Raw genomic sequence first — 67051 nt, 5'->3', positions numbered from 1 at the left:
ATTGTGGCCCCTACACATTATGATGCCATCTCCTTATGGCATACATCCCAACCATTCCGGATTCAGTGGGACAGTCCTGGATTTCAGGTGATGTCTCACTGTCCCGGCTTCAATTCATTAGTGGCTGATGGATGCAGATGAGTTGAATACAATGGTGAAGCAGGGAGCTCCCTGTTTCAGCATCCAGCCCATGACAGCTGGCAAACAAGCAGGAGGAATGTAGTGATGTCCTTATATTGTGCCTGCTACTCCAAGGTGTTGTCAGCAAAGACTGGAGAGGACTGCAGGGAAACAAAGGGCATCAGAAGGGGGTCATTATGATGTGGTAGAATATTCAGTGGAAATTTACAATGTGGGAGCAATAATAATGGACAGATTATACTGGGGGGGCCATATAAGGAGGGACATTATACTCTGAGGACCATATTAAGAGGGTCTTTATACAGTGGATGCTATATTAAGGGGTACATTATAAAGTGGGGGTCTTATTAAAGGAAACATTATACTGTGGGGTCATATTCTGGGGGACAATATAATGTCGGGGCCATATTAAAGGGGAACATTATGCTGTGGAAGCCATATTGGAGGAATTATAGTTTTGGGCCATTGTACATAGGGAAATTGTATTGTGGGTTCTGAATAAAGTGGGGCATTCTACAGTGAGGGCCATATTATGGGGACATTATACACGGAGTCCATATTAATATAGATATACTGTAAAGGCAACCTTGAGGGGTACATTATAATGTAGGGCTACATTTTGGGGGACATTATAATGTGGGGGCCACAATGAGGAGACATTATATTGTAGGGGCTACAAGGAGACATTATACTTTGTGGGTACCACGAGAGGGCATGATACAATGTTAGGACCACTAAAGGGGGATTGTACTGTGTGGGAGCACAAAGAGACATGAGTGTGAAAGGGCGGAGCCAAAGTGGATATGTATAGAGTAGGCTGGGCTTATAATACTTAAATTTGCTGCCAATTTTGTCCCTTATCTATTCCTTTGAAAGTTGGAAGATATACCTACACAGTGTAATGACTTATTTTCTCCCCCACATATTGTAATGCCCCCTATTACCTTGCCACTCCGGTCTCTGCAGCTTGGAGCAGCAAGTGATGTCAAAAGACCATGCCTGCCTATGTCCAAGATGCAAACAGCTACACGGGCTCCTTGCTATACAACTGTATTCAACCTGAAATCCCCATGATGGGGTCAGAAGGGGACATTGTTCTGGTGGGGGCACTTAGGGGACATTATATTTTGTGCATTCTACACATGGAATTATACTGTGTGGGACCATATAACACTGGTTGGGATTAGGTGGAGAAAAAGGTGGCATGGGCATAACTAGACCAGGTTGGTATATCACATGTAACCCTGTTGAGGAACTCTGTCCATGCCACAGATTTTTCTGAAATATAGGGGTTGCAGATATTGTAGTTGTGTATGTGCACCTTGGACCTGAGGTACCCCCAAGTGTCCACTTCCACAGAAGACACCAATGTTATAAATTGGCACATATAGGTGGAGTTCTTGTTACAGATTTTGCGCTGAGGCCTTGGAGTGCCCACTGATATGAAGAAAACTCACTGCAAAGTCAATAGAACTCATTAAACCAGTCGGGTAAAAAGTACCTACAAAAAGGTCCAGCATGTATGATATCACATACATCATTCATGTGACCTCTGCAGCTAGTCACTTGCATCATAGGCTACATTGGTCCTGTAAATGATGTATGTGAAGTCATGATGGAGCAGCAAGAGATTTAACAGGTAAGTAATAGTTAATTTTTTATCTTTTACCATTTCCTCTTCATAGTCAAGTTTGATTTTTTTTAAATCCCTTTAAGTGAGCACCTATTTCACCCACTTCTCGACCTACTCAAGGGCATCCGAATGACCATAATTTTCAACAAATGTCTCTGGCGACGCAGATGTACTGTACTACTTGTAGACCCTGAACATGATGTAAACTGAACTTAATGGGTATCCTGGGGAAGTGCAAGAAGGTGAGCTCAAGACTAAATCAGTGTAAAACGCTTAGACATTTGCCAGAGAATGAATTACATACATACATAGATTATTTCTATCTGATTAATCCTGGGTAATGTTATAGAAGCGCACAGCTCGAGTCTCCTCTAAACCTTCACCAAACTATGAGTGACAGATCTTATGCGCCTAGAGAAAGATTCTACATGAGCTGAGAATTCTGGACTTCTCATTAACCACATGGTCATTGCCTGTTGTGTGATAATTGGGACTGCCAGTAGGTTTCATGGTTGAGAAGTCAGCTGGGGAATATTCATTGTTCTCCAATTAATGGCACATACATTACAAATACTGGGATACTTAAAGGGATATTCCAGTAAGTATTGTCACTGAAATCATTTTTACAGGGTATTAAAAGAAAGCATGTTGAAGTAAAAAATATGGAATTTTTCAGTGCTCATTATCGTATTATCGTAAGAAGAATGCAGAAGGGACTAGGATAACTGCACTGAACATATTACTGGCTCCACTAAAGTACTCCACCGATCAGCTGCTTGGGGTGGCTACAGCACTCGGATGCCAGTGGTGTCATATTCATTGTCTTGTTTGCAGTTTAGGCCTGGTTCACATCTGCGTTCGGTATTCCATTCAGGGAGTCCGCTTGGGGACCCCCCGAATTGAATACCGAATGCATTGACAAGCGGTGAGCTTATGAAAGAACACGGACCCCATAGACTATAATGGGGTCCGTGTGTTTTCCGCGTGGTGTCCGCACTAGTCATGCAGAGAGGAAAGTAGTTTATGAAGTACTTTCCTTTCCGCATGACTCGTGCAGACACAGCGTGGACAACACACGGACCCCATTATAGTCTGTGGAGTCCATGTGTTTTCATTGGTCACCACTTATCAATACGTTTGGTATTCCGTTTGGGGGTCCCCATGCGGATTCCCTGAACGGAATTCCGAATGCAGATGTGAAACAGGCCTTACTCCCATTTTCTGAGCTGCATTAGCAAGCATAGCCGCTATACAATGTATGGTGCCCTGCTTGGTAAACAATGACGAGGCCGCAGTGCTTGTCCAAAAGCTGCAGCCTTTTCAAAAAGCTGATCATGGGGTGCTTGGCATTGGACTCCAATCTGAAATTGATGACTCGCAGGATAGACCATCAGTATCGGAGTCCCAGAAAGCACTTTAAACATAAAACAAAGTTTGATGAAGGTTCTATGTACAGTGATCTTGTGGAAGTGGGTAAAACTATCTTTTTCTAACAATGAAAAATATTCCTGCTTTTATGTCACAGGATCTAATCCTATTTTGGCACTACATATACAGCTCACATACTGAATCATATGAAGGAGGTATAAAATCAGAATACTGTTATGATATGCCATAAAGGTCTGATATATTCATGTCTATGAGATATAGGGAAATACATATGGTGCCTATCACTCCCATAGATTATAATGCAGGACGGCCATCATTGTCAGGGTGTAAGGTGGTTAGGGTGCAAACTTTCAACAGTTAGTCTGTTATACAGGGAAGGTTAAACTCCTGTCCTGACTGCACCTGAAAATAGAGCAAGAACACATTTCTTGCAAGTTAAAGTACCATTGCTTGGTGTAATAGGGATATAGGTTACGTTATATAATATTTTTTATATAATGTTTTTGCACTATGTAGTATACAGTACATGCTAGCACTATTTTAGACAATATGCTTCTTTAATTGGTACAGGTCAACACATGGTCAGTGTTCTAGGTGTTCTAGTATTTTCTGAATTGTCTGATGATGCCGTTTGGGCAGAATTATGTTGTGTCCATGAGTTGCACTGTGGAAAAAGATGTGTATTGTGGCCTGTTGACATCAGGAATACCCACAGCTGTCTAGGATTGGAAATGGTCCAGTATTTAATGGCCGCTTCCACACTTCATAGCTGCAAGGCTATGCATGGCCGTAAGTGTTGGTACCCCTGAAATTGTTCCAGACAATGAAGCATTTCTCCCTGAAAATTATTGCAATTACACTTATTAATTTCATTTTTGTGTATTGGAACACAACAAAGGCAGAGAAAAAAAGGCAAATTGAACATAATAAAAAAAAACGGAGTGAGGCCTACAAAAAAAGAACACAGTACCAGCAGTCAAATATGGTGGAGGTTCAAAGATGCTTTTGGTTTGTTTTTCTACCTCTGGCACTGGATCCTCTGACTGTGTGTAAGACATCATGAAATCTCAAGATTACCAAAGGATTTTGGGTCGCAAAGTCGGGCCCAGTGTCAGAAAGCTGGTTTTGTATCCTAGATCATGGGTCTTCCAGCAGGACAATGACTCTCAAATATACTTCAAGAAGCACCCAGAAAAGGATGGAAACAAAGCACTGGAGAGTGGTCAACAATGAGTCCGGATCTAAACTCCGTTGAACACCAGTGAAGAGATCTTAAAACTGCTGTTAGGAGAAGGTACCCTTCAAATAGGAGAGACCTGGAGCAGTTTGCAAAAGAAGAGGAGTGGTCGAAAATTCCAGTTGAGAGGTGTCACGTTGAGGTTTTTATACTGACTGCCAGATCTAGAGTCGGGAAGGAATTTTTCCCCACTGAAATGGGGCAATTGGCATGAGCCACATGTTTTTTTTTTTTGCCTTCCCCTGGATTAACACTGTAGGGGACCGTAAGGTTATAGGTTGGACTTGATGGACTAATGTCTTTATCCAACCTCATCTACTATGTAACTATGTAACTATGTAAGTAGCTTGTTGATGGTGATAAGAAGCTATTGATTTCAGTGATTTTTTTCCAAAGGGTGTACAACCAAATATTAAGCTGAGGGTGCCAGTAATTTTGTCTGGACCATGTTTGGATGAAATTATATCATTGTTTGGCTTTTTTTCTCAGTTTTTTTTTTTTGTATTGTTCCAATACATACAAAGGAAATAAATGAGTATAACAAAACACGTGTTGTTGCAATGATTTTCTGGTAGAAATACTTCACTTTCTGGGGAAAAACTTCAGGGTGCCAACACTTACAGCTATGACTGTATGTTTGGGGGGCCAGCTTGCGGCTGCTTGGAAGAGGTAACAACTACTGAGACCAAGTGAGCTGGGAGCCATACGATCTGTTTGCAACAGGAAGAAGGGCACCTACACCAGAGAACCAGTGTTGTGCATCTCATTGAACAACTAGTGAGTGGAAGCCTGGGACCTATGGTGGCAGAAAGAGCATTTCCTAAGAAGTGGAAGGGTTGTTTGTCCCCACAGCTCGGAGGTCTGTTCAGTGTCTGTGTTGTGTGTATGTCCTTTACCAATGGAACTTCAGGTGACCTGCAGGGGTTTGAATTTTTTGGTGGTGGCCTTGGCCATGGTAAAAAAAAATGGTCCTGGGGACTCCTGGCTGCCTGAAAGCCAGATTGATAATCTTCCCTGGTGCCAAGTTTTGTTATTGATATGCCATTGATGTCTTAAATGGTAAAACCCATATGACTATCATAATGTTGTGTTATTGTCTTTATCATATACACAGCACATGTTACTTTGGACCATATATACAAGTAATATTTCATCTGTAAACATTTCCTTAGGTGTAATTTATATTTGTAGGGCTTAGGTGCATTAGTCTGGGTCTTTCCTATGGTCAGCTGTGTTATCCAGTCTCTCTGATCTGCTGGCTAAGTTTAGCATATTGATGATTCACTGTTACTGAGAGAGATCTGATGTCTAAAACTGAGCATCACAGACCTGTCATGAGACTTGTCGATATATTGAAAAGCGCTTTATTGAATTTGGCTAGGAGGGAACAATTGATTTTCTACATGTATTTTTCATGTAGATTGATATGTGTTCTGTGAAACATGGCATATCCCATTTATTACCAAGGAAGGAGAGCAGAGTGGACAGGAGCATTCATACTCTCTATACAGGCTGGTATACGTGGAAACATGGGGAGGAGGGAATTCATCTATCCCTCTAGGCTAGTTTTTTGTTGGCTTTTGGTGCACTTTTTGCCAAATGACATCACATCGTAAACACCGCCCTTTATCAGATAAGCCATCCAACCTTATAGTACAAGTTATAAAAGTTTGTTTTGGTGAAAATTAGTAAAGAATTCTGACTCATTTTATTTAGTAAATCTCTCCTAATGTACCTAGCTGTGTCTGTCTCTGGAGCATTGCAGGCTCCTCTGTTAGCTGGTTATGAGGGTGCTTGGATTCAGACCCCTATTCAACTGATATTGATGACCTATCATAGAGATATTAAAGGGGATATTAAAGGGGTTATCATTGATGGCCTATCCTTGGGATAATCCATCAGTGTTAGATCTGCTAGGGTCCTGCAAATCATTGTTTACTAGACAGCACAGCTCACAATATTGTTCACATACCGCGAAACCCACTGATCACTAGTGGCAACTGTAAGTACTGCAGCGTAGTATTAATACCCCATAGATATTAATTGGGACAGTACTACAGTACCCACATTCACCGATACAGTTTGTATGGCATGTGAGCAGCGTGGCTCGCAATATGTCTCGGTATAGGTGACCTGCGGGGTCCCGGGTGTCCTAAAGGATAGGCCATCAATTTTAGAAAGGAGATAACTGCTTTAATGTTCCTTAACACCTCTCTAATGCTGCCAGAGATTAGGCCTGAACTGAATTCAAGTCTGACGGTTCAGTTTCTAAGCTTGTATTACCTAGTAGTCACAATAGGCATATTTTTAAGGTTTTTTTCTGACAGCTTTACACTAGGTTCACACTAGCATTTGGCTTTCAGTTCCCCAAGCAGACCCAAAAAATGGAAAGCTATTCCACTTAAACCCCATAGACTATAATGGGGTACACCAAGTTTTTGCCTGGTTTCTGCCCGAAAAATGCGTAGAAGAATGAAATGCGTTTTGCAAGCGGTTTCTGGGACGGAAACCCCAAACGGAGTTTTAACGCTGGAGTAAACCCAGCCTTAGTAAATGTATCTCAACATATATATATTATCTGAGTAACATGCATTGGTGTGCTATTGTGGAATGGGTTACGAATATATGAATGCATTTTAGTATGTACATCCATGAGATGTCCTAAATTTAGATACCACAAAGAATGACCAAAATCTGATTACTAGAATGCAGATGGAACAGACTCATAATGACATTATTTCCTATCATGTTGTATACACTGTACACAAAATGTCTTAACTCACTTCAGTTTTCAATCACAATTTATTTTTCTTATTTCTGATACAATCTTGCGATAATAATATAAGAAGACAAATCACCTACTAATATGTATATAGTAGAGAGAGGAAACACACATAACCATGGGGGGAACATACTAGCTCAGTGCTGATATTGCTATACTTGCCTGCCAGCAATTAACTAGTCTCTGGTATATGTGGATGTAATAAGATCCCTGGTGACTTTGTGTATTAGTGCAGTACATTGACTTGTGTTAATTGGGTTACATGAGATTGTTTATTACATTACTGTGTGCAGGATGTGATATTGGTTTCTTAATTAAGTTACAGAGATAAGGTTTATTGTTAGATTTCATTATGTTCTAGAAATAACATGCTGCCCAATGTACAGTGTGACTTGACCGAAGACATAGCAGGCTGCAAGGTGCCAATTGTTTACCAAATGCCATGTGTTAGTTATGGATATTTTGTGTACTTTGTCTATAGAATTTGGATCATATTAAAACAAATTGCAACCTTGGGCAGCCATTTTGCATGGTATAGGGTACTCTATTTTGTCATTTAGTCACAGAATCTGCATCATAGTTATACAGCACTTTATAAGTCAGCGGGTACAGAAACAGACAATATTTGGCACTACAGTGGGACAAAGAAATTAACATATCAAACAATAGGAGTGAGGGAGACACAAGAGGTAAGAACTAAGGCTTGTTTGTCCAATCGTCTTTTAATAAATAAGGTTACATCACTGAAGCTGTATGAGCCCGAAACTAGCCGATATCTGTGAATACATGGATACTAAGTGCACTGAGTGCAGGGCAACCTCTAAATGAAGGGGTCAGGTTCTGAGCAATAGAATAGAAAGGATAGTGTTAGCTTAGAGTGCGGAGATATAGAACAATGTGATCAGGTCATGTAATAGGTATGGCATAGCATAAAAGTGTTTGGTAGTTTTCCTTCTGATATGACTACAATACACAAATTACAAAGGGTATAGGGACTAAATAAATATGTATCCACAGAAAAATTTCTGTGGATACATGACTACAATACACCACTAGGTCTGTGTGGGGGTTCTGGTCAGAAATTTTTTTACAACATAGCTAGGGTCAGCTCTAAAGTAAAAAAAAAATAAATCTAAATTTTCTACTGCGGGAAGGGGTTAATAGTCTTATTTGTTTCTGTATTGTTTGAGAAATATATGGAAGGAAGGATACTATGTTAATGTTTAATAAACATCCTACAAAGCAATGATTGATTTTTGTTAACAAAGCATTGCAATCCTAGAGTCAGTTATTACGATATATTAAAGAAAATATCTAGCTCATTTACAGAAATGTTAATATATGCATATTATTCAGAAACAGTGTATTCCAGAAATAGATATCAGATATTGTACACATCCTAGAGGCAGACCATGCTGTTGCTATGGGGCTCATGGATTGATGGGGCCCAGCCCTGCTTGTTCCATTATCTCATTTGTGCTATTAAAGGAAACTTGTCAGGTGTTTTTACACCATAAACTGTCCCCATTATGTACAGGATGAATTTTTTGATACTGGATATGATAAGATCTGTTTATGGTGGAAAAGACACTTGACAGGTTCCCTTTAAGTCAGGGCTGTTTTAAAACATTGGTGGGACCAGTGCAAAGGTTGCAAATTACCACCATCCCCGCCACTTAGCCATACCTGACCCACTAAAATTATAATGTTCCCTCAGTGGCTCCCACATAGTATAATGCCTCCTTAGTAGTCCAATGAGCAGTGAGTGGATGGCTCTTTGCCTCACCCTTATATCCAACTGATCTGTGCACAGAGGACACAGATGAGTTGGTGTGGGGACAGTCAGGACCCACTGATCAGAACAGCACTCTAAATGCATGGCTGTTCTGGTGTCCCCAGGGGGCCCCCACTGCCATAGAGCCTGTTGCAAGTGGACCGTTGGCCCTATGGTATAACCAGCCCTGCTTTAAGTGCTAAGAACCTTTCCTCTACAGAGGAACTTCAAACAATGAGTAGGTAAAATGGCCCAAGAGTAATGGAAAGGGCATGAATGGAAAAACAAGTATCAGGTCTTCCCATCCTGGGTGGCAAAACCATAAAGCATAATGATGGACCTGTTTTAAAGGGAACCTGTAAAGGGGTTATGCCATAAACAGTATCTATCCCCTATTCATATGATAGAGGATAAATATCAGATCAGAGCAGACCCTTTAATGCTGTAATACTTTTTGGCAGCAGGAAATACTCACAGTTTCCAACAATGTAAAGAACTACAGTTTACTCTGAAACAATGTAGCAATACCCTTCTACGTGGAAAGACATCAATCTAGCTGTGCCAGCTGCTGAGAAGTTAGAGGGGAGCTGATAACATTTATTGTCTAATTGACTGCTGAAGCCAACTAAAGACCCTTATCCAGGTTTTGCCAACAGAAGAGAAAGGGTGCAGTGTTTGCCTTTCCCCCTCTATGTCATTTCCATAATGTCTAGCCTAATTCTTCCCTACTTGCAAACAATGTACTTCCTCTGGAATGGAGAATCCAGCATAGATTCTTGATAGCCAGAGACTAGACCCCCTCTTAGTTTGTCCCTACAGTACATAAGGCATTGTCTACAGCCCACTGTCCTGGAAAACAGCAGTAAAATCATTAACTTTAACATATTAAATAAAGCAAATGTATTAACTCTCTATTCTTTCTTTATCCACCATTGTGTTTTCTAAAATATCTCAGATAGATAGATAGATAGATAGATAGATAGATAATATATTTGTCACATAATTCTAGAAACTTGATGACCTCTTTAAAGAGGACCTTTCACCATTTTTCCCAAAGGCAGTTCTATATACTGCCGGAAAGCTGACAGTGCGCTGAGTTCAGCGCACTGTTGGCTTTCCCGATGTGGGCCCGGTGCGAAGAGCTTACGGTCCGGTACCGTAGCTCTTCTATGGTCAGAAGGGCGTTTCTGACAGTTAGCCAGAGACGTCCTTCTTCACAGCACAGCCAATCAAGCTGTGTTGTGAGAGCCGGGAGGAACTCCCCCCTCCCTCCCTGATAATGCTCGTCTATGGACGAGTACTGCGAGCAGAGGGAGGGGGCGTTCCTCCCGGCTCTCACAGCACAGTGCGATTGGCTGTGCTGTGAAGAAGGACGTCTCTGGCTAACTGTCAGAAACGCCCTTCTGACCATAGAAGAGCTACGGTACCGGGACCGTAAGCTCTTCACACCGGGCCCACATCGGGAAAGCCGACAGTGCGCTGAACTCAGCGCACTGTCAGCTTTCCGGCAGTATATAACACTGCCTGTGGGCAAAATGGTGAAAGGTCCTCTTTAAATGGTTAATTGGATATTGATTTTAAATGACTCCAGCACCTTGGACAGCTCTAAAGACATTATTCATCAGTCTTCTAGAACTCTGAACATCAAGATGAGTTAAAGAGGACCTTTCATCAGATTGGGCACAGGTAGTTCTATATACTGCTGGAAAGCCGACAGTGCGCTGAATTCAGCACACTATCGGCTTTCCCGATCTGTGCCCAGGTAAAGCGCTATCGGTCCCGGTACCATAGCGCTTTACAGTCAGAAGGGCATTTATGACAGTCTGTCAGGAACGTCCTTCTCCACAGCAGCGCCTATCGCGCTGTACAGTGTGAGCGGGGAGGAACACCCCCTCCCTCTGCTCACAGTCCTCGTCCATAGACGAGTATTAGCAGGAGGGGAGGGGGCGTTCCTCCCCGCTCACACTGTGCAGCGCGATAGGCGCTGCTGTGGAGAAGGATGTACCTGACAGACTGTCAGGAACGCCCTTCTGACTGTAAATCGCTAAGGTACTGAGACCGATAGCGCTTTACCCGGGCACAGATCAGGAAAGCCGATAGTGTGCTGAATTCAGCGCACTGTCGGCTTTCCAGCAGTATATAGAACTACCTGTGTCCAATCTGATGAAAGGTCCTCTTTAACTCATCTTAACTTTAACTTTAACTCAAACCCCATCAGGGGGGGGGGGGGGGTCCTTCCCTGATCACAGCCAGGATGGAGGCCAGCGTGACATGGTGGTGGACTTGAGTGGTTGCGCCAGACAGAGCCAAGTACTGTACTAAGAATAGAGGATAAATACTTTTTGTGGCATAACCCCTTTGAGGTAATGTTTCGTTAAACAAAACCCCTGAGTTTTCCCTTGTAGATTTTTTTTCACATTCCTTTACCACAAATTGTCTCTGCTGATTACAAATGCTCAAAAATGCTTGAGCTGCTGTTTACCAACCAACTCCCCTTTCTTGTCCCCGCAATGTTTCCTTAAGGCTTCTTCCACAAACAATTTTTTGATGGCCTTTATTTTGGGCTTGTAATAGTTGCCAGAAAATGTTTGTTTTTTTCAAGACTTTTTTAGTGGAATGTTTATGTTCAATCATTTTTGGCAGGCATATTTTATCCCTAAAAAAGAAATATAAGGAATTCTGCCTAAAAAAGGAAACCACAGCAAAAATGGCAAAAACACACCAAAAGAAGCTGTACAAACTTCACAAACTAGCATCAGTTTACAAAAATGTTATACACTCACCGGCCACTTTATTAGGTACACCATGCTAGTAACGGGTTGGACCCCCTTTTGCCTTCAGAACTGCCTCAATTCTTCGTGGCATAGATTCAACAAGGTGCTGGAAGCATTCCTCAGAGATTTTGGTCCATATTGACATGATGGCATCACACAGTTGCCGCAGATTTGTCGGCTGCACATCCATAATGCGAATCTCCCGTTCCACCACATCCCAAAGATGCTCTATTGGATTGAGATCTGGTGACTGTGGAGGCCATTGGAGTACAGTGAACTCATTGTCATGTTCAAGAAACCAGTCTGAGATGATTCCAGCTTTATGACATGGCGCATTATCCTGCTGAAAGTAGCCATCAGATGTTGGGTACATTGTGGTCATAAAGGGATGGACATGGTCAGCAACAATACTCAGGTAGGCTTTGGCGTTGCAACGATGCTCAATTGGTACCAAGGGGCCCAAAGAGTGCCAAGAAAATATTCCCCACACCATGACACCACCACCACCAGCCTGAACCGTTGATACAAGGCAGGATGGATCCATGCTTTCATGTTGTTGACACCAAATTCTGACCCTACCATCCGAATGTCGCAGCAGAAATCGAGACTCATCAGACCAAGCAACGTTTTTCCAATCTTCAATTGTCCAATTTCGATGAGCTTGTGCAAATTGTAGCCTCAGTTTCCTGTTCTTAGCTGAAAGGAGTGGCACCCGGTGTGGTCTTCTGCTGCTGTAGCCCATCTGCCTCAAAGTTCGACGTACTGTGCGTTCAGAGATGCTCTTCTGGCTACCTTGGTTGTAACGGGTGGCTATTTGAGTCACTGTTGCCTTTCTATCAGCTCGAACCAGTCTGGCCATTCTCCTCTGACCTCTGGCATCAACAACGCATTTCCGCCCACAGAACTGCCGCTCACTGGATGTTTTTTCTTTTTCGGACCATTCTCTGTAAACCCTAGAGATGGTTGTGCGTGAAAATCCCAGTAGATCAGCAGTTTCTGAAATACTCAGACCAGCCCTTCTGGCACCAACAACCATGCCACGTTCAAAGGCACTCAAATCACCTTTCTTCCCCATACTGATGCTCGGTTTGAACTGCAGGAGATTGTCTTGACCATGTCTACATGCCTAAATGCACTGAGTTGCCGCCATGTGATTGGCTGATTAGAAATTAAATGTTAACGAGCAGTTGGACAGGTGTACCTAATAAAGTGGCCGGTGAGTGTATATCCCCTTGAAAAAGCTCATGTGAAACATATTGGGACTGCAGTCCCTTTCCTGGCTTGTCGGTACCTATTGGGAATATTATTATGTTGTTACTAATATACATTTTTGCCCTCACGTTTATATAGTCTTGTGGGGTATTTAGATTACATCTGTATAATGTACATTTTTTTGTTACTTTGCTTTTCGGTTTGGGATCCTGTTTATTTCCATGGAAATAAAACTCACCTGTCTGTATTTACCTGGAGAAGACCTAGAGTCCTTTTTGAAAATAGGCACCACACTTTCCATATGACAATCCCTTGGCACTGTACCAGTAACTAGAGAATCCCTGAAAACTAAGTATAGGGGTACAGCAATGATGGGAATGAGAACTTTTAAGTACTTGTGGATGTAAGACATCTGGACCCCGATCTTTTCTCACACTCATTTAGTTTAGTTTCGCTTAGACCATTTCTATGTTTATCCACTTTAGTATATTGTTTGATGTATTACCAGCATCGGTAACACCTACATCAACTAGCCCGTGTTCTTCTGTATACACAGAGCTAAAACACCTATTCAGTACCTTGTTTTTTTCTTGATTTTCTAGGGGACCTACTTGTTCTGTCTTTTTAAAATTTTAATTTATATATTTAAATAATTTGTTGGGGTTAGTTCTGTTTCCCATAGCCACCTTCTTTTAATTATGTATTTTAGACGATTTTATTTCCTTTTTACAGATTGTTTTGCTTTGTACACTGTTTACCAATAATTATTTGGACACCCATGCAAATGAAAATATCTGCGGTCGTGATGTACGTCACGCCTTCCGCCGTTAAATAGGAAATACCATTGGCATGAGTGCATTGGCATTAGTCGCATGCAAGATGCCACGAAGTGCAGAGTTGACAAGATTTCAAGAAAGAAATTGAATTACCCAAAATCGACAGTGGCCTATGTGATTACGAAGTGGAAGGTGAACGGTGATTGTCAGATTGTACCCTGAGTCAGCAGACCCCCAAAACTGGGAGATAGAGACCAACAAGTGCTTGCCGGAGAAACCGCACCCAACCGATGGCTCACATACACCAGGAGTTTCACCAGGCATTCGGGAGTATTGTGTCGATCAATACCATCCATAAGGAAGCATCTGCTGGCTTCTACCAACTATTGGATAGGAATAAATGTTGTTTTTCTATTTTGCCACAGGTGTCCAAATACTTATTGGTAGACAGTGTGCTAGCTTCACACACTGCTGTCGTACAAACATACACAATACACAAAGTTATAAGTCAGTTTTTAAGAATTCTTCTTCCTGTATTCCTTCACTATCAGAGATCAACAACACAACTTTATCAATTAACGAATATAACTTCACACATTATCTTCTTGGTGGATGGACAAGCCCACGTGGCACCCATTCTCTTTAATAGGAGTGCTGCAGATAGCTGAGTACTGGACTTGGGCTATCTTTGGCACTCGCATCGAGGTGAATTCCCAGTGGGGGTAAAAGAAAACAATTTTCATGCTCAGTGGGGTCTCATCAGAATCAGGTATTTATCCTCTATTCTATGCAGCCCAGCACCCCACCATGCCGCCTTCACTAGCTGTCACTGATAGTGCCACCTCACTTTGTCTCATTAGAGGTGCAGCCTTGACTGGGCCCACCAATGTGTTAAAACGGCCCCGACAGTAATGCACTGACAACATTATGTAAGGCTGTAAGGCACTCACTGCATCATAACTGACTATGATGGAGTGACTCCTATGCACATGGTCATGTTCAGTCTGGTTTCTACAGCACACACAATGCCATTTTCCAAATACGGGACTCGGTCGTCTTGCAAGGACTCTTAGGGTAAGTTCACACAGGGTATTTTGGTCAAGATTTTGAGGCCATGTCCGCCTCAAAATCTTGACCAAAAAGACAGCATCCATTGAAGTCAGTTCTTTTTTCCGGGAGACGTTTGTTCTGGCTCCCGGAAAAAAGAAGCGACATGCTCATTCTTTCAGGCGGATTCACCTCGCGACATCCTCCTGAAGACACTCCCTCCCGACTAGGTCCATTCATTTGAGCCTAATCCGGAGTGGAGTGCACGACTGGATGTTGGTGCACTTTACAGGCATCCAATCGCAGCTACCAGTATTTTGGTCCAGAACCTGAGGCGGCTCTTGCCTCAGGTTCCGGACCGAACAACCCCATGTGAACTTACCCTCACACACCAGAGTTGCTTCTCAGGGTTGTCTGAAGGACTTTAGTTACTGCTGATGTCTCAATGCAAGATAGCCTAACTCCTATGTGCCTCATAGAGATAATAAACACTATCTATGAAGCTCACACAACTCATTCAGACTCCATAGAGTTAATAGATGTTATCCATAAAGATAACAGACACAATCTATGAGGTCCAATCTACTCCCTCTAAGTGTTTCACTTACTTGTACTAGTAGTCCATGAGGGCACATCAGGAGAGGCTTAATTCAATATATTTGCAGTTAAAATTACATTTCCCAGCACCTTTATGGTGGGAGTTGGTACTTTCATATCCAACCTCTGACTGTGGCGTATGCAACTGATAGCTCTGCCTCCACCTGGCCCCCATTGGTCCCTGAGGGTAAGGCGGTTCCTGTGCTCATCGTATCAATTTGAGGTCATCACATAATCATCACATGTCCTATAAAGGGTGTACAATAATGTCCTTCAGGGATGCATATTTCTGCCATTTACCAAAACCAAAGTGGGTGTCCTTAAAAAGGGGTCAAATCCTGCCACTAACAGAAATAGATGCGAGTGTGTGTGTGTGTGTGTGTGTATATATATATACAGTATATATATATATATATATATATATATATATATTGTGAGGGTGTGAACCAAGAGGGCGCTATAGAGTGACCCAAAACAGGGTTAAAGAGGACCTTTCATGGTCCGGGGCACAGGCAGTTCTATATACTGCTGAATTCAGCGCACTGTCGACTTTCCCGATCTTTGCCCCGTCTAAAGAGGTATCAGTCCTGGTACTGTAGCTCTTTACTGTCAGAAGGATGTTCCTGACAGTCAGTCAGGTACGTCCTTCTCCACAGCAGCGCCTATCGCGCTGTACAGTGTGAGCAGGGAGGAACGCCCCTCCCTTTGCTCACAGTGCTCCATAGACGAGTATTTTCAGGAGGGGAGGGGGTGTTCCTCCCCGCTCACACTGTGCAGCACGATAGGCTCTGCTGTGCAGAAGGACGTTCCTGACTGACTGTCAGGAATGCCCTTCTGACTGTAAAGTGCTACGGTACCTGGACTGATAGCTCTTTACCCAGGGCACAGATCGGGAAAGCCGACAGTGCGCTGAATTCAGCGCACTGTCGGCTTTCCATCAGTATATAGAACTGCCTGTGCCCTGGACCATGAAAGGTCCTCTTTAAAAAGGACTCTGACCACACCCATACCGGAGAAAGGGCTCAACTCCAGAGGGAGTGTACACAGCAGGAGAGTGCTGTTGGTGACCTGCAGGAGCAGGTGGACTGTGGAGCAGTTGGAGACAGACAAGAGGTCTGTTCCAAGGAAACTGAAAACCAAATGGGACTTGCTTAAGCTCAGTGTGAGCCAGACTGCTGACAAGAAGCCTCAGAGAAGTATCTTGCCCTCAGTAGATAAGTCAGGGTTCAAGGAGTGAGGTATTGCCCTGTATTTTTTTTTTTTATTTGTTCTGTTATGAGCTGAATAAAGCCACTTATTTTTGATTGTATCACCGAACCTGCTGTTTATTTGGCACCCAGCGTCACCAACACCTCTGTTGAGTCCAGGAAAACCACTACCATTGACAGGCTGCAGACATGCCTGTAAAACGGCCGCATGTTTGACATGCCTGCTGTAGAGATCAATTTCAGTAAAAGACTGAACCTTGGTCTTTATTTTAATGTTATATGACTTATAAGTTACATTTTATTTATTACGATTTACTTATTAACTATACCTACTAATTCCACACTTTACAGTGATTCAGATATTTCTACAATGTAGAATTGATCCTCTGTTAATATATCTTTGTTTCCTTTGGGATCCACTATATTTTCTAGTTATTTGTGTATCATACTAGTCATTTATGGCAGGTTTTCTATCCATCACGCTTGACCCAGATAAATGGCTAGATGAAGCCAAAACAGTGTTTTCTGAAAACAAACTCCCAGCTGCTGTGCAGTCAATCTCAATTTTAAGTGCATTTAAGCAACTGACAAAAATATACAGAGACTATGTGCAGTACATTCATGGTTGGAGGACGAAAGGTTAAGGAATTACCTCCAACATGAAATAGTCCCAAGAAGTCTCAAGAACCCTGTTATATCAGTCAGTAGACTGAGGTCTCCAGCACTGTTAGCCAAGTGGGAAAAAGAGGTTACAGAAGTACACTCTGTTTGATTGCTATACTTTTGGAGAAGGAACTCTGGGGAACATTACATACAGTAAAGCAATGCCCAAAAAGTGCCGGGGGACCCCTGGAGCCTGTATCCACTGGCCCTGTACCTTTCCGATGCAGGATGAAGGCTCCAAGGCCTTGCCATAGGAATAATGCTATTTAAACTGGTATAAGATGAGCCTCAATAGCTATGTAGTGAATCTCCCATAGACTGTAATACAGTTGAATTGCAGTTTATGGGACATGCAATCTAAACACTGCAGGTTTGAGCTCCCTAAGGGGGTTAGGCTGAGTTCTCCTTTGCGTTGTGGTCTCTGTATGGAATCTGTTTCTATGATCCATCTCAAGATCATAAAACCTGATTTGGAATGGGTTGTTAAAAAAAACATTACTTCAATGGGTTTTTAAAAAATCCACAGGTGTGCATTTTAAGTATTTCCGTCATGTATCTAATCTTTTGGATGGAGACCAAAGTCAGACTTTCAGTGCTTTTGCTCCATCTAAAAAATAAGGATACACGACAGACAACAAAGAATCCATGTTTTTTAACATTGACGTCTATGGAAGGCAGACACAAATGGATAGTAATCTGTTTGTGTCCATTTTGCAATCCATTTTTCCCTTCTTCATTCTTCTCTGCGTATGCTCAGAATAAAGAAGGAGAAGAAAAAACAAAAAATGGAGTTGGCAAGAATGGACACAGGTGGACATCCATTGACTGATCCATCAAAACATACAGACTATGGTATGTACTTTGTGACCGTTTGACGAATTTGTTGTTTTTTTTTTATACAGACTCGCAGTGGGTGGATACCAAAAATATGAACAGAGTCTTAATAAAATAGTTAAAAAACCCCCAAAGAATTGAACTCACCCCTTTCCTTAGATCTGAAATAAAAATAAACAAACATAAACAAATGATACATCCCTGCATCTGAAAATTTCCGGTCTACAAATACAGTATATAAAATTGCCAGAGCGGGAAAAAAAATCAAAACGACCAAACTGCTGTTTTTTTTCATCATTTCACCTCTCATAAAAATTTAAATAAAAAGCGATGGATACATCAGACACTCGGAAAAATGGTTTAAATGAAGTACTTCTGGCCCTGCAAAGAAGACGCCTTATACAGTCCTGTATACATAAATATAAAAATGTTATAGGTGTCAGAATATTGTGACTTTTTTTGCAAAGATTTGGATTTATAAAACATATATAAGTTTGGTATCCCTGGAATCCACTGTGCATCTTTAACCCTTGCTTTAACCCCTTTAACTGTCAGTAGACCCATAGAATACAGGTGACATATCATCCTGGATGCACAGTGAATGCCATAAAAAGGCAGCTCGTAAGAATTAATATTATTATTATTATTTATATAGCACCATTAATTCCATGGTGCTTTACAGTTGAGGGTTTACATACAGTACATACAATATGCAAAACAAGTATAATACTAATACTAACAATGACCGACAGGCACAGTGGGGTAGAGGGCCCTGCCCGCGAGGGCTTACAATCTATGAGGGAAGAGGGATAGAGACAGAAGTTGAGGAGGAGACTGTACAGATGGTGGTGTGGTGGCAGTAGTGTTATTGGAGGTTGTAGGCCTTCCTGAATAGGTGAGTCTTCAGGGCCTTCTTGAAGCTTGAGATTGTGGGGGTCAGTCTTATGTGTCTTGGTAAGGAGTTCCAGAGTATGGGGGATGCACGGGAGAAATCTTGGAGACGGTTGTGTGAGGAGTGGATGAGAGCAGAGCGGAGTAGGAGGTCTTTGGAGGATCTGACGTTACGGGCAGGTAGCGGGAGATGAGGTCAGAGATATATGGAGGGGCCAGGTTGTGGATCGCTTTGTATGTTAAAGTTAGTAGCTTGAACTCAATACGCTGGGCAATGGGCAGCCAGTGAAGGGATTGGTAGAGGGGAGCAGCTGATGAAGAACGCGGGGCGAGGTGAATTAGGCGAGTAGCACAGTTTAAGGTGGACTGGAGGGGGGCGAGGGTGTTTGCTGGGAGTCCATGGAGAAGGGTGTTGCAGTAATCTAAGCGGGAGATTATGAGGGCATGGACTAGTGTCTTAGTAGTTTCTGGGGTGAGGAAGGAGAAGAGTTGATGTATGTTCTTAAGTTGGAGGCGGCAGGAAGTGTTGAGGGTTTGAATGTGTGCTTGAAAAATAGGCCAGAGTCCAGGGTTACCCCAAGGCATCGGACCCATGGGACAGGAGTAAGTGTGGTTCCATTAACTTTGATAGATGGGTCAGGTAGAGGGGCCACTGTTTTCTCCATGTTGAGTTTGAGAAAGCGGGAGGAGAGAAAGGAGGCTACAGTCTGGAACTCTGACCAACAGAGAGGTAATGTCAGGTCCAGAGATGTATATTTGAGTGTCGTTGGCATAGCATTGGTATTGCTAACCATGAGATTCTATGGCCCGTCGCACAAACACCTTATTTTTTAAATTTTTTCCAGTTTCCTTGTACATTGTGCAGAACATTAAATGTTATCATTTGGAAGTACAAATTGTGTACGGAAAAATCTAAAAGTTATGGCTTTTGGAAGGCAGAGCGCCATAAAGGGGTTAATGACTTGATGGATACCATCCATTAACCTTATGGAGTGTGAATGAGGTGTGTGAGCCTGATAGATACTATCTTTATATACAGATAGCAGTAACTCCATTCCTATAGACACCCCTAAGATGTGACCCTGCTGTGTATATCCTATAGGGGCTGGTCACAGGTCCCTAGATAGAATCCTAGGGGATTAACCCTTGAAGTCAATATTTTTAGCACCGAGCCTGAAGGGTGCACCTTGTTCTTTATTGTAATTATTATATGGATTCAAGTTACATCTTCCTCACTCCCTAGACCCACTAACTCCACACTTTGCAGGGCTTCTGATATCTCTACAAGGTAGAATTGATCCTCTGTGAATTTAAATTAAGTGGGAGTAAATCTTAAACTCTTCTATCTCTGTTGCTATGGAACATCTCCAAGGGGATGCTGCACCCCCCTCCCTGTCCTCTAAGCAAGGGTTAAAGAGCTGCACATGCGCAGTGTCGTCTCAAGTGCTGAGACAGCAGCCTGTCGCGGGCCAGTTCAAAAGGCACTGGGGAGTGATGGAGAGCGGTCCGCGCTGCCTCTACTAGTGGTGCAGGGGGCGCCCCCTCCCGGCCTGCTCAGGAGTGGCTGCGGCTGGGAACAAGTCGTGTGCCTGCGACAATGGTATGAGCCGGGAGTATGGAGGCTTCGTGTATTTATCATCACTTGTAGGGTCCTTAGGATGATGGTGACTGCGGGGGGCGCAGACTACACGGAGCTGGACATCAGAGGCCTGTCACAGGTGAGCTGCTCTCTATGTAATATGTATGATAAGGCAGCACTACTCTCATGCATACCATCATGTGGCTGTATTCATACACTGTTTAATGGCTGCTTATACATCTTATGCACTTGGCATCTTCTGCTAAAGTTTGGCTGTGTGGCCATTGGTGGTGGCACTTGCCCAAGGTCACATCACCATGTCAAGCACTTAACATCATATCATATAGGGCCAGGACTTGCTACTGGTCTGTATACGTATAGTATAGTATATAGGTTCAGCTTGTACCTGCCTTGAAGAATATAGCAGGCAATTGCTCAACAAACAATTCCCAAAGAAGAGCTGAGATATTAATGGTTCCTCTCTGTTGCACTACAGATCCCAGCAGTCATGCATCTTCTTACAGGCATACCATAGCTTCCAGTAATACTCCAATAATACAGAGTACATTTGAGGCGTTGCTTTATTAAAGGCGTTCACGACTCTTTTACTTACATTACACTATATATTATGTAATGTCTACATGTAGAACAGTGTATCGTGCCGATAACATTACAGACGGAATTGTAATCTATGTCATTTCCATATACTGTACATTCTCGAAGTTAGGATGTAGGCGATATGTATCGTGGCTCTTATAGATCTATAACATGTTTTGTTCTTTAGATAAAATATTTAATGCCCCCCATGTAGGTATTAATACATTTGGCTACAAATGTAGCAGAGCTGAGTTTGTTTCCTGACTAGAGCAATCATAATATCACATGTATTACCTGTAGTTTTACATAGGACTGCTGCTTTTTATTGTTTTCATCCACAATGTATTCACACATCAGCATGTGACATGACAAACTCCTTACGTATATGAATGAATGATGACTAGTATCTTCTGGAGCCCCCTATTTCTATAAGAAGTTACTGACGGATTGGCGTTTGTCTCTTCTTCTAGATGCCACTGGCTCGTGGACTTGTCTGGTGACCGTGCAGTTACTGGCAGTAAGATGTGATCAGTCGCAGGTCATCCTGTGAACGAATGTCAAGTTTGATGTTCAAGTCCGGATTGTCACTCTTTCTACACAAAATGAAGAAACAGAATATACGGACTCTGTCTCTCATCCTCTGCATGTTCTCCTATCTTTTGGTGGGAGCTGCAGTTTTTGATGCCCTGGAATCTGAATCTGAAAGTTCCAGAAAGAGGATCTTGGAGGAAAAGAGGACTGACCTAAAGAAGAAATATCATTTTACTGAAGAGGACTACCGAGAGATCGAGCGTGTGGTCCTGCAGTCCGAGCCCCACCGAGCAGGCAAGCAGTGGAAATTTGCTGGCTCCTTTTATTTTGCTATTACAGTAATTACTACAATAGGTAAGAGTTGTCCGTACAGTATATACGCCTTTAACTAGCATTCAGATGTAGCAGAGCTGAATATGCTAGTTAACTGTTCCCTTTGTACACTATGGTAAGTCAGTGTTGAAATCAGTCACATACGGTGTGTGTGTATATATATATATATATATATATATATATATATATATAGTTGCATTATACTTTGAGGCTGAAATCCAAGCTTTTCAATTTTCAATCTGATTTCTTGCTGAATTATATAATACAGATTTTGCTTTTCAGCCTGGAAAGCTTTTACCTGATGAATCCTCTGAATTGTACGTCCATGAAAAGATTTGTGATTGCAGCTTTTATGGTTATTTCTGGAGGTTAGAACACGGGAGGCGTCAATAGGCTCTTTCTATGTACTCTACAAATCATATAACCCTGAGAATTAAGCCGAAGGGTTTAGGTAAACCCCAATCTCAGGGATAGACCTTTATAAATAAATAAAGAAATTGCATAAAAGGTAATTCCGTATAAGTTTATAGGTAGATCCACAGGAGAGGTAGGAGGTTCTCACGTCTGAACCTTATCAGATCCCAAGGCATTCCTGATTACCAGATTATTTTGGGGAATTGCTGTACATGTGGTCTTTTTAATTTCTGTATTGATACGTGGGTGCAAATGCTACCTCTGTACCCCCTATATATATACCTCTGACTCCGGATTCACAGTCATACAAAACTAAGTGCAGTTTTGAAGCCCAAACCCTTTTCAGTGCAGTTTCATGTGTCAGTAAAATTGGTGCAGGGGCTGTAAGAAATATTGATAAATCAATACACTTTCCCCTTTACCACCGTCTTTTATTCAACAGAAGATAGAACCTTAAAAAACAACAAAAAAATCTTGGTGAAATGATGTTCACATTTTTAAAGGATAACATCAAGGTGACCATGGAAACAGACAGTCTTTAAAGTCCGAGAAGTCGGCTCCTTGCGTATTGTAACCTCTGAATGATGGAGCTTTATTTCACTAAATATACAGTTTCCAAAGGATTTCCTTCTACTGACCGAGGCCGTTTTGCAAGCCTGTGCCCAGGACTCAGGGGGTCCTTGGTGTATTACCACTTACCCGTCACATGTACCTATGGTGGCTGTGTGGTGGTTGCTACTGGATTCTCCTGCAGATTATAGTTGACTGCTAGGGATCTCTGTAGAAGATCTTAAGGGCACTCCCAGTAAAGCTCCCTTGGACATGGACAAACTGGAGTCTTCATATATCTTACCCCTATATAGGTGAATTCTCTCTTTGCTAGCAAAGTAGAAGATATTGCTAAAGGAATCTTTATTCATTTCATTAACCTACCAGATCGTGACAGTGACAACCTGGTGTTCCATGATAAGCAGGACATTAAGACCACAAAGAGATTGTGCATGGTAGGACTCTAGAGAAATTCTTTAAAATATGAATTTTCAGTGTTTTACACTTGAAAAGAGTTGTGTGAATTTTGCACACAAAAAAAAAAAAAGTATAAAAAAATCCTCACATAGTGTAAAATATTCCCAAGAGCCCTTCACAGTATGACTCTCCAGAGCAGCGCCACACAGTATAAAATACTCCAGACCCACTCTACAGTGGCCCCACATAGTATAATATGCTCCTCCCCATAGTATAATGAGCCTCAGTGGCATCCCGTAACTCGTAGGTCATCATAGGGCCCTGTGATTGGGCTTCAGTGGTCATATGGGGAACGTTGATGCTATGACACATTGACACACTGTTATGATGTCAGCACGCCCCATATGACCACTGAGGCCCAATCACAGACCTTAGCAATGACACAGGGTTCATGATGTCAGAAATATCAGCAGAGGCCTGAAGAGGAGGCCAGTAACTCACCGGATGTCCAGAAGAAGTGAGTATAAGTGTTTGTTATTTCTACTCACCTCTCTTGGGCCCAATGTCTGCTGAAGGCTGTGAAGTGCTTTGCTATCAGTAAGGCTAATGATCTTTATTAGCAGCCATATCAGGATTGTAGTGCAGTTTTGTAAAGCTTAATTTCCACTGATGGCTCACAATCCCCTGGCAATCTTCACATGACCACCCACGGGGGTCACGACTCACAGTTTGGGTACCACTGATCTACTTTATTTACACATTTTTGGCTCCTGCACTTCTTTATTCTTTGTCTTGTTTCTCTGCTGAGAGTTGAATTGTACACTGCTTTCACTAGGTGTATGGTAGGTTGGAATCTTGTGTAATACAGTCAAAATGTGGCTGGGGGGGGGTCACTTCAAACAGATATATTTCTGACATTAGAAAAAAAGACCCCAGTAATTCTTGTGTCATATGAAAGATGAGAATCTCCTCTTTTAAGATATAATTGGGATTTCCATATTTATTTCCAGCAGCTGCCTCCATTCCAGACGGTTTTTTGGTGACATCTTCTGAATTACTATAGACAGAACTGTGATCTTGGTGTCATATGAAAGCTGAGAATCTCACCTCTGCTCTTAGTTTTATAATGCAAGAGAGATAACTGTTTGATGTGACCCCCGAGAGATTTCAGCTCTTAATAGAGAAGCAAGGGAAAGAATAAAGAAATGCAGGATTTCACAGAAAGGAGATACAATTTATTAAGAAAGTATATTACAAAATATTCTGGCATAAATACTGTCAAACGATGTACTAAAAGCCATGGAGGATCTGTATTAGTATTGTTCTTTACGGTACTGGTATGCATAGAGACGAAGAGGAAGTGTGTATGTGTGGGGGTGGCAGTAACGTGGCTGAGTGGGTTGAGATGTAGGAAAGATGTGGAGGAGGGCTGTAGTTCGATGCTCTTGATAAGACATTTATTCATTTTAAATATTAGCTGACTCTAAAGGTCAAGTATCATTTTTTTGATAAATGCCAAGCACATACCTGAGTTAACACTGTACAAGAGCCAGAAATCAAAAAGTGATTTTTTTAAATTTTATTTTACCTGTAGTTTTAAAGCCCCTGCTCAAATCTGCTGGGTCCCTAGGTGTCTGCCGCTCCATCTCCAATCTGACAGAATGGTCATAAGAAGGATATCCCCATAACAATCATTTGTCATTTTTTGAGGACCCCCAAGAATCCAAAATCTATTGCCCCATGTCCATATGGGCAGGGCTTGTTTCCAATTGTAACACTGTTTTTGAAGAAAGAATAAAACATTAACATCTCAATGAAAATATTTTACCATGTAGAAAATACCTTCCAAAACAGTCATTCCAGGCTGCTGTACACTACCCCACAATGGGCAAAATCCTTCCTTCCTATGCTATCCTTCCTATCCTATCCTTCCTACTAATCCTCCTATCCTATCCTACTAATATTATAAATGTGAAAGTTTGGATGTTTGTTCCTCGATCATGTAAAAAAAGCTAAACTGATTTTCCTATCCTATCCTACTAATCCTATCCTATCCTATCCTATCCTACTAATATCCTATCCTATCCTACTAATATTATAAATACTATCCTACTAATATTATAAATGGTGTGAAAGTTTGGATGTTTGTTCCTCCATCATGTAAAAAAAGCTAAACTGATTTGGATGAAATTTGGCACATAGATAGATTGCAAACTCAATTGACACATAGGCTACTTTTTATCCTGGTAAATGACATGGCTTCACGACTGTTATGAATTTATGTTCATATACTATATTAGGGCCCGTGCACATGGAGTTAACGTGAGCGCATTTTAGCATAATACATGTGTATAGAATACACGTGTTAAAATAACACTCCCATTGACTTCAATGACATTTTTTACACGTGTAAAAAACATGTCAAAAAATGTGTTGCATTTTACGGCGCGTTTTTTGACGCATTTTTTACACGTGTAAAAAATTTCATTGAAGTCAATGGGAGTGTTATTTTAACATGTGTATTCTATACACGTGTATTACGCTAAAATGCGCTCACGTTAACTCCGTGTGCACGGGCCCTTACTCTGCTCTTGCAGCAGCTTTTCTCAGGTTCTGATAAAGCCAGGTCTGTTATCTCTCTATGTAAACACACAGCTAACCATCAGTTCATTGTGTACATGCATTTGTATATTATCTAATCTGCTCCAGGCAGTGCTGACATAGTTGTGCCATGGGAAAAGCCCTTTAATCCAAATTGGCAGTTTGACAATTTTAAACAGGCCTGGAAAAAGAAAATTTAATTTGGCGTAAAATTCTAAAACAATGAGAGCTATGAAGGTAGCCATAAGTCACAGACTTCTCCTCAAGTGAAGCTCAGGGGGATCATCGATGCTAACAACACACTCATTATATGGCGTCCCAGCGAGCTGCTGAGATGCCGGAACAATCACAGGCACGGTGTGAAAAACAAGTTCAGCAAAAGGTCAGCTTGAGAGTTGCCGAAACGTCAGAGCAGGCAAACCATCGATGGCAGCAATTTGCTGAATATAGGCGGATCATCGATGTCAACAACATGCAGACGAAGTCGCAGGCAGAGGCTAGTTTCAAATAAATTGGCTAATACATAGTTGTGCCATGTGCAAAATGATGGGGCTGGTTTATGGTGGGTTCAAAGGTTAATGAGAGTCAAAAATGCCACACACCACTAATGTAAATTATTTTAATAACAGAAAAGATAGTAAGAAAACAGGTTAGTCAAGTAAATGAATGTAAAGGTAGTAATCAAGAACTGGCCACCTAACTTCAGGTTTGATGCCCCAAGATATACAGGCATTTCAAAGATAAAATCAGCTGCCTATTAGGGCATACATTGTGCTTATATACTAGCCCCTCTAGCCCCCTCTTTTATGTGTATGTAAAGTAAGACCATTCCAGAAGTTGAAAGCACCGCATGTGTTATGGCATTGGTTTGGAATATGATCTTCCACCCTTGTGCTGACAGGACCAAGACCTTCTAAAAAACTAAAACAAAGCTAGAATTGAAACGGGAGAATCATGAGAATTATCAGAATGACCCTTTTCTAATGCAGGGACTGACTACACAGTGGCTGTCTATACTGCTGCTGCTTCATGTCTGAGAAGTATGGCATAGCCACAGGATATCCCATAAATATCTGATAAAGGCCCCACCTGTGAAACCCTGAGCACCTATCTCTTGGCTGCTGATTGGAGAGTTGGCTGTACATTCATTGCTCTCTCCATACACTTCTAAGGGAATTCCAAAAATAGCTGAACAGGTTAATGTAGAAAATGCACAATATCCCTGTGATCATTAACTCTGCCAGATCTGTACCTAGAAGAATTGAAGTGGTCTTAAAGGCAAAAGGGGTTTACCCCAAGCATTCGCATCATTCAGATTTCTCTTTTGTTAATTCACTTTGCATTGTGTTACTTGACGAGAATAAACTACTATTCTAAAACTTACTAACTAATACTTCTGTTTCTGAAAGTATTCTTACTATACGGCATTTTTTTTCACAAATCCATATACTACCTCAGTAGTAGTACTGTTAGACAGATTTGGCAGAATGTGTTAGAAGCTATCAAAGTCAATTAAACTGGGGCTCCCTTCTTCTTCTTCTTCTTATTATTATGTATTTATATAGTACCATTAATTCCATGGTGCTTTACATTATTATATTAATTCCATGGTGCTTTACATTATTATATTAATTCCATGGTGCTTTACATTTGAGGGTTTATATACAGTACACAAAATATACAAAACAAATACTAAAAGTGACCGACTGGCACAGTGGGGTAGAGGGCCCTGCCCGCGAGGGCTTACAATCTATGAGGGAATAGGGGTAGAGACAGAAGGAGAGGGGGAGACTGTACAGATGGTGATGTGGTGACAGTGTTATTGTAGGTTGTAGGCCTTCCTGAATAGGTGAGTCTTCAGGGCCTTCTTGAAGCCTGTGATTGTGGGGGTCAGTCTTATGTGTCTTGGTAAGGAGTTCCAGAGTATGGGGGATGCACAGGAGAAATCTTGGGGACATTTGTGTGAAGAGTGGATGAGAGAAGAGCGGAGTAGGAGGTCTTTGGAGAATCGGATGTTGCGTGTGAGTAGGTGGAAGGAGATTAGGTTAGAGATAAATGGAGGGGACAGGTTGAGGATGGCTTTGTATGTCAGTGTTAGTATTTTGAATTCTGTTTGCTGAGCAACGGGTAGCCAGTGAAGGGATTGAAAGAGGGGAGCTGCTGATGAAGAACGGGGGTGAGGTGTATTAAGCAAGCAGCCGAGTTTATAGGGGTTGTCCCATCTCAAGGATCCTATCTATACTGGTAGCTTATGTAAATTGAAGCCTTTTTCTAAATATATTGCTTTAGAAGTTAGCTTTGTTTGCCTGCAATGTAAATTTATTCCTCCCATTGTTTACTATGTGTTGCTATGATCACGGATCTGGGAGATAGGACAAGTGATGTCACGTACTCAGGGCCGGCAGGGCAATCCATTCAACTAATTGCACTTTGCTGATAAAGCCAAGTCTGTTATCTCTGTACGAAAACACAGAGATAACACAGAGTCTGCTCTGTACAAGAATCTGCATATTATCTGAAGTGTTGTGTGTCCCATTCAGCAGGAGGGAGGGAGAGAAATACAGGAAGTGAGAAGCAGACACTGCCTGGCTGAAAGGAGATGGGAAAACCCCTCTAAGGTGGACTGGAGGGGGGGTGAGAGTATTTGCAGGGAGGCCATGGAGAAGGGGGTTACAGTAATCTAAGCGGGAGATATTAAGGGCATGAAATAGTATCTTTATGGTTTCAGGAGTGAGGAAGGAGCGGATTTGATGGATTTTCTTGAGTTGGAGACTGCATGAGGTGTTGAGGATTAGTATGTGCAATTTGAAGGATAGGTCAGAGTCCAGGATTATCCCAAGGCAGTGGACCCTTTGGGGTTGTAAGTGTGGTTTTATTAACTTTGATAGGTCAGGTAGGGTGGTCGTACGAGGTGGGGAAAAGTTGATAAACTCAGTTTTCTCCATGTTGAGTTTGGGAAAGGGGGAGGAAAGAAAGGAGTGTCGTCAGCATAGCAATGGTATTGAAAACCATGAGATTCTATGAGCTGGCCCAGGCCGAGGGTGTTGATGGAGAACAGGAGGGATGTAGTCTGGGGGGACACCTAAAGAAAGAGGGTTGTGTCGAGGAGGTGGGAGACGCTAAATGTACGGTTGGTGAGGTATGAGGAGATCCAGGAAAACGCCAGGTCTGAGATGCCAAAGGATGAGAGCGTTTTTAACAAGAGGGAGTTATCGACTGTGTCAAACGCAGAGGAGAGGTCAGGGGCACGGTGGTTAGCACTGCAGCCTTGCAGCACTGGAGTCCTGGGTTCAAATTCCGCCAGCAATAACATACGTGAGGAGTTTGTATGTTCTTCCTGTGTTTGCATGGATTTCCTCCCATTCTACAAAGACATACTGATAGGAAAAAAAAGTACATAGTAATCACTATATGGAGTTCACAATCTACATTTAAAAAAAAAAAAAAAGCAGAGGAGAGGTCAAAGAGGAGGAGGACAGAGTAGTGCTCTTGGCTTTGGCGGTTAGAAGGTCATTAGTGACTTTTGTTAGGGCAGTTTCAGTGGAGTGCCGGGGTCTGAAACCTGACTGTAGTCTGTCAAAGAGCAGGTTGGACGAGAGATAGGAGGAGAGTTCGGAGTGGACGTGTTGTTCAAGCAGTTTTGAGGCGTACGGGAGCAGTGAGATGGGACGATAGTTGGCTGGAGAGGACGGGTCGAGGGATGGTTTCTTAAGTATAAGTGTGACAGTAGTGTACCTGAAGGGTGGAGGGGAAGGATCCATTGGTTAGGGGTAGGTTGAAGACATAGGTTAGGGCCGGAGTAATGACTTTAGTGAGTTTAGAGATGTGACTGGATCGTGTCAAGTGCGCAGGAGGTGAGGTGGGAGTTAGAGATTAGGGAGGAGAGCTTTTCATCAGTGACAGTGGAGAAACAGGTCAAGGATGAGAAGCACCGAGCAGTTGGGTAAAGTGGTTGCCAGGGGTGTAGGGTGGGACCGTTTCTGATAGTGTCAATTTTGCTTTTGAAATAAGAGGCAAAGTCCTCAGCTGAGACAAGTGACATGGGAGGGGGCACAGCTGGACAGAGGATAGAGCTGAAGGTAGTGAGTAGCTGTTTGGGTATGCAGGATAGGGCAGGTATGAGTGTGGTGAAGTAGACCTGCTTTGCAGAAGTGAGTGCGTTCTTGAATGTGAGTGCTGTCTCTTTATACCTGGTGCACTCCTCCTGGGAGTGGTCTTTCTTTCAGAGGCGTTCTGCAACCTGTGCGGCATGTCTCAGTTTTTTAGTCAGGTCGGTGTGCCAGGGTTGCTTATTGATCGGTCGGCCTCAGATATTTGTGAAGTGGGCCACATGCTGCATCTTTACTTTTATAGGATTTCAAAGACTTTTTTTCATGAAGTACAGGATCTATACTGCTTCTGGCCGACCATGGCTGTGAAAGAATTGGAGCTAGAGCACAAGTTGGAGTGGCCCTGTCTATTTATTGAGCCTCGACAACCGATATAATAATAGTGAATAGAAAAGTATAGTTAACTACATTTTTGTATTTAAAGTCACTTTTTTTTCCAACAGGGGTCAATGGATAATGTATACCACTGCGTGTCTGTGCATTGGCAGATATTGGAACCTTCTATTGAAGGTATACGTCAGACAAAGGCCAGTATATATATCTGATGGAAAGCTTAGACCTTTTGTGAGCAGAGTCTTGGCTGCATCTCCCGATAAAATTTTCAGACAGGGCGGACTGGTTGCCTCGACAACTGTACGATACACAAAGCCGCTAGGAAGCTGGCGTGCGCCGTCTGATGCTGTATCTCTGCCGGCAGCACACAGCTTACACATTGTTAGTGTCACTTTAAGTGTGGAATAGTAATGGGGTATATACTTATGCATTCTACTGTCCTGTGTTTAATAATTCAGTAGATCCCTCTCATTTTCTTGCATATTCTTTTAATAGGAATAGACAAGTGAATAGATTACATGGATATCTTAGGGGCCATACATATCATATTCTGATCATCCGTTTAATAGAACAGTTTCAGGGTGACGTCACATTTCCTTCGTTCTGTCTACTCTTCTGGTCTTCCACAGGACCATAAGAATGGAAAAGGGTCTGCCAGACATCAATGGATCACATTGACTATAATGGGGACAGTTGAGTGTCCCTTATGTTTTTTCAAAAAATTTGGATGGATTTTGGACAGATTTTGTCCTGGACAGGCACCTGGAGCAGAGGTGAATGTACAAAAAACAGATGCAAATGGATGACTATCTTTTTACATAGTCAGTTGTAAATAAACAGATCCGCTTCTGTCCGTTTTTTCTGTAGGAAACAGAAGTGTAGTATGTCCCACTTTTTAGACCTACAAACAAAAAATGGACAGAAAAGGGTAATTTATTTTTATAATGACCATATAAACAGACGCCCATCCATTTTCCGCATCCGTCTTTTGCATCTGTGAAACTGATCTGCTAAATGGATGATCACAATATGATGTGAATGGCCCCTATGGCGGTGGTTTTTTGGCCTGCAGTATTCGCATCTAGTCTATTCCGTGCAGATAGACTAATTTGGGTAATACTTTACTGTAAGTCACATCTTCTTTCTTGCTCATCCGTTTTTCTTGTTCCCAAAATATCCTTTTATGGTCCCATCTGCCTAATTTCTTTCTGTACTTGACATAACCTCAGAATGGCTCGGTGATGTAGACCAATCATCCCTCTCGCTGCTATGTAGAGATGTCAGAGGGTAACTGCAGGCCTATTTTTGGACATACAAAATATTGTGGAATTGCTGAAAGTATCATCTCCGTCCACTGTGAACCGTGACACTCATAAAATGGTTATTGCTGCTTTTTTTTCTGTCGACACCCAGACTATAAGAGGCAGTTTCCTTTGATTATATTAAAAGATAAAATCCAGTGACTTAGATGTGAACAGGCAGAAATGAGAGATTGAGTAGCCCATAAAATGCTCAAGCAAGTTACACAAGGAAATCCCAGTAACTGATATGGAGTGGGATATATATTGTATTTCTCTGGAGACCCGCGCATTATGCCTAGAAACTTGCATGCTTCTTCCTTTTGCCCCGTTTACCATCAGTGTATGACCATCCTAGTCAGTGGTAGTTTGTGGTGCTCAATATAAAGGTAACCATAAACATGATAGAAATGTTAGCTGAACTACTGTATATACCTTTGCATTTTAAGGCTGAGATCACACCGGGTTTTTTGGTCCGGATTTTGACGTAGAATCCACCTCAGAATCCGGCTCCAAAAAACGCCTCCCATTGACTTCAATGGCAGCCTTTCACTTCTTTTTTCCTGCTAGCGTTTTTTTGCCGCTCATGGAAAAAAGAAGCAAGCTGCCCTATCCTGACGCGGATTCCACAGTCGAATCCGTCGCAGCGGCCGCGGCACTCCCTCCCGACTAGGCCCATTCATTTGGGCCTAATCCAGAGTGGAATGCCGCGACTGGATGCTGGTACACTGCACCGTCATCCAGTCACAGCTAGCAGTTTTTTGGACCGTATTCTGAGGCAGCCTCCGCATCAAGGTCCGGATCAAAAACCCTGTGTGAACTCAGCCTTAAGAGGACTTAATGTTTCTAAGACAAGTTTTGCGAATGCATTGCAAACTACTGACATTTGTATTACAGGCTGCATAGAGCAGCTTGCAATACAAATCACTAAGAGACAAATCTGTCATAAGAACTGATCGCCGACCCTGGATCTCATTCCAGGCACCAGCAATCAGAAAAAGTTATGTAATGGCCCCACAATGCCCCCACATGAAACATAATAGCCCCAGAGTACCCCCACGTGAAATATAATGGCCCCCATACCTGGTGACGTCTATATTACATGCTGCACTGGGATTTCTTTGTACATCTTCTCATAGCCCTCTGTTATATGATCCTCTTAATAGGCCGCTACATTCTCTTTCAGTCTGCAGCGTGTAACACATGTCACTTAGTATGATGTTAGCTGATGTCAAGCATGAATATGAGAACTTGACACCATATTAGTGAAGGAACTTTGTCAGCAGCCAGATGCATTAGTCGGCGCTGTGATAAAATGGTGAGTCACGCTAGGAACAGATCTGGAGGTTATATTTATATTATGCGCCGGCTTTTTCATGCAGGGACTTCACAGAAGTGATTTCAGCTGACAGAACCTACAGCAATGACACTTAGAAGCTCACGTTCAAGCTCATGAATTGGCATCGTAACTGGGTCATAACAGGAGCCTAGCAAATACAGCAGATTCATTATGAAAACTAAGGCAGACAGAAAGTGGAGCAATCGCCCATAGCAACCACATCCCGAATTTCAATTATCATTCTTCATAAGAGCTGGAATCTGATTCCATATCACATTTCTCACCTATCCCCAGTGCTTGGCTGTCTCCATCAGTCTCATAGACTTTGGAAGGAACCTTAACGTGTTTGCTGGAAGGGAGCAGGTGAGAAGGAAGGGAGGACTTAGGACTGGGTAGGTCCCAGTGATTGTACATTCAGCACCCAAACATTTTATTGTTATAAAAAAGTATTTTTCACTGAGACTTTTATGGGATATGTGCCTTTGGTAAATTTGGAGAGAGGAAAACCAAAAATACCGAGCAGCCAAAAGAGTGTAGATCCATTAATAAACACCAAAATAAAGGTATACAAGTGCGTAAAGACCAGTTGGCCTCTCACCTGCGAGGGTCGTGACAAATGCTCAAACACATGTAATAACGCGTATTAACCCAGGTGGAGGAGGCAGCCAAACCCACTGACGACACCAGACTTTGGACCGTGGACGGGAATAATCGAACAGAAGGCAGCAAAAAGGAAATGGGGTGCGCGCTCAGGTCAGAGATAAGATAAGATAAAACCTTTAATAGTCCCACAGTGGGGAAATTTCGGTATGTTACAGCAGCATAGTAATACAGATACAGGATAGCAAACAGTAATATATTACGGAAGTAGACACACATAAGCTGAGAAGAGGAGATATACTAGGAGTCCTTAGCAGCTAAGGAAGAGAAGAAAGAAAGAAGGAAGACTTCAGGATCATTTAGTTCTCTGTGCGGAGTGATCTTCGCTTGGACTGATGTAGATTATGTAGCCTGATTGCGGTTGGAAGGAAGGACTTGCGATAGCGCTGCTTCTCACACTTGGGGTGAAGCAGACGGTCACATACAGTGCTGCCAAATGCCGTCAAGGTCCCATACATGGGGTGGGATTTGTTCTCCTGCATGGAGCTCACCACGAACAGTATCCTTCTGTCACCCACCACCTGTACTGCTTTATTACGAAAAGCACTTTAGTAATAAAGCATACTATTCTTTTTTTTTTTTTTTCAAAATTTTATTAGGTTTTTAAAGAATACAATATAAAGAATAATGACACTCAGGAAAGTATCCAACATAGTAAGCATATGCAGAAAATACAATTTACAATCATCATGCCTAGAGAGGCAACCGTGCGCAAAAGTTGCGGTTAATAACGGATAAGGAGATATTCTGAAAAAAATCTGTTCAAGCTGCCGGACTGCAGAGAGCTCAGGGTCACAGCTGTTTAGGAGCGGTAGGGCTAAGGTTGGGGGTAGAAGGGGAGGGAGGTTGGTTGAGGAGGGGGGAGGAAGGTATTTTAGGGGGGAGCAGAGTACAGAGGGGAAAGACTCGGGATACGTAGGATATTGGGTATGAGGAGATGGTGAGAGGTTGAGAGAGGAGGGGAAGTTATGGGGGAAAAGGTGAAAGGGTAGTTAAGGGAGAAAATTGAGGGGTGTGGAAAGTACATCATGGAAGGTGTTAAGGAGGGAGGTAGAAGAGAGAAAGAGAGAGATAAAAAAAAAAAAAGTCTCAATGTCTCTCAATGCCATAGGCCATATAGAAATATTCAAGTAAACAGCTTCTTCCAAGGAGACCAGATTTTTTCAAATTTGTCGTGTGTTCGGGACTTCCAGCCGGAAATCTCCTCGAATCTGGCTATTTGGTTCACTTTACCAATCCATTCTTGTTTGGTGGGGGGTTCAGAGTTGAGCCACTTAATGGGAATAAGAGAATTTGCAGCCGATAACAAGTAGGAGGTCAGATTTGTTTTGGAGGGGCGATATTCAGGAGAGCTTAGGGATAATAAGACCATTTGAGGTGTAAGCGTAAAAGATGTAGAAGTTAAGGTTCGGATTGTAGCCTGAATCTCCCTCCAAAAATCAGCAATAGCTGGGCAGGACCACCAGATGTGGGAGAGGGTGCCCACATCCGCGTGGCATCTCCAGCACCGGTCAGAGGGAGCAAGTTTCATTCGGTGAAGCCATTGTGGGGTTCGGTACCAGCGCGTCAGTAATTTATAGTGGACCTCCTGGAGACGTACACACCTCGAGAACCCTTGGGAATTTAGTAGAATCTGTTTAACTTGTTCTTCGGAGAAAGAACAGTGTAACTCCATTTCCCATGATGATATGAAGGTGGGCTTACAGATCCTAGGCGGACTCACGAAGGTCGGTAGAACATATGACGTTTTGCGGAGTAATTTCGCCTGAGAGGCGAGAGCTCTCTCAAAGGGGGTGAGCGCCGTTCGAAGAGTGTTATCGGTAAACCAGGCATTCACTATAGTGTGGAGGTTAAGTTTGTGGAGAAAGGAGAGCGGTTTTTCGGATGCCAACGTTTCCAGTTTGTTTAAATCTACACGTAAATCGTCGTTTAGAATGTCTAGTAGGCAATGAGAGGAAAGTCGTCCCCACATCGTGGAGTATGCTGAGGAGGACTTATTGAGGAGGTTCGGGAGAAGAGATATCGGTAGAAGCGGTGAAGGGTGAGGGGCCAGCTCTTCCCTAAACAGTTTCCATGTTTCACATGCCCCTAATATCAGTTGATCTAGATGTTTTGGGCGATGACCTGGCATTCCATATAGCCAGAGGGTCGCTAGAGTCTCTCGGCCAAATGTCACAGAATTGGAGTGAAAAAATGGGGACGAGGAGTTTGGGAAGGCAAGTTCTGTCCATCTTTTCAGCTGGACTGTCTTGTAGTAATCTTGTACATTTGGAAGACCGATGCCTCCGGCCAATTTCTTCTTCATAAGAAGGACAAGCGGTAAGCGGGGGTGTCTGGCGTTCCAGAGAAATCTAGAGAACATGCTGCGAATAGTTCTAAAGAAGGACGGAGGGAGACGGCTGGGGACCATGTGCAGACGGTACAGGATAGTAGGTAGGGCATAAGATTGTATTAGATTTTTGCGCCCAAACCAGGATAGAGGCAGAGAGCGATAGGAATCAAGTTTCGTGCGTATCTCATTAAGTAAAGTTTGGAAGTTATTAGCGTATAGGTGCAGGGGCTTTGCGGTGAGGTTGACTCCTAAATATTTAATAGAGGTCGATGACCATTTAAAAGGGAGACTAGAGGATATCTGCTGCTGGACTCTGGAGGGGATTGTGACATTCAGGATGACAGATTTGTCGTAATTAATTTTATAGTCTGAGATATAGCTATAGTCATTAAGAATGTCAATGAGAAGCGGGAGACCTTCTATTGGATTAGTTACTAGGAAAAGTACATCGTCCGCGAAGGCGGCTGAGTGGAGGGTCTGCGATCCCAAGTGGAGGCCCTGGATACCTGGGTGGGCTCTAACTGTTTGTAATAATGGTTCCAGCACTAAAACAAAAAGGGAGGGGGAAAGGGGACATCCCTGCCTAGTTCCATTATGTATATCAAACGGCTTGGTGAGGGTATCATTGATTTTGAGTCTCGCGTGGGGTCTATTATACAGTGAGAGGATGGCGGTAACAAATTGGGGGGGGAAGCCGAATCGGTGTAGTACAGCTGACATAAAGGACCAATTTATCCTGTCGAACGCCTTCTCGGCATCCAAACTCAATAAGGCTAGATGAGAGCGAGAAAGGCGAGCATGTGTTATGGCATGGATGAGGCGGTGGGAGTTGTCCTTCCCTTCTCTGCCTCGAACAAATCCAACTTGTTCTGGGTGGAGAAGCGTTGGCAGCAAGTGTTTAATCCTAGACGCCAGAATTTTAGCCCAAATTTTAAGGTCTAGATTCAATAAGGATATTGGCCGGTAACTGCCACACAGGGTTGGGTCTTTGCCATCCTTGGGGAGTATGGTGATGTGAGCTTCTATAAAGCATACTATTCTATCCACAATACTCGTCATCTCTGACCAGAGCGCGCCACCCTATTTCCTTTTTGCTGTTTTTTGTAAATTTGGGTCAGATCTTGCCATCTACTTTATCCATTTGTCGTCTAGTACCTTTTAGCCATTGGGACAGATAAATGAAGCCCCGAAACCTGTTTTGTGGCATTATAAAGTCACAACTTTTCAATTGCTACTTGCAACAAAAATTGTTGCAAGGGTGTTTTTACATTGCCCTCACCACTTTCTGAAAAGGGGGAATAGCGAGGGCATGCTGTGCATTAACCTCACCAGAACTGGTGCAAATTTCAGTATCGGTGCATCGACTTCAAGGGGATACACCTAATTTATGTCGAGGCTTGTACTTTGTCATAAATCACGCATATTCTATGTTGTTGTAGGAGCTATACGTGCAGGTCCTGATAAATCCCCCAATGTGTTCTGATGAAACCCTATAAAATATGTCACTAATGAATCTATGGCAGTTAAAGAGGACCTTTCACCACCCCCACCAATTCCAGTTCCTCATGTCCTTCTGTAGGTTCTGCTCCACTGATTCTGGTACAATTGGAATTTTTTTATTTAGCCCCACTGTTCCCAAGCAGTTGTTCCTGCTAGTTGACTTTACTATCAGTTGGGCGGTCCTGGGCTAGAGCATAAAGAGAGGGACCACCCAACTGACAGTGGAGTGCATACCTGTGCTAAAATTAACAGCAATGATTGCTTGGGAACAGTGGGAGCTATGGAACAAATTCCAACTGTGTTAGAGGAGAGACACGTATGGAAGGATGAAAAAAGATGGAGTTGGTGGAAATGGTGACAGATCCTCTTAAAAGTTGGGTTTGACTGCTGAGGACCCACTGCTAGTATAAGAATGATATGTAAATGACTTCTGCTGGGTTCTGGTATCATGTTCGAGCCTGTCAGTGGAGCTTATCACTTACTACTAGATATCCTAATTATTGTTTTATTTTACAAATCACCTATTAGTCCTTATGGCGGCCATACACTTTAGGTAGCCGGTTAAGGTGACATCTTCAGTGGCTTATTTCCCATGGCAGTAAAGGATCAGACGTGTTAAACTCCAACATGCTCCATCCTTTTTTGTTTCGACATCTGCCATTGGTGGACATTCTGGAAGTCTCCATAGACATAAGGGTGTCAGCTGATCAGTTGGTTTAGCCAGCTTTGTACCCAAGTATCGAATCAAACAGGCAAAAGAAGAATGCCAGAAGTGCAGTTCATGTCTTTACTGGTGGAGTTGTACACTTGGCAGCCTCATTTTGTTGCCCCATGCCTGACTAAGATCCTTCTTGCACTTTTCAATATGGTTTTATGTCCCTTATGTTCCATCATCTGTCACCCACTGGCACAAACAAGGGTTAGGGCTGCACTCTACATCTCATGCTCGTATGAAGAGGCTGCAAATGTGCAGTTCCAGCATTAAAATAAGTGGGTGACGTTTGCAGCTGGCATTTCCATGAGTAATGTCTCTTTAAGCTGACACATGTAAACAGTTTTTGGCTGTGTACATAAGGAGCTGTAAGTGTTTGTAGTTTCGACACGTAAAAGCACTTAGTTTGCTTGGCTTGTACATGCTCATTAAAGCCGCCCACATTTCTTTTAAAGACACAGTTAATTTGTACAGCCGTTGCCGTGAATGTCACAGACTTGGCTCTACAGGTGCTGCCGTGACATTCGGGAACAATCTTAGTCATGGGGAACATTGCTAACGGCTACACATATTGAGTGTACACTAACAATTCTGAGTATGGATTATTAAGGCTTCATACTTGGTCATACAGACACACATTTCATTAAGAAAAGATGGTATATGGTTCTTTTCTTAACCCCTTCTTGACAGCCATTTTTCATTTTCAAGTTTTTCCTTCCCACCTTCCAACTTTTTACGTTTAACTTACATTCCTGTGTGAGGGTTTTATTGTGGCACAAGTTGTATTTTTTAAAGCCATAATTAAATTTTTCATATAATGTATTAAGAAGATCTTCAAAGCAAAATTTGTTCATATTCTGACACCCATAACCTTTTTATTAGAGATGAGCGAACACTAAAATGTTCGAGGTTCGAAATTCGATTCGAACAGCCGCTCACTGTTCGAGTGTTCGAATGGGTTTCGAACCCCATTATAGTCTATGGGGAACATAAACTCGTTAAGGGGGAAACCCAAATTCGTGTCTGGAGGGTCACCAAGTCCACTATGACACCCCAGGAAATGATACCAGCACCCTGGAATGACACTGGGACAGCAGGGGAAGCATGTCTGGGGGCATAAAAGTCACTTTATTTCATGGAAATCCCTGTCAGTTTGCGATTTTCGCAAGCTAACTTTTCCCCATAGAAATGCATTGGCCAGTGCTGATTGGCCAGAGTACGGAACTCGACCAATCAGCGCTGGCTCTGCTGGAGGAGGCGGAGTCTAAGATCGCTCCACACCAGTCTCCATTCAGGTCCGACCTTAGACTCCGCCTCCTCCAGCAGAGCCAGCGCTGATTGGCCGAATTCCGTACTCTGGCCAATCAGTGCTGGCCAATGCATTCTGTTGGCGTGATGAAGCAGTGCTGAATGTGTGTGTTTAGCTCAACTACACCGGTGGAGTAGTTGAGCTAAGCACACAGATTCAGCTCTGCTTCAATCAGCGCTGGCCAATGCATTCTATTAGCTTGATGAAGCAGAGTGTGCACAAGGGTTCAAGCGCACCCTCGGCTCTGATGTAGCAGAGCCGAGGGTGCACAAGGGTTCAAGCGCACCCTCGGCTCTGATGTAGCAGAGCCGAGGCTGCACAAGGGTTCAAGCGCACCCTCGGCTCTAATGTAGCAGAGCCGAGGGTGCACAAGGGTTCAAGCGCACCCTCGGCTCTGATGTAGCAGAGCCGAGGGTGCACAAGGGTTCAAGTGCACCCTCGGCTCTGCTACATCAGAGCCGAGGGTGCGCTTGAACCCTTGTGCAGCCTCGGCTCTGCTACATCAGAGCCGAGGGTGCGCTTGAACCCTTGTGCACACTCTGCTTCATCAAGCTAATAGAATGCATTGGCCAGCGCTGATTGAAGCAGAGCTGAATCTGTGTGCTTAGCGCAACTACTCCACCGGTGTAGTTGAGCTAAACACACACATTCAGCACTGCTTCATCACGCCAATAGAATGCATTGGCCAGCACTGATTGGCCAGAGTACGGAATTCGGCCAATCAGCGCTGGCCAATGCATCCCTATGGGAAAAAGTTTATCTCACAAAAATCACAATTACACACCCGATAGAGCCCCAAAAAGTTATTTTTAATAACATTCCCCCCTAAATAAAGGTTATCCCTAGCTATCCCTGCCTGTACAGCTATCCCTGTCTCATAGTCACAAAGTTCACATTCTCATATGACCCGGATTTGAAATCCACTATTCGTCTAAAATGGAGGTCACCTGATTTCGGCAGCCAATGACTTTTTCCAATTTTTTTCAATGCCCCCGGTGTCGTAGTTCCTGTCCCACCTCCCCTGCGCTGTTATTGGTGCAAAAAAGGCGCCAGGGAAGGTGGGAGGGGAATCGAATTTTGGCGCACTTTACCACGCGGTGTTCGATTCGATTCGAACATGGCGAACACCCTGATATCCGATCGAACATGTGTTCGATAGAACACTGTTCGCTCATCTCTACTTTTTATATTTCTGTTGATGGAACTATGTCAGGACTTGACTTTTGCAAGGCGAGTTGTGGCCAAAAAAATTGCATGGTCAGCAATGTGGGATTTTTTTAAATATATTATATTGTTATAGTTTCACAGTTAGGGCTAGTTCACACGGGGACATGGACGCTGATTTTGACAGCAGATTTTGCGGCCAAATCAGCGTCCATACAATGTCCACACTATGTGAACTGCTCCCGCCGCGACCATCGCGGTCGCGGCTTTCACCTCCGCTGTCGGCTCAAATGAATGAGCCGACATGGAGGGCGCTGCGGCTGGGCGGAAGCCGCAGCTCATCGCGAGCGGCTTCCGCCCGAAAGATAGGTCATGTCGCTTCTTTTTCTGCTAGCGAGCTAGCAGAAAGAAAAAAGCGAGCAGTTCACATAGGGATACATTGTATGGAAGCTGATTTGGTCGCGAAATCCGCTGTCAAAATCAGCGTCCATGTCCCCGTGTGAACTAGCCCTTAATGTTTTGTGTGTTTTTTTTTTATCTAAGTAAAATAGAAATCGTGTGTGTGTGTATATCTTAGGGAGCCTTCACACGGAGTTTACGCTCTGCTCATTCAGACACGTGAACACGTTCAGAGTGAGCGGCGTAAAACACAATCCCATAGACTTCATTGTGTGCCGGTTTTACGCGCACTACACATTGAAATCAGTGGGTTTAAAAGCCTCCCATTGATTTCAATGTGTAGCGCGCGTAAAAACCGGCACACACTGCAGTCTATGGATTGTGTTTTACGCCGCTCACTCTGAACGTGTTTATGTGTCTGAATGAGCGGAGCGTAAACTCTTTGTGAAGGCTCCCTTACTGCAGGATGGGCAGTCAGGGTGCTAAGGACCCACTTTGTAGAAAAGCTGCTTTTTTTGTTGCAGATTTTGCTGTGGTTTTTTTTTTTTTTTTTAGCTAAAGCTTGGATTTATATTTCGCATTCTCTTTTAAGCCAGTTTTGACTTGAAAGAAAAACTGCTATTTTGCTGCAGTATTTTTGAGCCAAAGTAAACAGTGACTTGAAAAGGATTGGAAAATACAAAGGAATCTCTTATACTTCTATCTTCGTTAAAGCCACTCCTGGCTTTGGATCAAAAAACCACAGCAAAGTCTGCAACCCCCCCGCTTTTCCACACTATTGGGCCTTATCCTAAGGCTAAAGCCCCACGTTTGCAGAAACGCAGCTTTTTTTGTTGCAGATTTTGTTGTGGTTTGTTGACCCAAAGCTAGGAGTGGATTGAGCAAAAGATAGAAGTATAAGAGCTTTCTATATATTTCCTATTCCTTTTGTAGCCACTCTTGACTCGGCTCAAAAAACTGCAACAAAAAAAGCTGCATTTCCGCAATGTGGGGCCTCAACTTAAAGGGGTTTTCCAGGTTATGGATAATGATGTCAGAATGTTAGAGGTCAGGGACCCTGCACCCTTACAGATCAGTTTCTTTCAGCGACAGCCAACGCTGGAACTAACACAAAGAACAGAGCAAGAAGCACAGCTGTCTTTTCTGTGTAGTGTTTTGGATCTGAGCTGTAATAACTTGGCAGGCCACTACCCAGAGAACAGAGCTGGGTGTTAGACCCCCACTGATTTTATATTGATGACTTCTCCTAAGGATGGATCAATTCTATCTATAACCAAGTTGCAAAACTCTGCGTTTCACGTTACTTGCAAAGTGGATGGGACTCTGACTAATCCCATCTACACATTGGAGAGAAAAAATCTCCGGCGGAAATGCTGCAATTTCAAAAACGCCCGCTTTTTTTTTTTTTCCATAAATTCTTTATTTTAAGAAAATAAACAGGATAACAACACAAACTAATAAGGTACAAAACCCGGGCATGGATCCGGGTACCGGAAGCATAAGAGGACAAATAAAAATGACGAAACAGGTCTAAAAGACGATTACAATCAAACAGAGGTGAGCCCTGGGGAGACCCAGGGCAAACCTCGAAAGCAAAAAAGAAACCAAGAAAAAAGAAAGGGGAAGAGAGAGAGACAGAGAGAAAAAAGTGAGGACTCCTCGGGAGTCCCTGAGTGAAGCAGTGACATCCTCCATGTTCTGGATGTCCTCCACTTTACGGATCCAATGGCGGAGAGAGAGCGGATTGGGCGACTTCCAGGGTGCTGGAATACAGGCCCTAGCAGCGTTGATCATATAACCCTGTCTAAGCCTCTCACCTCTACCAGGTTATAGTCCTCTCTACATCGGGCTGAAGAGATCCAAGTAGATCGAAACAGCTGTCCTCGATTGAGAGACTATACCTGGTAATAATCCCAGCGTCATTGCTAAACAAAGGCCTCTTGGAAGGTCGGGCATGATGCTAAAGGGAGCAGCCATTATTGGGTTATTTCACTGGAATCCTGTCATAAGACAGGCTTGCACATTCCAGTGAGCGCCCTCTATTGGTTTGCAATACTGAGGCAGCAAACTGTCTTCCTAATTACATCATGGAAGGCAGATTTGCATATTCTTCCCATAGTTCCATATGACGCAGAGACAACCTCCGGTAGGCCCGAAAGGAGAAGTCAGAAAGATGGAGCAAAAAGAGGGCAGGAGAGAAAGGGAGAGGGGACTGGAAAATCTGAATAAGCAGCCTGTGAACGCCTTCCCAAAAATCCTTCAATGCTAAGAAGCTCCAGAAACTGTGCAGCAGTGTCCCCTCCTCTGTGCCACAGCGCCAACAGAGAGGAGAGGAGTTCAGGAAGATCCTGTGTAAAGCACGGTTTGTACTAGCACCTTGTGCACTCTGTGGCGTATGGAAGGGGCATACATATCATATGGAAAGTAAAGATTTTTAGCCTAATGAAACCTCAAAAAGCAGATGTGTGGTGTGGGAGTATTGCGTGATGGCTTTTGTTCATAGATGTGTCGGTTTTTGTCACTTAGCATCTAATAGCCTCAAATTGGTCTGGAGACCACGGGGCAATGCCATGAAGAGGCCTTCTCAGGTAACGTAAGATGTTGTGGGGTGGCATAATATATATTAGCCAGACCCCTCTAGTCTTCATTTCAGGCGTTCAGATGACTTGGCATTACATTTAGTTTGGGTATGGAGCCAGTGGTACATCTATTTTCCAAAATGTCCCTAAGTGTGCCACCATGGCCTGCAGCATCTCCAGACCTGTTTCCCTTTGAGCACATCTGGGCCAGTCAATCCTATGCCTACGCTGGTGCAGAGGACATCAAGACCAGGGGACAATATGCCTTGATGAATCCTATCTGTTTAACCATTCCAAAGATATAAGCCCTTTTTACAGCACACAGAGACCCTACCAGTATATGAATGCTACCTGGTAAACCCTATATAAGAAATTACATTTATTGGACACTCTGGAGGATAGATTATAGATTATGAAAATAGAATTTACTAATTTTGTGTGCTTTCTCCATTTTCTAGTATGTCCATTATAACTGCGCCAAGAAGTCCTGTCTTGGGCATTTATAATGAGAAGCAGGCACCAATGAGCAGTGTGATGTATGCATTCACTTTCCTCTTGAACTACTCTGTCACTTCTCATAAATCCTATATATTCAACCTTGCCGTCTCCTCGAACGACTTCCTTCTATGTGGATTTTTTTTATGGCGTGTTCTTTAATCACAAGAAGATAATACAGAAGATATAAAAAGCTTGGAAATTGAGTGCTATAAATATTCCCCACCAAATTTTATTTCTAAGGCTTCATGAACAATGAACTTAGTTTGCGAATCAAAGTATGGACACTTGCATTTCAGTGGGTGCAGACACACAACCATAGATTTAGCAGCTGTGTGTCCAGGACGAATTGAAGAGTCACAAGTTGTGGAGTGGTTCCTATACCTGTCCGTAATTGCGGCTCTGTCAATTGCTTTGATTATATGGGTCAGTGAAAACCACGGATGCCACACGGATACCAATCCATGTGTCATCCATGTTGTTTTTACTGACCCAGAGACTGCAAACAGTGGTGTGCAGGAGTCCTAAGGCCCTAAGAATGAACATTCAATATTTTTTCAAACGTTTTTCATCAATGACTTCCTAAAATCATTTAGGAAACTAAATTATAGTAAAATATGGATATTATTCCTAACAATCTGACCCCTATTAGAGCTGAATCACAGTAAAGCTCATGACCTTCCTTAAAGGGGTTGTACATGATTATAAAAAGATGACTGCTTTCTACTAAAAATAGTGCCTCTATTGTCCACAGGTTTTGTGTGGTATTGCAGTTTAGCCCTATTCACGTCTATGGAGTTAAGCTAAACCAACATATGGTTTGTCATATTGAGTTAGGTACCATCGCTACATCAGCTGAACACCCCTACTCCACTGTACGCACATTTTTTTGGAATGCTGATAGTAACATATGACTATCGATCAGATGGCATACATCAGTAGTCAGTCATAAAAACCGTCCTAGACCTCCATGGGTCTGTAACCCACAGATCCTGGGAAACAATATCTCCCAGTCTGACTGTCGGGTAATGCCAGGGGTTACAGTTTCACAGCAGCTGGAGCGTCAAGCTTGCACAGCACTTTGTAGAGCGCTCCAGCGATGCATCTAATGCTAAACCCATTACTGTTTGGACTGCAGAACACGTGAGGCAAGCACAATTATTCGCTACTTGTAGACATATTGGCTCAACCACAAGCTATATTTTTAGGTCGGTGAATGCAATTGCAGATAGGAATGTTATCTCTATTATTTTTTTCATGCTTTTACTGGAAAGTGCCAAGTTTCCGCTCACTAATTCTGTTTATACCACTGGCGGCAGACTCTGGTTTCTGTGTGGAAATGTTAATATTTGGAGAGAGGTTTTTTTTTCTTTAACAGGAACGTAAGCCGAAGAAGAATAACATGTGAACTTAAGCAGAACTGCAGCTTCCTCTCCTCTCCAGGCCTGTCACAGACAATTTATTTTTCTCACGTAATGTTGGTTTCTAAGTCTGGTCACTGGATGCAGGTTATAGGGAGAGGCTCGCCCATTGAACTCATTATGGGGCTATGTCCTCTTTCCTAAAATGTCTGTGTAAATACTGGTAATCCCCATGAAAGAACAATTCTGGGCAATCTCTTCTAAAAACTTTGTGCCTTTCTTTTATTATTCCTTTTGTGAATTTTGTGAATAAATTGACAAGTGGGTTTTACTATCCCTCTTGTCAAAGAGTTGTATCCATACACAGTCTGCTGTTGTCAGATTGTATTGGATAATGTCAGACTGACATACCCTCAACTCGTAACACCCAGTTCTTAAAGGGGTTGTCCAGGATAAACTGAGAATTAACCCTTAGACTAAATGCCCTCCCCCCACCTAACTTCTAATTTACATCAATAAAAAAAATCTAGAATTATCCATATCCCTGGAGCGGTCATGTGACCACCCCAGGGACACTTTCTGATAATCCCTTGATGTTCTGTTTCACCGCTTCCCAAACAGAACGTCACTATTACTCTTCCCCCTCCCCTATCCCCAGCAACACTTATCAAGCCTTCCTCTGTCTGGGAAACAGCTCCTCTGCTCTTCCTGTCTTCTAGCAGTGGGCGGAATAGGTTATCTTGGGAGATGGGGGAGGGGCTAGTAATAGGCGGTATCGCTAGTCTTAGTGAGACAGGGAGCGTGGGTGGGGCTAGGTTTACTGAGACAGGGAGGGTGGGAGGGGCTAGGCTAGTGAGACAGGGAGGGTTTTGTAACCGAGTGAGAGAAGGGGGGGCTGAGTGAGAGGGAACTAGTGTAACAGCTACACAGGAAGCTGCATAGCAGGAGGCTAACACCAAGTAAACAAAGGCTAAGAATGCCAGCAGCTGCCAGAGACACTCAGAAATCACTCCAAAGACTGCTAAAGGTATATGGGTGTACTTATTAACCACAATAACTAATAATAACAGAACTTTCAAAAAAAAAATATTTTCTACCCTGAAAACCCCTTTTATTCATATATTTCTAGGAGGAATAACAGAGGAACTGTACAAAGCATTGGTATATAAAACAAAGCGTCAGGATTATTTAGCATGAAATACTAATATACACTAAAATGGACAAGTCTGCTATAAGGCAGAAGACCTATGAACTAAGAAAGTTATCAGTATAAATTCATGGAAGAAAGAAAGCTATAATATTAGTGGGTTATAAGTGTATCACTCCCTGCCTGAGCAAGAATGGTTGCTTAGATGGTGTATTGGTATACCCAGGGGTGAACCTGCCCCTTTCGCCGCCCGAGGCGAACTACAGAAAGCCACCCCTCCCCCCTGCCGGGAGGAGGGGGCGCGGTGGAGTGCAGGGGGCGTGGCGGAGCGCAAGGGGCGGGGCTTAGCGCCGTTCGCCGGCAGAGAGCAGGCACGGAGACGACCTGCTCTCTGCCTGAGCGGGAGAGGAGGCTGCTGGAGCAGCGCTGCTCCAGTGGCCTCCCCAAACCACCGCTCGGTGCTAAGCCAGTCCAGGACAGCTTGTCCTGGACTGGCTTAGGTAACCAAAAATGCCGCCCTCCCTGAGGCCCTGGCATAGCGCCGCCTGAAGCGGTCGCTTCAGGTCGCCTCATGGGAGGTGCGGCGCTGGGTATACCTAATGTCTATTCTCTACATATAGTAGCAAATCTTGATACTGTATGGAAGACAGTTAGTGTAGAATATACTGAACTATACAAAAGATAGGTCACTATTAATGTTTGCACTCACAAAGGGAATAGGCAGGGCCAAAGGGTTACAAGTCCATGAATAAATTTGCCCTTGAATAGAATGTATATGTGTGCAACGGTCCTGTGTAAAAAAAATGGAGGGGTGTAGTATAGGGAGTCTGGAATTTTATCAGAAAAAATAACATAGTGTGCTGCACTTTTTATACTTTTCTTATCTGATCTATAGGGGATGTTGGAGTGATGTACTGCTTCTCGCCCAAGGACCTGGGGTTAGATGAGTATTATGTCCTCATTTAATAGCATAGTATATTTAAGCAGAATGTGTGGCATGTAAATACAGAGAGGACTGGAAAAAGGTCCACACCACACGTGCGTCACTGGCCTTTTTCTTTCAGAAAGCAGTTTCCAAAAACTGACAAGCATGTTTTAAAGGGAACCTGTCAGCAGGTTCATGCTACCGTAACCACAAGCAATATGATATAAAGACAGACTCCCTAAATATACTGCATTGATTTTTACTCGCACTGTTACTTAGCCCTGGTACCCCACGTAGCACAATATGCCTTGGTTTGACTGCGGCGAAAACTCCACAGCAAAAAATATGGCGGTTTACCGTCACTGCAACTTTTTTTTATATTTCTGTTCACAGAACCATATGAGGGTTGGGTACCATTTAATATTTCAAACCAGGGACGTAACTTGCAAAGACTGGGCTCCTGCAAATAGTAAAATGTCCCATAGCAGCTCATCCCCTCCACACAGTATAATGTCCCATAGTGGCCCCTCCACACAGTATAATGTCCCATAGTGGCTTCTCCACACAGTGTAATGTCCCATAGTGGCCTCTTCACACAGTATTATATCCCATAGTGGCCCCTCCACACAGTATTATGCCCCATAGTGGCTTCTCCACACAGTATTATATCCCATAGTGGCCCCTGCACACAGTATAATGTCCCATAGTGGCCCCTCCACACAGTATTATATCCCATAGTGGCTTCTCCACACAGTATAATGTCCCATAGTGGCTTCTCCACACAGTTTTACGTCCCATAGTGGCTTCTTCACACAGTATTATGTCCCATAGTGGCTTCTCCACACAATATTATGTCCCATAGTGGCTTCTCCACACAGTATTATGCCCCATAGTGGCTTCTCCACACAGTATTATGCCCCATAGTGGACCACCCACAAATTATTATTATACTTTGGGGTCTTTTCAGACTACATAGTATTATGTTCCTCAGTGTCCCCTCCACATAGTATAATGCCCCATAATGTCCCCTCCACACAGTATTATGTACCATATTGGCCCCTCCACACAGTATTATGCCCCACAGTGGACCACCCACAAACTACTATTATACTTTGGGGTCTTTTCAGACTACAGAATATAATGATCAGAGGCCTGGGCGAGGTGAAAAACATAAAACCAGTGGTACTTACCTCTCCTGGGTTTCGCTGCAGCTCCCTGCTATTTTCGACCCTCTTCAGTGTCAGCAAATTTGTGGGTTATTTCGGCATCATTATGCCTCACAACGCTGGCTTGACCCACGTGATATGAATGGGTAACACTGGTTTTTATGTTAGTCACCTCCCTTGGGCCTCCAATCATTATACTCGAGGATCTGAAGTGACCCCAGAATATAATAATAGTAGCATTTGTTGAAGTTTGCTTAACAAATACTCTTATTGCGGGCCTGGGGCCTTACTTGCCGATTGCTGCTCACAGACCCTCCACTTCCTGGCGGCTGAAATGCAGAAATAGTAAAAGTAAATTGGGCCCGTTGCCTGCTGGGCCCTGTGGCTGCAATGGTGGTACTTATTCCACTGTTTCATGCAATATACTGAGAAGCTAGGAAAAAAAAACAGAATGGGGTGGGTTTAGAGATAAACTGCGTTTGTGTCATTTTCTTGTGGGTTTTGTTTTACAACATTCACTGTTCCAAAGTGACATGTTACCCATATTCTAGGGGTTATTATGTTTATGGCAATACAAAGTTTATATAGTTTTTATCATGTTTTAACATCTTTAAAATAATCCAAAACATTGAAAATATTTTTTCCTTCGAGTTGCCATATTCTGACACTGCAACTTTTATATTTCCTAAATATAAGGCACCTTTTTTTTTTTTTGCTGAGCCTCGCATTCACATGGAGTAACGTGCCATGTGACCTGGCACGTATACGGCGTGTGAGATTTTGAGCTCGCATTGATTTCAGTGGGAGCCTGGATCGTATACGCCGCATTATTTTGCGGCCGCAAAATCACGGCTGCAAAATAATGCGACATATACGAGACTAACTCCCATTGAAATCAATGGGAGCGTATACGGCGCTCAAAATCTCACACACCGTATACGTGCCAGGTCACGCGGCACGTTACTCCGTGTGAATGCAGCCTTAGGGAATGATCCGAGCGCCGGGCCCCTTCACACGGCATACCATTTTAGGGAATGTCTGATGTTGATTTAATTTTTTTTAAGGCGAAACTGGAGAAATATGCTGTTTGGGACATTGTTGTATTTTTTTACCTACTACATCGGACATAGTATGGGAAAATTACTTTTATATCTTTGCAGTCTAGTCGTTTTTGGATACCTTGATTTTCAGATTTGGTTTTATTTATTTTTATTGGCAATCTAGGCAACAGAGGGTAATTTTATTATTTTTTTAGATACGTTCTTGTAGAGCTGGTTGTGCGTGGCTTGGATGTATATAATCAATAGGCAGTCAGCAAGTGGTTAATGCTACACCACAAACAAGAAAACAACGATTCAACATCATAAGTCCTTCCCGTGTTTAAGGTGTTTAGAAGAAAGGATCATTCAGCCGTGTTCAGATTCCTAAAAAGATACCGCCACTTAATGACATCAGTTGTAAGGGTCTGAGAGCTGGAAAATCCTTCTATAAAGCCCCATGGTGCTTCATCACAGCGGGTTAGCGTCTGCAAAAACCACATGCTGTGACTAAAACCTACAGTGCAAAGTTCCACGCAATGCTGGTTTTAAACACGTTATTGCTGTTGGAAATCTGTGGATTTCAAACTTTATGAAAACCACGAGGCCCCACAGAGGAACCCTCTCATGAGACTCACCAAAAACTATGGTGGCTCAAAGAAGAACACACTGTGGGTTTTCTTAGTGGAAATTCTGCAGCATGTTCAGACTGAGTGGCACTGGCATGAATGAACTTTTCCAGGCCTAAAACATTGATGACCTATCCGTAGGATATATCAGTGAGGAAGGGGTCCAACACCTGTTTGAAGAGACTGCAGCATTTAGATGAGGACTTACCAAGCACAATGTAATTCTTTGTGCCATACGTTGTATAGCACAGCTGTGCTTGGTAATGCAGATCAGCTCTATTTACTTGAATGGGACTGAGCTGTAAATCGTGACATCACATAGCCTATGAAGTGGCACTTATGCTTTGACCAGCTGTTCTGCAGGGATCCCAGTGTTTATAGGTCATCAATATTTTAGTTCTGGAAAACCCCTTTAAGACTTTTGGAATGCATTTTGCGATATTAAATTCTAGACCTGACTATTTTACAGGTGCATCAGAGTTAACTCCAACTTCTGCAGTTGATGAAACACAGAAGACAACAAAAAAAATAATTGAAAATTATTTACTTTTTATAGTTTTTTTGTTGTTGTCTCCTTTGAAAAGATATCACACTGCAGCAATTTAGCAAATTACAGACGTTTGGCTTATTGCTACATCTGTAGGTACACATTTTGTAAGTACCGGTAAATGGAATTTTTTTTTTTATTTGATGCTAGCCTCTGCCCATGACTTCATCTGCAGGTTGTTGGAGTGGATGATCCGCCTATATTCAGCAAATTGCTGCCGTCGATGGTTTGCCTGCTCGAGAGTTTTGGCAGCTCTTAAGCTTTCCTGCTACTGAATTTGTTCTTTGCACCGTGCCTGTGATTGTTCTGGCATCTCAGTAACTTGCTGGGACGCCATATAATGAGCGTGTTGTTGGTGTTGATGATCCACCTGCTCCGGCGTTACGACAGCTATCAAGTTGGCCTGTCGTTGAATGCGTTCCTCGTGCTGTGCCCGGGATTGTTCCGGCTTCTCAGCAGCTCGCTGGGAAGCCATATAATGAGCGTGTTGATAGCATTGATGATCTGCCTGCTTCGGCATTTCGGCCGCTCTCAAGCAGGCCTGGCACTGATGTTATTTTTCGCACTTTGCCTGTAATTGTTCAAGCATCTCAGCAGCTCGCTGGGATGCCATATAATGAGTGTGTTGTTGGCGTCGATGATCCCCCTCAGCTTGGCTTGAGGAGAACTCAGTGACTTATGGCTACCTTTATAGCTCTCGTTGTTTGCGACAAATTACATTTTCTTTTTCCTGGCATGTTTAAAATTGACAAACTGCTAATTTGGATTAAAGGTGTTTGCCCATGTCAGTTTGTCTGCACTGCCTGGAGCAGATCAGATAATATGTAAATGTATGTACACACTGAGGTGTGTGTTTACACCTAGAGATAACAGCCCTGGGACCTGAGATAGGCTGCTGCAGGAGCAGTGTAATATAGTATGTGAACATAAGTTCATAACAGTCAAGAAGCCATGTCATTTACCGGGATAAAAAGTAGCCTATGTTTTAATCGAGGTTACAAACTATCTATGTGCCAAATTTCATTCAAATCCGTTCAGCCGTTTTTGCGTGATTGAGGAACAAACATCCAAACAGACAAACTTTCACATTTGGTGTAGTTAAAGGAACTCTAAGGCTGAGTTCACACAGGGTTTTTTTGGTCAGGCTTTTGAGGCCGTATTTGCCTGCTATTATTATACTCTTCAGTTCAGAGGCCCAGAGGAGGTGATCAGACATAAAAAACTGTGTTAATCTCCTCTCACTCTTCCTATGTCCTCTCCTACATCCTCTTGTATACTGTGTGGAGCGGCCGCTTTGGGACATTATACTGTATACAGGCCACTATGAGACATCACACCATGTGGAGGGACCACTGTGGGGCACTATACTGTTTGTATACCCATAGGTACAATTGTAACTGAAAGTCCGCAGAGGAAAACTAGGATAGGTGATAAGTTGTTAGGATGGTCCGACCTCTTTTAAGCCATAATCCTTGATACTGGTCGTTCTCCTTTAACAGCTAAGTTTATTTTCTCTCCATTTGTGACTTGCACCTTCGTCTTCCTTTTCTCATTCCCAGGATTCCAGCACCCTCAGAAATGTTGACTGGGAACAAAGTTGTCTGTAAATAATGAATGAAGTTCTGCTCACATATTTCAGTAATATTTAACAACGGCATTCATTATGCATTAAATAGAAATGCTCTGCGAGAGATTTATAGGAAATGTTTTCCCATTTGCATTTTAAGTAATAGGAGGTTAAAAGCAGAGATAATTTCCTCTAAACACAGGCCACTTATCTCCTCTGCTTGGCACTCACACCGAGTACTTATAATAAAGCCAGACGATGGCACTCACAATGTAATTCTGCGTCCGGGAGAATGGCAATTAGCTCTCCGCCGCGTTCTCTTTCATGTGAGGAGTCAGCTCTCTTTGTCATGTCTCTACAGACTAGACATAGACGGAGCGCTCTGAAATATTCCCCATAGCCACGTTTCACATATGCACAAAGATGCAATCTCTTACTCTTAAGGATGGTCATGGCTTCTTGTAAGGAGGATTATGGGCCATTTATGGAGTGAATAAAGTCCTCCAAGGCTTTTGTTGGAAAACATGAATTCATATATGACTGAAGTCATATTCTGTATCTAGGTACATGAAGGTCCGATAGACTTCCATTGATGGAATTCAGATCTGCTGCTTAGCACGAGCGACTTTTCATCCTCGGAACCCAACAACAACTGAAAAAAATCCAACACAGCAACTTTTCATCAGATATTTCCCTTCGTTCAGCAGCTGTCATGATTATTTATATCACGAAAAGGTGCTGACGGTCAACAGAAAATAGTCGACCATCCGGAAAGTTTAGTGTGTACAGCCAGCTTAACACCTTCACCTCCACCAACTCCAGTGCTTAGAATCCGTCATCTCCACTGATTCTGGCACCGTTAGCATTTCTCCTCTATCCCTCATTGTTCCCAAGCAGTACATGGTGTCAGTTTTGGTTCCTGGTATGCTGCTATCCTATGTACTGTCGGGTGGGCAGTGTAAGGCCTCGTTCACATCTGCGTTCGGTAGTCCATTGGGGGGGGGGGGTCCCCAACGCAGATGTGAACGAGGGGTCAAGTAGGAGCAGAAAAGCGGCACGATTGTCAGGTCCAAGGGGTTAAATAGTTATCACCAATTGCAGCAGGGTGTCAGCGGTGACATCTTCATGCTATCGTAGTACAGCTGTTTGCCTTACCACCCACCTGTGGTGTAATAGTACTTCATGGGGATGGCAGGTGGTAAAAGTATTTTTTGAGACCCCCACAAGTTACCTAAATATAGGATATAAAGTAAAATTAACAAAAAGTTGAACTTGTGCACCTTATCTGGTTTAGGTGACATCTCATGTTGCATGACTCTGAATCCAAAGATTGCTAGAAGTAGAATCCAAAGAAGTGATGTGTATGGCCCCTTATATCCGTATAATCATAAGATTCACACATCAGAATGTGATATTCATACAAATACATAGTCCAGTCATATTAATGTGACCACCGCCTACTTTTGACGTCAACATTAAATAACCAATCGCAGAAGGCTCATGTCATCAGCCATCTGGGTGCACTCATCATTGTGGAAGGCACGATGGATCAACACAAGTAGGCATCTATCCTTGCGGACCATGTTCACCCCTACATGCAAATTGTTTTTCCTCAGGATGATGGCATCTACCAGCAGGACAATGAGACGTGTCATAAAGCTCGCAGTGTATGTGTGTGGTTTGATGAGTTTACCATACTCCCTTTAGCAAATTCCCCGGACTTGAACCCAATCGAGAATCTGTGGGACCACCTCGATCAGGTTGTTCGCGCCATGGATGCTCAACCACGTAATCTAGCGCAGCTGGTCAGGACACTGGAGTCGGCATGGCTCAACATCCCAGTGAACATCATCACAACATCCGCTCTCTTCCTGCACGTCTCGCAGCGGTCCGCTCTGCCAAAGGTGGTTATTCTGGATTTTGACAGGTGGTCACATTAATGTGACTGGACTGTATAGTATGTACAGACATATCAGCTGAAACTTTTCATTGACATGTATTGTAACATAATATAATGTAATATAATATAATGTAATATATAGATGACGTTGGGGAAGGACAACAGAACAGTTGTAGTCAATGACATAACACAGCCCAGTAACTTACTAGATGATTGATAATCCTCCCGCAGTAAACCACTACTATAATAGCTGAGGCTTAGTCACATATCAGTATGTGTCTATCACTATACATAGACTGTATCTAAATAGATATCATACACTTTTACTATAATAAAGTACGGAGGCAGCAGCTAGTGGCAGAGCTCCATGGTGATCACATAAAATCAATCTATGAGGATTCACACCTACCTACTAGAGCTCTATAAATAGCACCAGCGTGAGCTCCCGGTCTCGTCAGATGTTCGGTCTGGGTAGGAGGGGGCATCAATATGGAGCTTACTGTTCACATGTTAGGTGGAGACTTCCTTGCCAGCAATAAGTTGGAGCTATTTCTGTGTAGTCTGAGTATTTTGGGCATCTGCGATAGTGTTACTTTGTTATGGGTTTAGAAAGGGTCTGTTCCATCTCTAAAATTACACTTTAGGTCACAATAGCCCGAAAGAAGAGATATCCCATTTGGGACATTGTGCTATAGGTAAAAGTGCTTGTCTCATGTATACAACTCCTTACCATATACTTAGATAGGACATATGGATGTGGACAATAACAAAAGAAACACTTTGTCACCCGCCATTCCATAGACACCTTCTTCTTTATTTCATTACATAAAGCACATGGATTGGATGGAGTACCAGAAAAGTAGAAAACAGAGTTATGGCCATTTTGCTTCATCCTGGCTCTGACTATTTCAAGATGTACTTCTATATCAAACGTATGCACGTGTCCTTCTAGCATCAGATATCCTTGAGTATCAATCACTTTTAAACATTTTTTTTAAGAAAAATTCTATTAAAGACAGCACCAGAGTTATAAGTCAATTCTGCACTCCGTAAGGGCCCGTGCACACGATGTAACACGGCATTCATTCTGACACGTAAACTCGTGTCAGAATCAGCGCTTAAAAACAGAATCCCATTGACTTCAATGGGTTCCGTTTAATGCGCGTAACACATTGAAATCAATGGGTTAAAAAGCCTCCCATTGATTTCAATGCGTAGCGCACGTAAGACGATGGGATTCTGTTATGAAGCACTGATTCTGACACGAGTTTACATGTCAGAATCAATGCCGTGTTACATCATGTGCACAGGTCCTTACATGATCTATATTTCATCGCTATTAATCCTTTTTAGTATTAGAAACTGTCCATACGAGGAGGATGATAACTATCAAAGTGTAGTTACAGATCAGTTTGAGGCTGAAGCCCCACATTGCAAAAACGCTGTATTGTACAGTGCCTGCAAAGTAGACTGTATTCTGGCTAATCCTATGGACTTATTGTAGCAAAAAAAATCTGTAGTGGAAAAGGTGCGTTTTCAAAAACACTTCCATTTTTGAAAATCGCAATATGTCAATTATACCTGCATAAATGCATATGTTTTCCATATAGGTATAATAGAGCAGAAAGTCCACAGAAGGAAACTCTGCAAAATCACAATGAAAAATGCTGTATCTTTCTGTATCCATAGTGTATCTTTCTTTTCTTTTTCTTTTTTTTTTTTTTTTTTTTTTTGGGGGGGGGGGGGGGGTTCTGCTGCATCTCACCATGTGAGCCTTCAGCCTCGATTGATTTTTTTATAATCTCTAATCACCACCGGTCCAGCTTTTATTTCCACCTATACATCCAGAAACTCCATCCAATATTCACCAGGAAGTACAAAAAATTCTTCTGTTGATTCTGTCCAAACTATACTAATATCATCTATAAATTGTGTGATGGGTTGGATGTTGTGTTTGGGTGTATGTGTGTGTATGTGTGTGAATAATATTTGAACAGTGTGAACGTTGTACCCATTGTACCCCAGCATACCTCTCATTATCAAATACAAACCTTAAAATAAAGTTGACACAATGGCTACTAATCTCCGTTCGTCCCAATCTATCCCTTAGGCCAGTTGCAGACGACCGTGCTGCAACTGGCCTGCCGTGAATTCAAAGCACAGGCTTCACACAGGGGACACAGGGATGCCTCCGTGTGCCACCCGTGTATGCGCTGTGCTTCTGCAGATCCTTTCATTAAAGGGATCCTATCATTCACACACTATTTTTTCTAGGTACCACGTTGGAATAGCCTTAAGAAAGGCTATTTGTCTCCTGCTTTTCGTTGTTTTCTCCGCGTCGCCGTTTGCCTACAATCCCGATTCTTGTCGGTATGCAAATTAGCTCTCTCGCAGCACTGAGGATGGACCCCAGCGCTCAAACAGCACTGTGGGTGTTCCCAATGCTGTGAGAGAACTCTCTCCAGTGCTGCCTCCATCTTCGTCCGAAGCGTCCTATTCAGCCTCTTCTTCCGGCGGTGGCTTGTAACTTCTAGGCCTCGGGCCTTGGGCAGAGCAGACTGCACATGCCCACAGGCCATGAGAAACTGGCTGCTTACAATACTGTGCAAGCAGCCATTTTCTCGTGGCCTGTGGGCATGTGCAGTCTGCTCTGCCCAAGGCCCGAGGCCTAGAAGTTACAAGCCACCGCCGGAAGAAGAGGCTGAATAGGACGCTTCGGACGAAGATGGAGGCAGCGCTGGAGAGAGTTCTCTCGCAGCATTGGGGACGCCCCCAGTGCTGCGAGAGAGCTAATTTGCATACCAACAAGAACCGGGATTGTAGGCGAACGGCGGTGCGTAGAAGACGACGAAAGGTAAGAGACGAATAGCCTTTCTTAAGGCTATTCCAACGTGGTACCTAGAAAAAATAGTGTGTGAATATTAGGATCCTTTTAAATTAGTGATTCTTAACCTTGTTTGAGGTACTGTACCCAGTAGTTTCATATGCACATTCACCGAACCCTTCTTTAGTGATAAATTAAATATGATTTTTTTCCAAATTCAAGACATAGGTATATGTTTTTTTTTTACTGGTACACAAAATGAACCGTGCATATGGCCTAGAGTTCGATTGAACCCTGGTTAGGAACCACTGCTTTAAAAGGAATAGGAGCCACAGAAGCATGACTTACAAAATAGGACAGGAGTAGAACCTGTCCTATCTGATGCAGCCCAAATTGTCAGCCTGCACAAGGGCCGTGAAAATCATGGTCGTGTGTACGGACCCATAGAAGTTCAATTTAACAAAAAAAATTAATTCATCAGAAAATATCAATACTGTGTACAACAAAATCCTTGCATTTCATTTACTACTGCAGGTAAGTAAATATAACACTTCTTTATTAATCTATGTTGTTGTGAACACTTCCTTAGTTTTGGTACATTGTTCCCAGATGACAAGACCAGAAAGAGTAGAAAAATAGGTGGCCAGCCTAATAAGAAAAGAAAGAGATAAAAAGCAGTAATAGAACATTCACACAGAGGTTTTACTAGGCCTGGGGAACTTATGTCCCACAACTAAGTTACATAGAGGAAATGAGTTGTAAACATAAAGCAAAACATTTTAACTCTTCTCAAAGGCCAGTTGAAGACGACCGTGTATTTTGTGGTCTGCAAACGAGTAATCAGTGCTCCTTTTTTGCAGACAGAAAGGCTTCATTGTGTCTTCAGTGTTTCTTCAGCATCAGTGCAGTATGTGTGTAAAAACGGACAATGTGTCATCCGTGGCATGAGCCTCTTGGCGTTTATGGGAATGTAGGGTTATAGGTTCGAGTTGATGAACTAATGTCTTCATCCAACCGCATCTACTATGTAACTATGTAGTGTGTGATCCTAGTTTGGAGATCCACCTCCACCCCCACCCCCCCCAAAAAAAAAAAAAAAAAAAAAAACGCAAGAGATATCTAAGGCTGGGTTCACACAAGCTCTGGAACTTTGTTCGAGGATTCTGCTCCCTTTTCCATTTGAAAAATGCAGAGAGAAAAGTGCTGCAAGGAGTGCTTTTCTCTGCATTTTTCAGGCAGAAACTTACAGACCCCATTATAGCCTATGGGGTCCTCAAGTAACCCCCCCTTTTTAAAAAAAAGTGGATTAGGTTTCTGTTTGGGTAAGGGGGGTCCTCTTGGGGACTAGAGATGAGCGAAATTATAGTTTCGAATACCTCGCTCCATAGGAATGAATGGAAACGGCCGGCGCTTAATTCTTTGGTGTTCGGCTGCTTCCATTCATTGATGACACACTGAGTACATCTGTGTGTCATCCGTGGTCTTTAGTCACCCATAGGTTTCTATGGGAGAGTCTGTTTTGCAAACATTGAACAGAATAGTACCGGCTCTATATTTTGCAGCATGAACTCTCGGCCTGCACACTGATCAGTGGAAATCATGGTTGTGTGCATATGCTCATAGAAAAGAATGGGTCAGTGTGCTATCCGGGAAAAACAAAGATAGCACTCTGATCTCGACCATGTTCATCTGTAAGAGGCCTTACCGCCATCACACACCTTACCTTTTGGCCATATATCTGACAGATGTCTACAGCTAAAATTCCTATGTTTTTTTTTACAGTCTGCAGTGCTCTATTTAAGTAGATTCAGATGCAACAGGTCTATTAAGACATTTCACAAAATGTATCTATGTATCCCATTCTCTGCTTTGCTGTAGATTATGTTTTTCCCATAGGCCTTACCCTTTGTTCACATCTGCTTTCGGTATTCCGTTCGGGGAGTCTGTACATTATAGTCTATGGGGTCCATGGCCCGTGCATTGTCTGTGCTACCTGGCCCCTTTCATTAAATGAGGAGCCACGGAAGCAAGGGCAGGAATAGGACCGGACTGTCGGCCCATGGTCATGTGTACGGGCCCATGGAAATTAATGGGTCAGTGTGCTATCCGTGAAACACTGTCTACAGTATAAAAAAAAATAAACTGGGTAGTTTTATTAAAAAATCTATCCAGTATATTATACTGGTTGTGAAGCTGGTCTTTATCTGTGAAATTCATATGTGGGCTAGTCCAATATTACCCAGAGAAAACGACTCACTTGGTTCTAAAAGGTCTGGTCTGGTTAGAGGGGGTGTTTTAGATGGAAAAAAGGCAGCCATGTTTAGTATTGCAGCCTATTCCCATACAAGAGAACAATCCTGTGCAGAGACTTGTGACGTTAACGCTTCTGTTTTCTTCCCCAGGTTATGGCCATGCTGCCCCAGGAACTGATGCCGGGAAAGTTTTCTGTATGTTCTATGCGGTCCTTGGGATTCCTCTCACCCTGGTTATGTTCCAAAGTCTGGGAGAACGCATGAACACATTTGTCAGATTTTTATTAAAGAAGATGAAAAAATGTTTTCGCATGAGGAAGACTGAGGTGTCCATGGAAAATATGGTTTTAGTTGGATTCCTGTCTTGCATTGGTACACTAGGCATTGGCGCAGCTGCCTTCTCATACTTTGAAGGTTGGACTTTCTTCCACTCCTACTATTATTGTTTTATTACACTTACAACCATAGGGTTTGGAGACTTTGTTGCCCTGCAAAAAAATGAAGCATTGCAGAAGAAGCCACCATATGTTGCTTTTAGTTTCATGTATATCCTAGTGGGGCTGACTGTAATTGGCGCATTCCTCAACTTAGTTGTCCTTCGCTTCTTGACCATGAACTCTGAAGATGAAAGACGAGATGCAGAGGAGAGGGCTTCTCTGCGAAGGGCGCAGAACAGCATCTCTCTACAGTCTAAGATGGATGCCCGTAGTCGGAGTTCTATTTATCTTCCCATAGGAGATAGGACAAGCCAGATTAATCTCATACCTCTCATGCAGGATGATCATGATAGGGGGAGACGCAGGTCTTCCAATGCGACCTCAAGAGCCGGGTCATTCTGCACATGTATGTGCTACCGTTCCCCTTTTTGTGACAGTCCTGCAATATCACATCATGAGGCGCTGAGTTGTCACACCAACCCAGTTTATTACAATTCGATCTCTTATAAAATCGATGAAATCTCATTGAGCACTCGTGACAACACCGGCTTCTCTTCTCCTGACAGCATTTTTTCACCGGAGAATCGGCGGTACACAAATCACTTCAGAGTCCGGAGGAAATCCATTTAAAGCATGGCTGGACATATCAATGTCATTTATGTAATATATGCCCATGAACTCATTTTGCACTGTTGTTAGGCTTCCTCAAGACCTTATAGAAGGACTGCAAGACTGTAACGCAAGGATTTCCATACTTTGTGTGCACATCCTTTGCATGTTACCTGGTGATCTACAGTTTCTAAATGACATCAGTCTCTTTGTACTTCACTTCGCTTCCTTTGTATGTAGCACTTTGCAGCTCAGACCAACAGAATCTAATAGTATTTGTGTAAGAAATCAGTGTTAACCCTAATGTTTCTTAGGAATAGTCATGTAAAATGAAGAATGGAAGATGTACTGTAAATGGGGGTGTTTCTGGTAGCATCACCTGTCATGTTGGACACTTGTGAATACATAAGCTGCATGATTATATATGCTACTTTTTTTTTTTTTTTTTTTTTTTTTTGGGGGGGGGGGTGCGAGATGCTCTCAAAATTCACCATGTCAATTGGCCTTGCTATACAGCTTGATATACACATCTATCCCCTGATCAGCCATCAAGGAGCAGGACTGAAGAGGCTGCTGAGACTCAGTGATGTAGCTATATGACCCATTCTCTGCTTTGTATCATGTCTACCCCGTAAGCCTTACCGAATATTACCTGGACATTTTTATAGATATGTAGCGTACAGAACTTTAGGTTAAAACTACTTACATTACCAATATTGATGGTGTGGTTATCAATTGTCAGAATTATGATGGGTGGAGGAGAGTTTTTATGAGTGATTTTTTGGCATCCTTAACACGACTGTATTCAGTGTATAGGTCAGTGAAAATGGCACGGATTGGTATCCATGTGTCATCTGTGCTTTTCACTAATCCATGCATTGAAGTGAATGGAATGAATTGCAAATACAAACAGGTATAGGACCCGCTCCGTATTTTGCGACTTTTCACTATCATCCGGACATACAATAGCAAAAACTATGGCTTTGTGTATAGGCCCATAGAAATGCATATGTCCGTACTTTGATCTGCAATTGTGAATCAAAAATATGGTCGTGTGAAGGAGGCCTAAGGTTTATGCCAAGTTAAGCAGTATAAGAATTTCCTAGTCTGTGCAGGAGCAGAACGTAGTGGCATGAATATAGCAAAGATCAAGGTTAACTATATCTTATGGTGTTGGATTTGACCACTCAGTACAGAAAGCTACAGTATTTATTTCTCCTCTGAAGTCTATGTGTGATACTTGGACCAGATCAACATCCCTTGTTTGCCAATGATGCAGTTCCTGCATAGATTCTTACCATCTAATAGCAAAAGGAATCTTTGTTCAGGGGGTCCCGCAAGAGCTGCATGTTCTGCCTCTACAGTATGTATGCCCTTGGTCATATGTAGGTATATAACATTATTATTATTTTATATAGCACCATTAATTCTATGGTGCTTTACATTATATTAATTCCATGGTGCGTTACATTTGAGGGTTTACACACTGTACACAAAATATACAAAAACAAACAATACTAACAGTGTCCAACTGGCACAGTGGGGTAGAGGGCCCTGCCCGCAAGGGCTTATAGTCTACGAGGGAAGAGGGATAGAAACAGAAGATGAGGGGAGAGACTGTACAGATGGTGGTGCGGTGATAGTGTTATTGGGGGTTGTAGGCCTTCCTGAATAGGTGAGTCTTCAGGGCCTTCTTGAAGCCTGTGATTGTGGGGGTCAGTCTTATGTGTCTTGGTAAGGAGTTCCAGAGTATGGGGGATGCACGGGAGAAATCTTGGAGACGGTTGTGTGAAGAGCGGATAAGAGCGGAGTAGGAGGTCTTTGGAGGATCTGAGGTTATGTGTGGGCAGGTAGCGGAGGATTAGGTCAGAGATATATGGAGCGGACAGGTTGTGGATGGCTTTTTAAGTCAGTGTTAGTAACTTGAGCTCTATTCACTGGGCAACAGGTAGCCAGTGATGGGATTGGCAGTGGGGAATGGCCAATTAAGAACGAGGGGAGAGGTGTAGTAAGCGAGTAGCACAGTTTAAGGTGGACTGGAGGGGGGCAAGGGTGTTTGCTGGGAGGCCATGGAGAAGAGTGTTACAGTAATCTAAGCAGGAGATTATGAGGGCCTGGACTAGCATCTTTGTGGTTACAGGGGTGAGGAAGGAGCTGATTCGATGGATGTTCATGAGTTGGAGGCGGCAGGAGGTGTTGAGGGCTTGGACATGCGACTTGAAGGATAGGTCGGAGTCCAAAGTTATTCCAAGGCAACGGACCCGTGGGACAGGGGTAAGTGTGGTTTCATTAATTGTGATAGATGAGTCAGGTAGAGGGGCCATGCGATATGGGGTGAAGATGATGAACTCTGTTTTCTCCAAGATGATGAACTTGGTTTTCTCCATGTTGAGTTTGAGAAAGCGGGAGGAGAAAATGGAGACTATGGCTGTTAGACAATCTGGCCAACAGGGAGGTAATGTCTGGTTCAGAGAAATATATAACATGAAAGAACTGCAGATCAAGTACAAGACCTCTATAATAATGTATCACTAAGGAATCAGGTAAGCATGCTCACCTTGTGGAGATATAACAGGTCTCAGGGATGCACGAAATGTAGTCAACAGCTAGAAAAAGGTTTCCTAGTTCGACACGTGTTTTCTTATGTTACTAGTATATGAGTAATACTCCTTGGAAAAGTCTGTGAAGACAAGTGGTTTACTACATACCATACTTGGTGATATATATATATATATATATATAAATATACACTCACCGGCCACTTTATTAGGTACACCATGCTAGTAACGGGTTGGACCCCCTTTTGCCTTCAGAACTGCCTCAATTCTTCGTGGCATAGATTCAACAAGGTGCTGGAAGCATTCCTCAGAGATTTTGGTCCATATTGACATGATGGCATTACACAGTTGCCGCAGATTTGTCGGCTGCACATCCATGATGCGAATCTCCCGTTCCACCACATCCCAAAGATACTCTATTGGATTGAGATCTGGTGACTGTGGAGGCCATTGGAGTACAGTGAACTCATTGTCATGTTCAAGAAACCAGTCTGAGATGATTCCAGCTTTATGACATGGCGCATTATCCTGCTGAAAGTAGCCATCAGATGTTGGGTACATTGTGGTCATAAAGGGATGGACATGGTCAGCAACAATACTCAGGTAGGCTTTGGCGTTGCAACGATGCTCAATTGGTACCAAGGGGCCCAAAGAGTGCCAAGAAAATATTCCCCACACCATGACACCACCACCACCAGCCTGAACCGTTGATACAAGGCAGGATGGATCCATGCTTTCATGTTGTTGACGCCAAATTCTGACCCTACCATCCGAATGTCGCAGCAGAAATCGAGACTCATCAGACCAGGCAACATTTTTCCAATCTTCAATTGTCCAATTTCGATGAGCTTGTGCAAATTGTAGCCTCAGTTTCCTGTTCTTAGCTGAAAGGAGTGGCACCCGGTGTGGTCTTCTGCTGCTGTAGCCCATCTGCCTCAAAGTTCGACGTACTGTGCGTTCAGAGATGCTCTTCTGGCTACCTTGGTTGTAACGGGTGGCTATTTGAGTCACTGTTGCCTTTCTATCAGCTTGAACCAGTCTGGCCATTCTCCTCTGACCTCTGGCATCAACAACGCATTACCGCCCACAGAACTGCCGCTCACTGGATGTTTTTTCTTTTTCGGACCATTCTCTGTAAACCCTAGAGATGGTTGTGCGTGAAAATCCCAGTAGATCAGCAGTTTCTGAAATACTCAGACCAGCCCTTCTGGCACCAACAACCATGCCACGTTCAAAGGCACTCAAATCACCTTTCTTCCCCATACTGATGCTCGGTTTGAACTGCAGGAGATTGTCTTGACCATGTCTACATGCCGAAATGCACTGAGTTGCCGCCATGTGATTGGCTGATTAGAAATTAAGTGTTAACGAGCAGTTGGACAGGTGTACCTAATAAAGTGGCCGGTGAGTGTATATACTCTGCATGCTGAAGCAGTATCCCTTAGGCTAAAGCCCCACGTTGCAGAAAATCTGCTTTTGTTTTTGTTGTTGTGTTTTTTTGAGACAGAGCCAGGAATGGATTGAGCAGAAGGGAAAAATATAAGAGCTTCCTATATATTATCAATTCCTTTTGTAGCCACCACTGGGACCTTAGCCTTACTCTAGGTTCATGCTTGGGGAGCCAAAGAATGAAAACCCAATCCACTTATAAAGCGCTTATCCTTGGAAACCTGTGGACCCTATAGACTATAATGAGGTCCAATGGGTTTCCGCCCAAAAAATGCAGATAGAAAAGTCCTGCTTACAGGATGGAATCTGAACGCTGGTGTGAATCCAGCCTTAGGTTACACTGAGAATTTAAACATTAGGCTCCGTTCCCACGGAGTAAAGCGCCGTTCATTCTGACACGTAAACACGTGTCAGAGTGAGGCGCTTCAAAACAGATGCATGTATCACATTGAAAGCAATAGGTAAAAAAGCCTCCCATTGAGTTCAATGTGTAGCGCGCGTAAGCCGGCACCCATTGGAACTCAATGGGATTTGTTTTGAAGCGCCTCACTCTGACACGTGTTTGCGTGTCAGAATGAGCGGAGCGTTACTCCGTGGGAACGGAGCCTTTTAGTTTCAGTCCAAAGCCATATATTGAGTTATATACAGTCTCGTGTACTGCAGCTATCGCTCAATATAAAATCCATCAGTAGCGCTACAGTAAGTCTCTGTGTAGCCAAGGACTTAAAAGTTGAGCTGTGATGTGTGACTGTTCAGATCTATTGTATGTAAGTCACTGTAAAAAGATGCAAAGACAGCTGGTAGTCATATACATGTCCTTACCCCCTCCCTGAGCCGCAAATGGAGAAAAAAATACATACTATATAATATGCAGAAGACATAACCTGTCATCTGTTTCTTAGCAACACGGACAGTTTACCAGCTGACGCTTTACTACATGTGCCCCAGTGTACCGCCAGCGTAATATCATTGTGGATTTCCTATTAGTTAAAACTTGGCCGAGATCTTTATAATTCATTGTCTGATTGAAAGACGGAGAGCTGGAGATTAGATTCCGCAGAAATGAAAAATGCAATTTTAAAGCAGCTTTAGGGGATTTATATTAAAAAACGTGGCTTCAGAAACGCTGATAAATGCACAACTAGTATCTATATATAGGAGATTTCTACTGTCACATTTCAAGAAAATTTGAAGGGTTGTATGAGATTACAAAAATATAGCGTCTTTCTTCAGTGGCATATTTGTGACCATTCACTTATTTTAAGCCGAGCTGCAATACCACATACAGCCCGTGTACAAGAGTGGCGCTGTATCAAAGAAAACATTCATATTTTGTAATAACATAACCAAAGTTTTTTCTCTTTAAAATAATTTTGCGTGCAAAGTGTTATCATAATGGCTTTCTATCATTTTTATTTCTTGTCTGGGCAAAATCATTGTGGATTGTAATAGTAGGTGCCCCGGCATGGAAACCAGGAAATATGGCATAAACCAAAATAAGACCTGGTTCGCATCTATGATTGGTATTCCATTCGAGGAGTCTGCTTGGGTACGCCCTGAATGGAATACCGAATGCATTAAAAAGCGGTGAACAATGAAAGCACATGGACCCCATAGACTATGATGGGGTCCGTGTGTTTTCCGCACGGTGTACGCATAAATCATGCGAAGAGGAAAGTAGTGCTTGAAGTAGTCTATGGGGTCCTTTGTGCTTTCATTGCTCACTGCTTTTTAATGCGGTCGGTATTCTGTGTGTAGGGTCCCCAAGCGGCCCCCCGAACAGAATACCAAAGGCAGATGTGAACCAGGCCTAAAGGTAAGATTTCACTCACCAAAATTTTCACTAAAGGCCATATAGGTTGCTGGTGGATGGGTTTGGTCTCACAACCCTTCTTCAATGGCCTCATGTTCCATACAGAGACTGTATGGAACAAGGAGACAGGACCTCACATAGGGAGACATCAACTCTGAGTCCCTTACAACATTATATAAGTAATTGATATATAGTGCCATGTACAGCTAATACTCTGGAGAACATTGCATGGTCATTTCATGCTTAAAATGTGACGCCCAAAATGCCCCAAATAGGGTAAAAGGAAAACTGTTGTCTTGATAAAGGAACTCAATCCTATGTATGGGTCCACATGCCGCATTTATATGGGTCCCTACACTAACGTAACTGTACAAAATTGTGTGCCAAGAACCTAACAATAATTTTGTGATCAATAATAATGAAATATCGTCTTCATCATCCCCTTGGAGTTCTGGATTTTGGAATTTTTGGTGCTTGTAAAACTTTTGGCACATTTTTTGCCAATACCCTGACCTACTACTGAGCTATAGATAGGTTATAGTCACCTGAACCAAACAGTGCATTCCCCTTGTGAATCACGGCCCCCTTGCAGAGATATCACCTTTTTGCCAATACACTATAT

At 42.9% G+C, this 67051-nt stretch overlaps 1 protein-coding gene across 1 annotated transcript; it reads left to right on the top strand.

Moving 5' to 3' along the window:
- Positions 1-20593: 20593 nt before the first annotated feature.
- LOC142209368 (potassium channel subfamily K member 9-like) lies at positions 20594-60783 on the top strand. The gene is made up of 3 exons (XM_075278342.1): positions 20594-20676; positions 21605-22019; positions 59714-60783. Exons 2-3 carry the CDS (start codon positions 21689-21691, stop codon positions 60628-60630), a joined length of 1248 nt encoding a protein of 415 aa, XP_075134443.1. The 5' UTR covers positions 20594-20676; positions 21605-21688; the 3' UTR covers positions 60631-60783.
- The last annotated feature ends 6268 nt before the right edge of the window (positions 60784-67051 follow it).

The sequence above is a fragment of the Leptodactylus fuscus genome, chromosome 6, assembly GCF_031893055.1.
Source record: "Leptodactylus fuscus isolate aLepFus1 chromosome 6, aLepFus1.hap2, whole genome shotgun sequence".
Lineage (NCBI taxonomy): Eukaryota > Metazoa > Chordata > Amphibia > Anura > Leptodactylidae > Leptodactylus > Leptodactylus fuscus.
The sequence above is the reverse complement of the archived record's forward strand: the minus strand, read 5'-3'. Positions and strand labels throughout refer to the sequence as shown.

Excerpts from the sequence above, each read along its gene's own strand:
- LOC142209368 (XM_075278342.1), top strand. The coding sequence starts at position 21,689 with ATGTCAAGTTTGATGTTCAAGTCCGGATTGTCACTCTTTCTACACAAA. Across the intron at positions 22,020-59,713 it reads TACAGTAATTACTACAATAG|GTTATGGCCATGCTGCCCCA; the intron begins GTAAGAGTTGTC and ends TTTCTTCCCCAG.